We start from the raw sequence: 53,971 nt of genomic DNA, 5'->3' as shown, positions 1-53,971 counted from the left end.
GCTGGCTCTCAGCCAACACTCCCAGGTCCTTCTCTGCCAGGCAGCTCTCCAGCCACTCTTCCCCAAGCCTGTAGCATTGCAAGGGGTTGTTGTGACCAAAGTGCAGGACCCAGCCCTTGGACTTGTTAAACCTCATACAATTGGCCTTGGCCCATCGATCCAGCCTGCCTAGGTTCCTCTGTAGAGCCTTCCTACCCTTGAACAGATCAACACTTCTGCCCATTTTGGTGTAATCTGCAGACTTACTGAGGGTGCACTCAATCCCCTTGTCCAGATCATTAATAAAGATATTAAACAAGACTGGCCCCAACACTGAGCCCTGGGGAACACCACTTGTGACTAGCATTATCTGCATACCAGCATACAACTTGCATTGCAGCCACCCTGAGCTGGCAGCTGATAACTGGAGCAAATTAAAGCCTGCTGGGATGGTGCAAGTTTATGCAAAACAGGGAGTAGTCACCCTGAAATCCTCTGAGTTGAGATTGCATCACCTTTTCCCTCTCCCTGTACCTGCACCAAGCTCATGTTGGCCTTTCCCAACATGTTGGCTCAATATCCTTCATCCAGGCACCCATCGTACCTCTCAAGATTTGCAGCCCAAACACAAGCTTGTCAGGATGGGCTCACGGGATAACTTATGCAGTGAGACCCTCCTTGTATTGCCAGGGGCTCAAAGCTGCAGCTTTAGGTCACTGGGGGACCAGCATGCCTGGCACCTCTTGCAATAACAAGTGCATTCCTGTCTATGAGCTGGGACGCATTGGAGCCATGTTGCCAGTGCTTTTGTGCTTGGGTACCCCTCCAGCTCTGCGAAATCTTGTGGGGACAGTGCCACCATCCTCATCTCCTACGCCATGCAGGAGAGAGCTGCCCTGCCTGGCATGCAGGCACAGGGCTTCTCAGATAAAGGCAGAGCTGACACAAAATTGGAAGTGACCCAAAGCCAGCCTTTCCTACATTTAACAAGTGTGACAAATGAGTTACCATCATCCCTTCCCCTGACGGACCGTCTTATCTGCAGGAAAATGGATGCTGGTTTAATGAACCAGGGGGAATATTGTACTGACTCTGCAGCATTTTTGCATGCATAAACCATCAGGGACGGAGAGGGTGGGCTATTATTAGTAACCATCATATTTATCATTTGTTGCCCACATTGCAGGAGGTGTGAACACTGAAATTGCTGTGCTGCAGCAGGTCCGAGGTCCACCCAGAGCTGCCTTGGACAAGAACAGGGTAGCAGAGGAGGATGCAGTAACACTGTGGCTAGAGCATGGATGATTAGTTCCAAGCAGATGCTCAGCTCCAACACAGCCCTCGCCTCAGCTCCGCCAGCAGCCCTGGGCTGGGAGCAGCAAAGCCCTTGTGCTGTCCCCTCCTCTCTCCTAGTGCCCCCCATTCATTTTAATGGAGCCCCTCCAAACTCATGGCAGTAGGAAAGCACCCCCCAAATGGGGAAAATTAGGGGGACACACAGATTTGCAGACTTGCTCAGGAAAAAAAAAAGAAGTAATTTATTCATGCAGATGTCTTCCAAGCGCAGCAGCATCAAGGCGCTTAGCATCCATTTCATCTTGCCAGCATCAGGGAACCCCAAATTGAGACAGCAAAACTGTGTTCCCACATACTGGCAGGCAGGTACATCCCAGATTGCACTGACTGTGCTGTCAAGCAAAAGAAAGAACTTTATTTTTTCATTTTGAGGAAAAAAGGGAAAGAAAAGCAGCAGCCAAATCTGACAGGTCCTCTAATTGATTTCTTTTTTTTAATTTTGCAAGAAAATTCTGGAAGCTCAGGTTTTGCCAAGGCTGACACCCAGTGTAGCAGAAGGCAGGCTTTTGAGGGTTGCTTTCTGCCTTTTCACTCTGCCACTCACAACGTCGCACCACGCTCTCCAAATCACACCTTTTTTTTTGGCTGCGAAGCCACAGCCTCTGTTGCACTCAGCGACGGGAAGCAAAACCGAGAGGAGGGGGTGGAAGAGAGGAACAGCCGAACACTGCTTGAGAAGCATATTTTGAGGTGGGGAAGAACTGATGGTCACGTTACCATGTAGAGATTTAATTGTATTCCTTCAGGAAACTGAGCTTGACAGCTTGATGAGTATTTCTTTTTGCTTTTTCTTTAGCTCGAGGGGAGAAATGGGGAAGGGAGGGAGAGCGATTCTTCTCTTTTAGTCGACATTGTGAGATCATGCCTAAAATACTGCTGCTGGTTTTGTGCCCCTGGTACATGAAAGGCGTTTGGGGTGAGCGTGGGGAAAGGCCACCGAGGCTGGCGTGGGGCACGCCTGCCCGGGGAGGAGATGCTGCGGGAGCGGGGCTTGTTCAGCCCGGCGATGAAATGGCTTCGGGGGGACCCTCACGGCATCCCCAGCACCTAGGAGGAGGTCACGGAGGGAGGGAGCCGGACGCCGGAGCCGAACTGGAGCTGCCCTGCGCGGAGCCATGCTGCGGGAGGCAGGCAGAGGGCCCCCTTACACCGCTTCACAGCAGCCCGCAGCTCGCCGCTGCGCCGTCCATCCCCGCGGCCTCAGGGCGGGCCAGGAGCCTTCGGGCGCCCGGCTTTTGCAGGGAGAGGGGCTCCAACCCCGCTCGCCCCGAGCAGCCAGGACTCGCCCTCTGCCCCACCGCCGGGGAGATGGGCACACCCGCACAGGGCAAGCGCTGGCTTGTGCAAAAAGTAATTGAGGGGTGAGGGTGGCTCCTGCACCCCAAAACCAGCCAGGAGCAGGGGGCGTCGAGGTGACAGCCCCAGGCCCCTGCAGGGACTTGGAGGGGGAGATGGCAGTCTCTGCACAGAGTGAGTGCTGGCTCGAGCAAGAAGCAGTTGTGGGGTGATGGGGGCTCCTGCACCACAAAACCAGCCTGGAGCAGGTGGCGTAGAGGTGACAGCCCCAGCCCCCGGCAGGGACGTGCCCCTTTGTGCCAGCCGGGATGTGTGCGTCACACGAGGGCCCGGGCGCCGTTACGCATTCACCCTCCACGCTGGCAAGGAGAGGTGGCTGGGGGCCAAGCTGTGCCAGGGGCGGGTGTCAAGCCTGCGTGTGAGCAAACCCCGCCGTGCTTACGCAAGCCTTAGCACTCACCCGCGGCTCTGCCCCGGCTGCCACACAGGGCTCAGTGATGCCACCCCTGCGCAAATGCTGCCGAGCCAGTTTGCAGACAGCGATGTATCAAATCCCAGCTGGGGTGAACTGGTTTGGGTTTACTACCAGCAGCAAACGCGACCCCACAGCTCTCCTACATCCAGGGGCTGGCAATAATAAATAGGGCAAGCCGGAGCTAATTCAGGTAACAACCTTCTGGCACAGCACTGGCATCAGATAGTTCCCACACTAGGGGTGTGCTGTTAGGTGTGCAGGCAAAGTGTGGTAAGTCAGGGCTGGAGCAGCCCTCAGCCTGGGTACCCAAATTAACAGTCAGAGAGAGATGCAAATTGTAACCTTTATCCTTCTGTGCAGTGTGTAAGCCACCAGCAAAACCTGACACTGAGCTATAGCATCACAACCCTGCTTCCCAGGCAGTCGTGGGCCAGGAGGCAGAGTCACAGTGCCAGCAAGTAGCAGCTCTGGCCGCTCTTCCCAGCCATGTGCTTATGTCCTGGGTGACCTTACCAAGCCCCTTCACCTCTATGTTTTCCCCTCCAACACTGTCACATCAGTTGGCTTCCCAGAGGAGGAACTGCAGCCTTGCTTAGTGCCACCAGCTCCTGGGCTTCCTTGGGACCTTGACACCGTGGAAGTCCTGTGACTGGTGCAATTGCAGAAGTGTATCGACAGATACAGGTGTAGAGCACGGTACTGATGGAGCTGCCTCTTCCCCCCTCTCCATCCCTGGATGCTGGCAGGCTTGTGCAGGATATGTGGAGCAGGTTGGACAGCGAAGAGCACCCAGCTCTGCAGGCAGACTGTGGCAGTACGCAGCCCTGCCGGGGGGAGGAGGGGGAGGCACAGATGGCAGCAGATGCTCTCATCAGTGAAAATGATTGAAGCAAAACACAAAACAAAAAACCCCTAGCAACTGGTGAGCAGCCTAACAAAAACCAGCACAGGGGTAGAGAAAAAGGGTCTAGACCTGACAGACCCTTGCACAGAGCTGCCTTCTGGCCTGAGGTAATAGTTTTTCCCATCCTCAGTTCATGTACACACACATATATACACATAGATATATATTCTTTTTTTTCAGAGGTGTGAATATGACTCCAGACAGCTCCTAGGCACACCAAAGCCACTATCCTACCCTTACTGCTCAGGGCAAACCTGTGTGCGTGCCAACACAGCATGGCAGTTCAGCACTGGGGATGAGAGAGCAGGCACACTTCCTGCACCTGAGGGGTGTTACTGCAAAGCCTCTGCATGGCTTAGCTGCTGCCACCAGCCTTGGCTCCTCTGGCGTGGTCGCTTTGTGCTGGTGCAAAGGTCCTGCTCCTCCGCTCCTCCCATCCCCTGACTTTGACCCATCATGCTGGTACTCAGCAACTGTGCCCTGTGTTTGGCACATCTCTAGGCTCCTGCCCAGCTTTTCTCAGACACATCCAGGGCAGAGAGAATCAGAGGGAATTTATTCAATGTATGATGGGTTTTCTTCCTTTTTCCCTTTGGCAGGAGCGCCTCACAGCACAGTCGGAGCTGCAGAATGAATGCTTCTGCAGCATGCGCTGAGCTGAATGGCACAGCACGCAGCCCTCCAGCCTGCTACTTCTGCAATTAATTGCATGGTAGCTGCTTTCACAACATGCACGCGCAGCTCCGCACCCTGCAAGGGCTGAGCCACACTGCGCACGGGCAGATATTTCTATCAGGAAAATGGAGACAGATCCGGGGTAGCCTCCTGTGTGAGATACAAGGCTGCCTGACGATGCTGCGAGTGCCAGCTCAAGCACAGCAGCTGTCTTCCTTAATGGAGTGACACCATTTGGGCTTTATAGGAGGAAGGCAGCATGCTGGGATCCACTGGGAATCTGCCAGGCTCCATCCCAGCCATGGGGTGGGAGAGCTGGAGACCCGGCTACCCAGGATCATGTAGGAAGGAGCCAAAGAGGGGAGTGATGCCCTTCCCATGGTGGGATGCGCAGTTGACTGCAGTCTATATTTTTCATTATGAAACTGGGTGATACAGAGCCTGGTGCACCCCTTCATCCAGCACCTTGCCAGGATGCAACGGTGAGGGTGACAGGCACACGTGCGGTTGAAACAGCTGTGCTTGTCAGCCCAAAGGTCGACTCTGGCTTCAGCCATCAGCGCAGTTTCGAGGTGCCAATACCCCCCACGGTGGGAGTACAGCACCCTGTGCAGCAGCTGGTGCTGCCAGCTCAAGGGGGACAGGAGGCTGGCTTGGCCAGTGGCACAAGGAACTGCATCTGAACACCAGGGAAGATTAAAAAAAAATTATTTGGCCATTTAAAGTAATTGCAGGCTGGCAAAAAGTCTCTCCGTTTTGATGGATAAGAAAGTTGGTTTCGAAGCAATTTCTTTTTCCTAGTTTTAGTTCCTTCATGAACAGGTTCCAGATTTAATCCCTGCAGGATGCAGGAGGCTCCACTGCACCCTTCTGCACTTGGCCTGCCATGGCAATTAGGGGGCCTGGAAAATGTTTTAGCAAGAACTATTACATGTACAAGCGTAACTCACATTTGAAACGTAGCTGGGATGCAATCCATCTTCAAACGTGCCTGTAATCTGGGGAAGAGGAAAAAACAGAGTGGGCCAGATTATTTTTTAAGTGCCTTATCTGAAATAAAGCACTTCCCTTTAGCAATAACCAACTTGCTTCATAATTTTTGCTCAGCTCGTGATGGTTGTGATGCAGAGTGGGGGGATGCCAGCCCTGGGGCTAGACAATAGATTCACATCTGGTGGATGGGAGCTTAGAGCGTGAGGCTGCTTTGTTCTGCCTGCTTGACCATAACAGCATTGCCCCAGCTCTCCCCGCTTAATTTCCCCTGGGGAAAACAGGGATGCTATTCACCCGGTCAGCATGCCCACGCCACCCAGAGCTCTTGCTTAAGCTGGCTGCCCTCTTCCATGTAGCCACGGTCTGCACCTGAATGCCAGAATTTCAGGTTGAACAGGATTGGGATCTAAATGGGGTGAGCTCCTGGCTTCGGGAGGCAGGTGAGGTTTTGCAAGCCTCTGTCACTGCCTGCTCCTGGCCCCTGCGAACTCGGGAGCAGTTTAACAGCAGTGAATCATTTGTTTTGGTTTCTCCCCACCAGGCACTTGGCTGCAGCGCCTCGCGCAGAAGCAGTGGGCGTGGGAGAGATGCACGGCTCGTGGGCTGGAGCCTCTCCTGCCGGCTGTGAGAACAAGCGTCCCACTGGTCCCTGGCTCCACCAGAACATCTCCTGTTTGCTGCCATTACGGATTTTGTATGGGTCAAATCTCCCATGTGCCCATCACTCAGGGATGCACCAGGGGGTCCGGGGGGTGGCTGAGGAGAGGTTGTTGGAGATGAAAGCTCAAGGGGGAGCTCAGCTTGGCCTCTTGCTGGAATGAACAGTCAAAGACTGGTATCTGGCAGTCCCTCAGGATACCCCATCCTCTGCTTCTTTGTCACCACCTCCCTATCCCTTGCCTACCGCTAGCCCAGCATCCTTCTCCCATCTCCTTCTTCGCACTCCTGCCTTGCACTGTGCAACCAGCCAGCCCGGGGAGCGATCTTACTGACAGCCGATCTGGGATGCTCATCTGGTAGTGGCACGCTAGGCCCAGGGTTGGAAACACTGATTTTAACTGGGGTTTGGAAAGAAACTGTTGAAATCCTCTTCCTTCAGCAGACTTTGCGAGCTCGTGGCTCTCTGCCTAGATAATAGCTTTTATGAGGAAGCTGTGGGATTTTCAAACTCATTCCTTTCCTTCTTTTTTTTCTATTTTACCCCTGAAAAGGGTTGTTCAGCATGGGAGGAAACAGCCCTAAGCTGAAGCAAGAGAAGTCTTTCTCAGTCTTTCCCCAGCCGGGGCACTCCACATGGCTGTGAGGAAGAAGCTGGGCAGGAAAACCAGCAGGAAAGGCAGAATGGAAGAAAGACCCAACTTCGTTCCAGCTATGCCAGGCACACTCCTGCTCCCGCTCCCACCAGGACCAAGTGCTCCAGAGCCGCTAGAGAGCGAGCGGCACATGCTACCCCAGCATCTTGCCACTGATTACGGTAAATGGGCTGAAATCCATGCCGTTTAGGTAGAGTAGCCCTGGTTTTGCAAAGGTTTCTGTGCTGACAGCTTTGGGTGAGCTGATTTTCTGTGGTAGGAGAAGGGTATGAACTCAGCACTGCTTATGGAATGGGAGGAGTGAGACTTTTTAGCACCCCAAGGTTTTATACCTCTGGTGCCCTATGAGAAATGACCTTTCTGTGAAAGATTTTGCTGCCAGTAACTGTGGGAGCTTGACACCCTTCTTGAGCAAGCTGCCAGCTGCGTGTCCGGAGAGATGAGAGTTAATTTTAAAACATCCGGCATCTGTATTGGCAGGGAGGAAGGTTCTCTTGATTTCCTAAGTGCCAGCAAAACCTAAGCTTCTAAACCCTAATCCTCTCTAAGCTGGAGCTGCCAGGCCAGGGCCAAGGACAGAGAAAAGCCCCTGCTGTGTTAGCCAAACCAGCCGTGCGGCTCTTTGGTGCCACCACAGCAGGATGGAGGTTAGCCCACCCCATCCAGACAGGAGCCGATCTGTGGACCAGGCTCCCCTTGAGCCCCCAAGTTTTGGGCCACCCTTTGCCACGCTGCTCTCCGAGACGGCATCACGTTTACATCTGTCCTTCCCCAGCTTGGTTGCTTCAGACCGAGCGAGTCCTGTGGGGCCGTCCCGGCAACCATCCCTCTGCTCCAAGTTCAGCAACGGGGTGTTAGAGGTGGGAAGAGCCGGCATGTGAACTGCAGGCAGGGTGAACTCACAGGCAGGAGGGGTGGCCCTACCTGCAGGAGAGCTCCAGGCTCAGCTTTGCTCGCATCAGGCCAGAAGGGCAGCCCAAGAATAATCTATAAACCAAAAATACGTGAAACACATTTTTTGCCAGGAGCAGAGCAGCACAGGAGGTGTGCCCTGGGGAACCTCAGTGGCGAAAAGGGTCACCCCCAAGAAAGCCCTTTGCTGCTCGGGCCGCTCTCCCCACGGGGTAACCCATCTCCCTGCGAGAGGGCATCAGCCAAACCCACGAAGCGTGGAAGCCCCTGCCGCAGCCCAGCGGCCGGGCAGCGCTGCCCGGGACGCGCGCAGGCAGCCCGCAGGCAGCGCGGGGCCGCGCAAGTCCCGCACGGCCGCGCCGGGAGGGGAAGGGGGGGGAGAGCAGCACCCGCTCCCTCCGCGCCGCTCCGCGCCCGCGGGGTGACGTCACCATGCCCCAGCGCCTCCCGCGCTGATTGGCTGCGGGTGACGTCAACGCTGCTTTTCCCCCCTTTTTTTTTTTTTCCTTCCCCCCCCCCACACCCCGTTCCCGAGGTATGACCTCATCGCCGGCGCATTCCCGGCGGCGCGCGGAGCGGCGCGGAGCAGCGCGGAGCGGCCCCCCTCCCCCTTCCCCGCACCGCGGCATGCGGGCCCTTCGGCCAGCGGACAGCCCGCGGAGCGGTGCGGGACCCCGCGCCCGCCGCGCCGGGTCAGTGCATCCCCTATAGATGTCTATAAGCGCCGGGGTTGCGCGCTCCGCGGGGCGGGGGGGGACGGGAGGCGAGGGGGGCGGTGCAGCGCGCCCGCGTGTGCGGAGCGGAGCCGGCATCGCGCCCAGCGCCGGTGGGCAGCGCGGAAACATACACCTATATGTGTACGTGTGTGTATATAGATATTGGCGTTTTTAAGGGGAGAGGTGTGTGGAATTATTCAGGTGCAAGGAAGAAACACGGGGGGGTGGATGCTGGGGCTGGGGAAGGAGCAGCCCCGCGGGGATGGGAGGGGGGCTGGCGCTCCGCGGCCGCGCATGTCGGGGTCACTGCGCTAGATTTCGGCGCGGGGGGGTGGTGTTTGTTGAAAATCCCACCCTGCCTTCGCGGGGTCCGTTTGTCGGGCGGTGGTGGTGGTGCAGGTGAGGAGGGGGTTTGGGAAGCTCCGGGGAATACCCGCTGTCCTGCTGGGCCGGGGGTCGCGGGTGGAGGGGCTTTTCTCCTGGGGGCTGAGGGCTGGTGTTTGAGGAACCGGTGTTAACAGCGCTGTGGTTTTTCTGATGATGAAAGAGGTTGGAGTGTCGCCCTGTGTCCTTGGCGTTTAAACGAAGCCGGCATGTGTTCAGCAGCGGGGGTTTTCATGCAACACTTCACTACTGCGGCTCCAAAGGCTCTGCTAGCGATTAATGAGTTAAGCTGTCCGTTTAAAATAATCCTCTCCACCTTCCCTAATGTGCATGGACCGATTGATCGCGCGCGCACCCCACCCCCCCCACCCCCAATTATTATTTAGTGATAAGTGTTGCTTTCTGTGCTGAGCGTTGGTTGTTTTCAAAGATTCCTGGTTATTTCCCTTATCGATAAATAAGTTCCTTCTCCTTCCTGCTCCCCCCTCCCTTTTCTCCTCCCCCAGAATTAAATTCCTGAGCAACAGCAAAAGCTGATGTCAGTGCTTCAGCTTGCATTGGGAGAGCTCTGTGCACAGGTCAGTAATTTGCGGTTTCGTTAGAAGGCAGGACGCGGTGCAGTGCTGTTCTGTTAAGGGTATTTGGATTTTTCTGGGCACGGGTGTGTTTATCTTTCATATTGCGGCGGTTATCAACAGCTCCCTGGTGGGAGCTGGGTGCTGCAGAAGCATGTGTGGAAGAGACCGTCCCCATCCCAAGTAGCTAGTGATGACAAATGCATTGGGAATAGTTGTCAGAGGTTTTGCTCTCCCTCTAATTTGGGGTATAAAGGCAGACACCCCCGCAAGAGACAGTTGGGATGTCCAAGAAGCCCTGAACAGGTAGTGCTGAGGAATACGCCTGGCAGTTCAGGGGCCATGTTAACCTTGAAAGCAGCTTGCTGGTGGAGCGGTGTTTAACATTCGCATGCATTGTCTCATCCTCCTTCACTAAGGCAAAAGGCTCAGGGCACGGCTGCCTACGCGCCCAAACGCAGCTGCGGAGAGCTTTGTTTTCAGAAGGACTCAATGCACAGGAACTGGCGCTTATGGGTTTGGCCTTGCCTCTATCAGACAGGGTTTGCTTGTGCTGTCAGAGGGCATCTGTGCCAGGAGGACTCTCTCTGTGGAAGGTTTGTTGGGGTTTTGGGTCTGGCTGGGGGTTCCTGTGCTTGCTTTGGTTTTGCTTGTAATGTTTCCCAAAATGAAATAAGCTGCAGCACCGAGAAAACCCTTCTGACCATAGCTGGATGTATCTGGGATTTTAAAATGCCTGCAAGGGCTTTGCAGGTGCCTTGTCCCCAATTTTGCCTGGCACAGCCACGCTGGCAAAGCCTGCATGTGTAGGACTGTCCAAATGCTGGGACAAGAGAGGACAGTTGGGCGCGTGAGCAGAAATTCCTACCCTCAGCCCATCAGCAACATGCTTGAGCGGCACAAACCTGGGGCTGGAGGGTCTCTGAGCTGAGATGGCAGCATCTCACACCAAAAGGCTTTTAACCCAACCAATTTGTCCCCCATGGCTTTCAGTTGTCCCTGCCTTGACACAAGGTAGGAAGTAGGGAAGGAAAACCTGGATCTGGCATTGCTGTTTAAAATTTAGCTTCAGCTATGCTTGGGAGAGCTGAGCAAAGTGGCCAGAGTCCTTAGGAGTGTTCTCTGGGGGATCTGCATGTATTCTTGCAAATACTGCACTGTGTTTGTCTGCAGAGCATAGTTTTGCTGGGTGCCAGGCACCTTGCTGAGAAAGCCCCTGAGGTGCCTGCCTTGGGAGAGCTTAAATTCACCTAAAATTAAATTCAAGGCACTATTACTACCGAAACACCCACAAGGGCTGGGTAGGACATTGCAGTAGTGTCTGTCCCATACTGCCAAATTGGGGGAAAAGTAGCTTCTCCCCCTGCAGCCACATCCCCCAAAAAAGACTTCCCCAGAGCTGGAAACCCATTGTGGCTCTGGATTTCTGAAATTACTTCTCTTGGCATGAATATAAGCGAGTCCCCATGCCATCCCTACCCCTTACCTCTGCACCAGCTGCTTTAATCCATGTAAGAGATAGGGAGTGTTTTATAGGTGCTTTTCATCTTTGGATTTGCTTTGTTGCCTTTAAGTGAGGCTGTTCTTAGGGATCAGAGGTTAGTTTCTCCTGTGCGCAGCTTGGCTCCTAGAGTCCTGGGTGCAGGCAGGTGCAGAGCATGTTAACACTATCAGGGATGGAAGGAGGAAAAGGAGGTGCTCCAGTGCTTGGCAGCCTTGATTTATGGTGTGGGCTCATAGGACACTGCTGTCATACTGAAACAGCTCCAGCAAACTGAGTCTTGTAGGGAAGGAGGTGGTAAAGAGACAGAGCTTGCAGATGCTGACTCCTCTCTGCCTGGTAGGACAGGTGGGAGGTTGCACTAGGAGAGTCTGTAGACCTTTTTGCCCTCCTCCATGGGTTTAATGGCAGTGTTAAGGGGGAGATGGCTGCAGAAACACCCGGGTGCTCCTGGTCCTCCAAGCACAGCTGGTGAGTCTCACCCCATTCTTTTGCTTGCTGCTATGCAGAGAAACTCCTGCAGCCAGAGCGGCAATGCCGTCATCCTGTGGGGAAAGCTTCAACGAGATCCTCTGCATCCCCATGCCTTCTGGGCTTTAAAACCTGTTTTTCAAGCTTTACATTTCTTCTCTGAAGATACACCTGTCTGCCTGATGCCAAGTGGGAAGGAGGCACCTGACGTAATTATGGGCAGGCTTGGGGAAGGGAGGTGAGTGGCCTGGGAGCATTCATCAGATAAGAAGCTAAATGAGCTCTCCAAGCTCTCTGCTTAAGATTTTCTCATCCTTGTTCAGGAGACCTGGCTGTACTTTGTGTGCAGAGTTATAACACAGCCAGGGGAACATGAGGGGGGTAAAAATGGACCATGCCAAGATGCTCTGCCCTAATGGTATCAGGGGCTGCCCTCAAAGCCAGGCAGAGCTTGCGATGCGATTAATGGCAGTGCAGGTTCGCACAGGGATGGCGGGTGGTATATTGCACCCTGCTGATGGCCTGATGGCTTTGACTGCTCCTCTGATGAAGGGGGAGACCATGGCATGTGGATGTGTCACATCCCCAAGGGAGAGATGCTCTGCCAGAAGTGGGCCAGCAACTGAGACCTTAGTGGGACATACCGAGCTGTGGCCGCAGCGGGCGCCTCAGTCACCCCTTCTCCTCTTTAGCTTGAGTTCATGGAAAGGAAAACAAGCTCTTATCTCTTCCTCTTCCAAGAGCTGTCTGTAGACTTTCTACCCCAAGCCGTTGGGTCAATGCTGTCCAAGGGGCTCCTTTGGCTCTCAACCACCTCCACTTCAAGCAAGGAGAGTAAGATTAAGGGAGGGCTGTGTTTGGGGCTGTGCCTGGCACAGAGCCCTGCCCAGCGTGTGCCGCAGACTGCCATGCTCCTGTAGGATGGCTTGCTCCCTCTCTCTGCTATTTGGCTCTTCCTCTGAGGTTTTCTAGATCTAGCTGGAGAAGACAATCTAGGATAGTGTACAGGGGGCTTCTTCCTGTGCTTTGCCATGGGCTTCTGTGGGTTTTTTGCTGCTCTGGACTTCCAGTTTCCAAAAGTGACAAGTAGTGCTTGTTTGCATGATGACTTAAAAGGATTGGTATTTCAGAAGATAGGTGCAGTGGTAGTCCAGGCTGGGATTGGAGGAGAACCTGGAGATGCTCACTGGAAACTGGTCCAGTGCATGGAGAGTCTCGTAGTGCAAACAGGGAGCAATAACAGCACAGAAATGCAGGCACTGTGTTGCATGAAGGTGAAATAAGTGATGCATTTCGCACTGACTTGATTTAAGAGCATCCCAACAACCTACCTGGGGCTGAAAATCCTTCCTTGATTCCCTCTTTTCTTCCCACTCCTCTTATGCCTTTTTCCATGTTGTCTGCTGTGCATGGAAAGCCCTCACAGTTCCTGTTTGCCCACCTCGATGCTCAATGTGTGTGCACATGACTTTTCTGCATTTGTTCTACCTCTTTTAAATGAAGCCTTCAGGTCTCTTGGGGCAGAGACCTCATGTTCTTCAGGAATGTCTCCAGAGCCCTTCAGGGTGCTCTTGCAATTTGTAGAAGAGGCTCTCTGTGTAGCATTTCTGCATGCTGAGTTACGGGAAGCATAATTTCTAAGCCTACTGATGACTGGGAACAAGTCATTTGGTCACCAGAGGGATAAAACAACCTGTTCTGATGTTGACGTTAGCCTTCCTTTAAGGGAGAGAGGGGTTGGACCAGATGAGCTCCTGAGGTCCCTTCCAACCTAAATTATTGCATGCCTGTTCCATAAATACCCACCATCCTTGTTCTCCCAGGCTTTTGTAAAATACCTGTTATTAGGCAGTGATGGTGAGGGGGCATGAAATGAGGTGGACCACTGCTTTGATCCTGTGTGTAGATTCCAATGACAGCATGACCCTGGCATCCTCCACAGCATGCGTCCTCCAGCCCTAATAACGATGCAGTGCATCTTTCCAGTTCATCTCTGCCTACCCGCGTTACTCATCTAGCATGTAGGTGCGTGGTATGCCCACATCCACGGCTTTTCATCTCGCCTTTTTTCTTCTTTTTAATAGGGCATCTAGTTCTTTGAGGAGCGCTGCTAGCACATGGTAATTCAGCTGATGCAGCAGAAGCTCTGGTAGCAATTTCAGTCTGTTTATTAGGTGGTTGCAGGGTTTTATTGGTCAAGCAAGTCAAGCCCTTCCCACACATTAAACCTGTGCCTGCTTAAATCATATATTTCCTATTGAAATCCAGCCCCTCCTGCATAATACTGGGCAATCTTTGCTCCAGACAAAGAGGGTCCATCAGTCTCTGGGGTGTGCTGTTGAAAAAAAGCAACCAAGGAGCATCTACAGTGTCCGATTGTTTTTGCGTTGCCTGTAACGACCCTCATTTCCAAGCTTGCAATGGCAGCCTGGTCCTCCTTGAGCTGTAGCTTGAGTGGAGTTATTCATGCCATCTTCATCTGCCTTGGCTGGCAGCCCTGTGTGGGGAGTGGATGGGTGCAGCCTGAGCCTTGCTTGGCACTTGAGTCTGTTGAGTAGAGGGCTGGTGCGGAGAGGGTGCCAGCACTGCTGACTTCTGAGCTTGGCTGTGAAAAACTACATTAACTGCTTTGCTGCTGTCAGTGGACCTTGTAGAGATGTCTGGCAGCTTTGCTAGCTCAGCAGGGCTGAGACTCAGAAGCCAAGAGAACCTGGAGCTCTCCTTTACACCTTACCTGCTGCTCACTGCACGTTCAGCTTTCCTGGTGGAAAGTCAGAAGGACATGGCAGGGCAGGAAGGTGACCCAGAGGGAACGAGCCTCCAGCCAAAACTGAGCCAGGGCTGTCTGAATTGTTCTGTGGGATGGTGAAGGGACAAAACACCTCCCGTTCACCCAGTGAAGTTGACTGCTGCTAAAAGCCCGAATGCAAATCTCTGACTGGGCAGAATCTCCCCAGACACATCCTTTTGTAAAGCATTTGCATTGTACCATTAAAAATAGATCGTCGTGTTCTACGCTTGCTTGCTGAATGCTGATGCCTGTAATTCTGTGTCATCCTCACAATCCCTTCTGCTTTGAACTTGGCTGCCTCTTTGTCTGGCACCTGAGCAAGGTTCATTCAGCAGTAACTGATATAAAGATAAGTGTGAGCTCTGTTGGAGTCTAGCAGGACAGGCAGGAAGGTGAGGAGGACCAAACTGATCTCACTTAGCTGGGGGTCAACCAGCAGCCCTAAAGGGGCAAGGCTTGGTGTGATCACTCATGCTTTCTGTTGCGTGATGCAGAAGCAGGGATGAGTGAGACCTGCTGGCATGGAAACGAGTCAGAGGATGTTGAAGCTCTGGGTGGATGTCACGATGTATCTCTGGGTTTTTTTGAAACTAAGGTTAAAAAAATATATATCATGCTTCAGTGTCTGCCTGGAGTTGGTGAGGAGAATATTGCTCCTTGTTTCCCCCAGTGAATGAGTTCATCTAGTTTGCCACCCGCTATAGCAATGATGATATGGATTAAGGGAGAAGGTCCATGTTACAAAATGATGCAATACCCAGATTTCAGTGAAGAGGGTAGGCTGTAGGATTTTGTACATGAAGAGCTATGGCATCTGACCAGCAAGCCATGGCTCGGCGGGGTGGGGAGAGATGGAGGAGGACCTGCAAAACACTTTGTTTGACCCCCATGTCACCTGGTAATGAATCACAGCCCCCATGGGAAAAGCAGAGAGTGGGGAAGGAACATTGCCTTGAGCTTTGCCTGTCATGCATGTTTTTTCTAGATAAAGATAACCCCTGAAAACCCAGAGTTGGTACCTCCTCATGGCTGTGGTCAGAGATAGAGCCTGAGCTGACAAGTGCTAATTCATCCCAAACCTGTGATAAATTTAGCTATTGTATGCATATAGGAAATTTAGCAAGCCTTGAACCAGGTCAGAAAAGCTTTGCAAAGCCTATGGTACTGCCCTGGGAGCTTTCTCATCCCATGGAAAACCAGCGTAGCCCCTTGCATTTGAGTTGAATTCTGGGCCTCCTAAGGAAGGCCAGAGTTCCAGCAGGCATACAGTGGCATAACTGTGGACGTGTCTCAGAGCCACCAGCTCTGGGATCTGGATCTGCACCTGCACCTCACTTTGCACTGGTTATTGTCAGAAACTGTAAAACCTGCCAGGGGGCAGCAACATCTTTGTTCTTCGGTGAGGCCAGGGATCCTATTTGTCATTTAAATATGGGGGGCTAATGACACTGTGCTGGGGAGGTGCCAGCAGTCTGCCCCTCTGCTGGGTGCTTGGCTTACCGGCCTTGGCCCAACCCGTGACCATCACTGGCACTCTGCTGAGCGGGACAAACTCATGTCACTTGGGATTGTCCTTAAGAAGTAAAATACAGGTGTACTTATCTGCTGCCTTGAAGAACCACAGTTTAATCCTGTGCTTTCTTTCATTTTTCATGTAGATGTTGTGGGAAAATAGTACACAGGTCCTGGAGAACCTTTCTCCAGGAAACTTCAAATGCACCCAGCAGGTATTTATGGTGTCTGGTGTCCTGGGACGGGAGAGCCAGACCAGCCCTGCAGAGGTATCTAACTACATACCTTTCTGGGCTGCCTCTGTCTGCTTTTGTTGCAAAAAGGCAAACAAGCTACTGGAGATCCCCAAGATAATCCTGCTGGGCTCATGAGGTCATGCAGCAAATGATGCGGATATCAGAGAGTGGACAGTAAGGGTGCTTGAAGCATCAGTAGGACTAGATTTCCCTTCTCTGGTGTGACATGTCCTCTGTGATGTGTGCCAAGCTGCTCAAAGCAGAAGGTGCATTCAGCTCTGAGATGAAAGCCTGGCCAGCTCTCAGCTTGATAGGGTGAGGATGGAAATGGGATAGCTTTGGTATTAGAAAGCAGAATGCTTGGGAGCTCTGTCCTCAGCATGGGCAAAGGCAGCGATTAAACGGCTGGCTGGTCATGGGTAACCTTTGATCTTGGCTTTTCTAGGCTTTAAAATGAAAGCTTGTGTTTATACTAAAGGCCAAAACCATATAATCATGTTAAAAGCACAAGTCTAAGTGGAGGAGATACTGGCCTTGTCACCTAGACTCCAGCTAAATTCCCTTTCCTGCTGTCTCTGTTGGCTTTTCCCGATCAGATCTCCAGAATGACCACCACGGCTACAGTCAGAAAGTTTTCTGGGAATAGCCAGTCTGCAAATCCTTAAATGCACCTGGGTCACTTTGGTGGAAGCAGGCTAGGAGGCAATTGCATTTGCAGTCATAGCCCACCCAAAGCTGCTGGCACATCAGGTGATGTGAGGGGATGAGGGACCCCTTCACTTGGCTCAGCTGCAACCAAAAGAGCCAGTTTGCCTTGCAGGGTAAGGGGTGCATGGGAAAGACTCCATTGCCAGCTGGGTATGACTTGTCCTCTTTCCTTTCATCCCTACATTCCTGTCTGTGGCTTGAGCATGAGGAGCCCCTGAACTGTCCCATGCCACCAGCCATGTACCCGAGGCTGATCACCCCTATGCCAGCCCTGCCACGTGCCTCCACACCATGTCCTTCATCCAATGTGAATGTACCATGTGGCACTTTACTGAAGGACATCCTAGTCCTTCAGCCATGTCCTCTGGTGGAAAACGTCTTCTGGACTGAGGGCTGCAGGTGCAGAGGGGAAATGGGAGGCAAGCAGGTGCTGCTCTGCCACATGCAGCTCCTTTCAGCGCTCCTCACCATGCTGCTTGCAGCCTATGGGAATTGAAAGAAGACTGTGGCATAGAAATTAGGAGGGGAAATTTTTTTTTTTAAAGTCGTGAGATCAGCAAGGATCTAGGCCTGAAACCCTGGCAAAGGTGCAGTGGCTGCCTCCTAGCAATGTGCTGTGGGAAAAAGGGGAGGCTGCCCCTTCCCAAAGCCCTCCCTGCATGGAGGGGGTGTACAGGGGCTCTCACCCACAGGTGAGGATGCCTGTGGTGTGTAGGGAGCTGAGATGGGCATGTGAGATCAGCATGGATGAGGCCGAGGGGGAATGCTCTGTCTGCCTTGGGGAGAACCCCCTGTGGGTCTTGGTGGGGTTAGAGCAGGGCAGCAGTGCACGTTGCCATCTATCTCCCCTACATCTTCATACTGCTGGAGCTCGGGAGATGTCATTCTTCCAGGTCCTTGAGATTCACTGGTGAAAGGTGGACAGACTTTGTGTCTGGATTAGTGGATGTGGTTAGTGGTGTTTCCCAGCCTCATTTTAAGGAGCAAAAGAAAACCCCACCTCATTTTGCCATCGTCAAGCAGAGAAATCTTTTTGTGCTGCCTTTCAAAGGGACCTTGAGTAGCTGCTAAGAAATCATCAGTGGTTACATCACCTCCAATGCGGCTACTGCAGGCACCTGACAGCTTTGTCCCACTGCCACCCTGGAGGATCATTACTGCTCCAAATTCCTCGCCCTTGGAGAAAGCCTGAATCTCTTCCTGGCAGAGAGAAGCCGCTATGCAGTTTATGATGCTGTGAGTGGCAGAAGGGAATCAGTAGATGGGCTGAAGTTCACAGCAGATGGGATAGAGCAGGGGGACACATCCTGGAGGTTCCTAACGCCATGCCATTTGCTTAGCTGGGTTCATCAGCCTATGCAGGACCCAAGCATCTTTCCGGGAGTGTGCCAAAGGCGCTGCAGTAGTATCGCCTTGGGCCGGAGACGCAGCCGTTGCCTGGCAGCTGCGGGTTTCCAGGGAAACCAGAGGTGCTAACTTGTTAATGAGCCCCATGTCCCTGATTGCTGCTGCAAAATAATAATAATTAGTGATAGGCCCGTGATTTAGGAATCCCTCAAACAGCATGAGCCTGCCGAGAGGAGTTCACTAAGTGCTGAACACTTGAAAGAAATAAGGGAAGGGGAAAAAGGGTGGAGAGCTTAGCAAAAGTGCTGCATTTTACATCTTAGTAAGTGTCTGGAGATCTGGGGGCCAGTGGGGTCTTGCTGTCATCCCAGCAGTAAGCCTGGGGCTGGGGGCAAGGCTGACCTGAAGGGATGGAGGAGCCCTGGCCAGGCAGCATCTCACTGCAGGGCTCAGAGGGCACAGATATTTCCCCAGGTGGGCTGCAGGGGGAAAAGCCAAATCACTTAGCTCAGTGCTATTGGGTCCCCAGTGGAGATGGCGGTTCTTCAGGAATGGCTGCTTTTGTGGGTTACTGGGGACAAACAAGCAGGCATTTCTCTGCGGTGCTCTTATCCCTGGGTAAACTCAAGGTGGAGATGCCTTCAGAAGAGCATGCTCCTGGGATGAGCATCACAGGGAGAGTGCTATAGATCCATTCTCACTTACATGATGGAAATACATTCATCAGAGCTGCTTCCCGCAGCAAAGGTGGCATACCTGAGGCAGCGAGGGGAGCATCTCCTCAACTGGAGCCTGTGTAGAGGGCAGAGCTCTTCAGGACACAACTACTAGCTTGGTGCAAACACTGGACATGCCGGTTAGTGAGGTTTATGGTTGCCATAGAGACATGCTGACCTTCCAGCTGGTGTCTCCAGTACAAGAGAAACCAGAACTTTGCCCTTCCCATACCATGTCTCTCAGCTGGGGACCTTGTGCAAGACAAGAAATTGAGGGAAGTGGCCTCCACCTCAGTGCCCTGTGTTGGGCCAGCACAGGGATGAGTTCCCATGGTCTTGTCGTGCCACACAGATAGACTCAGGCTGGGGTGTGTTTTGGTTTTTCTTGCTTTCTTGCCTGGCCTGACCAGAAGAGGGTCAAAGCCAGGTTGAATGCTCCCCTTAGCCTGGTTTGCCGCACATGTATCTGTCACACTCATGACTCACGTGGCCAGCACCCCTCACCCGACGCACATCTGTGGAGGTGACGCCGGGGACAGAGTTCGATGAGCGGGCAGTTGGCCTGGCCTGTGTCCTGGGATCTGCCCATCTTTCTGTCCCTCAGCTGCAGTGTGGCCTCTCCTGCTTGGCTGTCCCCTTTCAGCTAAGCCATGTGCCCATCTCCTCATTACAGGCACTCCAGGGAGAGGTGGGATTAAAGGATTATGGTAATGTTCTTCAGGAACACTCAAGAAGATTAAGATGGCTTTAATAAACTGATAAGAGAGGGACACAGCTATGTTTCCGAAACCCTAATTTAGGTTCCAGGTTAACCTTTTCCCCGGTCTTCTGTCACCATAGTGAGATCATCTCTTCAGCAATGCTCCATGCCTATGCCTGTGCCTTCGGTTATCCTTATGACCTATCTGAGCAGAAGCAGAAAGACATCTTCCTTCCTTCTCTGGTAGCCTTCCCAGGCATGGAGGCATTAGAGCTTGTTCTTCTCAGAGACCAGCTCACACACAGCCTGTGAGGTAGTGTGAAGGTCTAGTAGCCTCTGCTGGCACTTGGGGTACCTGTTAGCTGGGGATGAACCCACCACCCTGCAGTCTGGCTTCAAAATGTCCTATGGTTCCTGGCAAAGAAGGGTCTCATCTGCCTTTGACCTGGCTAGACATACTTATAGAGAAGTCCCTGTGTCTTGGGTCTGATGCCAAGGTTACAGCTCCCTATGATCGCACTCAGTTGGTCATCACCATGCCCTGTAATGGCTCCTGGAAAGAGGGGCAGAACGGACCAACCTTGCCCTGCCTTTCCCCATGTCTTTCAGGTGGAGCTGGGAGTGGGTCCTGGCTGATGTGCCAAATGTGTCTGCCACCAGGTCCACCTAGGTGTGCTGGAGCAGACGCTTATCTGGTTGTTCTGTAGGAGGGTGGCTATCAGCTGAGCTGGGAACCCTTTTTGTCTCTCTTTTCCAATCTCTTCCACCCAAGCGTCCAGACATCTGCCAGAACTTCACGCATGGAAGGCCTCTTCTGAACGGGCTTCTCTCAGAGTGGTTAGGCAATCAAGGATCTGTTATCTTTCTCAGATGCCTCTATTTGTGTCTGAGACCCCCAAAGTTTACCCCTTGCTCATTATCTGGAGAGCAGGTACCATGTTATCTCTGGAGGTACTGTGCAATGTGTCCCCCCATGTTGGATCACTCCTTCCTCCCACTTTGGTCTTTCACTCTGCTATGGTATTATCCCCATCTTTTTTTGTCTGTTGACTTTCTCCATTCCCTTTTTATTTCTTGGATATAATTTGAAGAGCCAAGAAGAATTTGCAGCCTGGTGTCCTGATGGGGAAGGGAGGCAGAAAGTAATTTGGGGATTGGGGTGTGAAAGGAAGATGAAGGGGAAAAGCTGGCTAATTTGCATCCTTTCTGAGTGCCCTGGCGCTATAGCCAAGGTACAGCAGGGGGTCTTTTGGCAAGGCAGTAGCGAAGTAATGAGGTGTGTCATATCCCAGCAGGGGCCAGCTTCACTCCCCCTCAGACCCCCTAATTAGAACTGTTTCAATTTTTCAGCCCCCTGGAGAAGTGCTCAGGGGAGCAGGGTTCCTGCGGCAGGGGGGACTGTGAGCAGCCCACCAAGGGGGCAGCTCTAATTGGAGTCGCCATGAGGAGCCACAGAGTTATACAAGCTCACCATGGGGCTGGGGACAGTGATGCTGTAGTGCCATGGGGCTGCCAAAATGCTTGGTGCCAGGAGGAGCCATCACTATTGTAGCTTTTAGGGGATTTCCCCTTCCCCCACCCCCAATTTGAATTAACGCATTGGCAGAGGCAGCAGGGGTGTGAGAAAGGGGCAGGGGAGGAGTGCACATCTTTGTGGTCTTGTTTTGGGAGTTTGGATCCTGAGGCTGAAGCCTGGGATATCTACCCCCTGCTTTGGGAGGCAGGTCTGGTAGCCCAGGGAAGATGGGGCTGTTAATGCTGGAGTTATGAGCCAGAGCAAATGCTGGAACCTCCATCCTCATATTCAGTGCCTTTCCATCCTTTTCCTGTGAGCTGGCTGTGTCCTCCAGATGTGGTGACTGGTAACTGAGCTCCCTGTCATTTCACCCGGTAGCATGTTCTACTCAAACATCTCTTTTGTGCTGTGAGCTACCATTGCAGTAGGTGCCCGCACCGCCGCTTTGGGTGTAGGAGCTTCCAAGAACTGCTGGCTTACTCAGATGAGGGTGACTTGTAAGCCTTCTCTAGTCCATGGACCAAATCCTGGCCCTGCAGAACTCAATGAAAATGGTCACGCTGGCATTTTCAGGCATGGTATTCATAGTCTTCCTAATTCAGATGCGTTAAAGCTTCCATGGAACAGCTTGTGGGTTCTCTCTAAAACACCATCTGGCAGAAACAAGAGGAGCCTGGTAGTAGCCCAGGCTTATTTTCTGAATGACTGCAGGGGCATTAAAACCTAATGCCATTAAAACATGCCTGCAATGACGTGTGCCATTAAAACCTAAGAAGACACCCTGAGCGGAATGCCTCCCAGCTTGCCTTTTGCTTTTGCAGACCCAATGGGCTGGGTGTGGAGGAAGCTTTTTCTTCTGGTAGCACTTCAGAGAGCACCAGGTTTGACCCTCCTCAGCTCCTAAGATGGAGCCCAGATATGTACCCTTATATATAAACCCCCTTTCAAAGTCTGTGCAAGTTAGATGCTGGAAAGCAGTAGCGCTTCAGGGCCATCTCAGTCCAAGCACAGCTTCCCAGGGCCTCTTCCCTAATGCCTGCCTGTTTCTTGAAGGCAGGAGTGAAGGTCAACTCAACTTCCTGGATTCCAAGAGAGGTCATCTCTTGACTTGCCAGGAGGCAAGCTGGCAAGATACCCATGAGCAGGCTGTGATAAAAAGGCAGGTGAAATCCAGTGTGAAGTGATGGATGTGGGTGAGCAAATCTGATTTGGTGGTGTGTCTGATGGGCCCCAAACTAGCTATTACCATGTGGCAGCAAAATGTTAGAGCTGAGCTAAGCTTCTGTGAAACCATTAGCTCTGTGCTCAGCAGAGGTCAGGAAAAGCAAATGGAGTGCAAGGAGCTTTTGGGCTGGGAACAGGGAAAGGAGGAGACATCTTGCCCTATGCAGGTCCCTGGTATGCCTGCCTCTCAAACACAATGCATTGGGGCTAGCCAGGGTGGAAAGTGGTGTCTGTGTAACAGACAGCTCTGTAGATGCTCTAACCTGAAAGGCTCCTAAATGAGGTCTAAATGTGGTGAGAACCATGGATTAGGGAATGGGCATGCATGGCCTCTTCCAGTGCAAGTAGTAAGGGTCACCCAGAGGACCCATTGGTTAGCAGATTTGGAGCTAACCAGGTGAAGGATTTCCTCATCGTAGCTGGCAAACTGTTCCACTCCCTGCCACTGGCCACTGTGCCTGTTAAAAGCTAATATGGCTTCAAAAAACAATTAGGCAAATTCATAAAAGAGAAAACCTTTGGCTTGGGCAGCTCTGGAGCCACAGATGCCCATGGGCTGGGAGAACATACCTAGAAAGTGTGGCTTGTTGTGCTCTTATGCTCTTCTGAAGGCATCTTCTGATGGCCAAGCCCCTGGGGACTCGGCCCAAGGTAAGTGTCGCGTCCTAGCCAGCTGACCGGTCGCCTTCTTTCCTCTCTTTCCAGGTTCAGCACAATGAGTTGGCATCCTGGATGTTAGTGTGAGGAGATCAGGACGGGCGCTGCCGTGCTCACCCCTTACCCACTACTTATTCCCCTTGGGGAGGCGGGTGCTGGCATCCCTGCCCTGCCCTTCTGCCCCTTGCCCCACACTTGCCATAGAGGGGACAGGCCCGTTATGGCTGGGGACAGGCTCCCACGCAAGGTGATGGACCCAAAGAAACTGGCCAGCCTCCTGAGGAACGGAGCAGAGGGCACCCTGGTCATCGACAGCCGCTCCTTCGTGGAGTACAACTCCTGGCACGTCCTCAGCTCTGTCAACATCTGCTGCTCCAAGCTTGTCAAGAGGAGGCTCCAGCAGGACAAGGTCTCTATCACGGAGCTCATCCAGCCCGCCTCCAAAATGAAGGTAGGGGGTCTGACCCTCATCTTTCCTGGTGGGTGCTCACACCCTCTTCCTCAGTAGAAAGGGGCAGGGTGGGGGTGGGATGCAGACTAGCATCCTCCTCCTCCATCCCTTGATCTCAGCATCTACTGGTGTCTCTCTGGCACCCTGTGGAGAGCTAGAACATGAGCTCATGCAGCCGCAGGGCTGTCCTTTGGGACCTGTTTGTTGCCCCCACCCCAGTGACGTGGCTCCCTGCTCCATGAGCCCTCCCCAGGCAAGTCTAACAGGTATATCAGCCTTAGGACTTGTCCTACACCAGCAAACAACCCCCCAAAGCCTTCCTGGAGCTGTAAGCTTAATCCCCTGCTAAAAACTCTTCCCCTCCCCTCTGTCATCTCTAACTCCATTCAGGGACATGTAATCCTCCTCCCCTGTGACGCCAGAAGCTCTTATCCGGTGTCACGGCATATTATCTCTCCCAGTGTCCTCTCTCTATCGCTCCTGGTTAAATAATAGAGGTGGCTCTGAGCCACAGAGCTGGGCTGGAGCCCTGGCCTGAGCAGCGCCGGGTGCCCCTGAGGTGCCATAGGCTGCATCCTGCCCTACGCTGAGATGCTGCTGGAGGGCTGTGCTGATGGGTGGGCTGTGGGACGAGCCAGAGGGTGGTTTGCCATTGCAGCCCGCCCTCCCGCCAGCTTGCTTTTTACTGTTCCCCCCTCCCATCTTGTAATTTTATGGCAAAGCCAGGGTAATTCAGGCGATTAATCAAATGCTGGGCCCAGCTGGAGCCATCTGCGACGTGTCCCCCCACCACCACCCCACAAAGCCACCGCTGTCCGCATTGGCTGCCGGTGACATCACCCTGCCGGGATCAAGGGGACTCGCAGCGCGGGGGGGCCGGCCTTGTGCCAATCTGCTGCGGTGATGCTCCGGGCTGGGCTATTTGGAGGGGATTGCAGAGACTGATTCCTGAACGGCTTTAGCTGCTCTTAAATCCCCGGGAGAATAAAGCAGAATAATCAGTTTTTCACAAGCTAGGAGGAGAGCGGTGCAGCCGCCCTCCTCCTGGTGAGGGTCACCTCTGCAGTGGCCGCTGTCACGTGGAGCGGCAGCAGCAGCAGAAGCGATGCACAAGGGGGAGGAAGAAGAGGAGGATGACGGGGAAGGGGGAAGCATGGAAGAGTTAATATCAGCTGATGTCGTCCACCTGCAAACCTGCAGTTCGGCAGCCACAGAGGAGCAGTGGCTCTCAAGGGTCCATCTAGGCAGTCCCTGCTCTGTCCCCATAGAAGGAGCGATTGCCTCCTCCCCATTCCTGGATCATTGCATAATGGTCCAGGTACTGGCTGGGGACATGATTATAACCAGGAGTGCTAGGGGGGTGGAGGAGAGGCATTGCCACCATCTTTAATTCACAGCTTTTTCCTCTTCGGTATGGCTGAAATCTCTCCTGGCACATCCGCGGGCAGGAGGCAGTGTGCCCCTGCTGCTGCTCTGTGCAGTCTCTGCCATGCTTACCACTTGCATGCTGGCTCTCCCAGCACACACAGCCTGGGAATTAATTAAGCTTCAGGGCACCCTTGTGAGGTTAAGCCACTTGCCCTGGGAAGCTGGAAGGGGGAACTAGTGGGGGGTCACAGCTGTATCCTCATCTGGCATAAAGCAGGGGTGGTGGCCATGGCTCTGGCCTTTTCATGCATGCACCTGTGAGTTTGCATTTTAGGGTGATGAACTTCCCTCTCCCCCTTTCTCCTTCCTCCACGCCTCCGATTCCAGCCATTTGGGTCATGGACGTATTTTGGGATCCCCAGAAATCAGCGTGGTCTGCCACCTCGAGGTGTATAGACCCTCAGAGGGGGATGTTGAAAGTGGGTTTAGATCTCTGTTACCACGGTATTGTTTCCCTGCCTCCACCTGACATCGCTGGCCAACCCCCCCCCAGCCCTGCTCTGCCCCGGCTCCCCACACTGGAGCTGGGGGAGGCGGTGGGGCGAAGCAGTGGGGAGGGTGGGGGGCACGGCCGGGTTGGGAGCAGATGGCAGGAAGGGTGACATCAGTGGTGCGATTGTCCGGCCCCATTATTCCTCCTGATGGGCCTCCCGCCCTCCTCCCGTTTCCTGCTCCCGGCTGGCCGGGACTGCCAAGACAAAGGCAGCTGCAGCGACGCAGGGCCGCCCGGGAAAGGGCAGCCCTGGGCCCTCACCTTGTCCCGCTCCTCTTTGCCTGCCCAGTGCAAAGAGAGCTCGACCTGTGCATCCCAGCTCTTTGATGCCCCAGGCAATGATTGCTTTTTGGAGGAGGATGCTGGACCCGATACAGAGCAAAGCTTTTGGGCAACCCCACCTGGTTCTCCCTTCTGCTCCCTGCATGCGCGTGCAGGGAGCAGGGGTGAGAGCATTTGTCTAATTTGCTTTTCCCAGTGCTCATACCCCTCTTTTCCATACCACTGTTAAGGAAGGGTACCATTAACAGTGCTTCTGGATGCTGTGGTTTGGAGCAATACTGTGGGATAACAGCAGCTCCTGGCTTTTTTGGTGCAAGAAAAGGAAAGGAGCATTTGGTGGGAAAGAATAAACGGGGAAAATAAAAATCCCTTTGTTTTTTCAATGAAGTATGCCTACAATTGTAGGCATAGCTAAGCCACCGCTCCCCAAGCCCCATTGTGCACTGCATCCCGCTGGGCACGTGCATCTTCCCATGATGCCCGCTGGGAAACTGCAGCAGCATTTCCCAAATAGCAATAGTCTCCCTCTGCACAAAAATGGCACCAATGTACTGCACTGGTTTTGTTCTTGAGCCCTTCTCCCAATACTAACAAAAATTTTCCCAATAATAAATTCCAGTAACAACTGGAATATTCAGCTCCTTGGTGCAGTTTTGGGGGCAGAGGTTATGGGAGATTCCTGCTTGGGGTTTTTACTGGCATTTCTTGAGGGACATGTCGAAAATTTCACTTCTTCAAGATCCCCCTAGAAAGTCTTTTCACCTTTCAACCTCTTCTCTCTGCCTGAAATGTAGCTATCTCCAGAGCAGCTATAGCCATGGTTTGAGGTGTGACAAGGGTCTCTTTGGGCGATGGGAATATTTATTTATTTGCATTAGAAGCATGGCTCTGCAAGCAGCTGTTTTGCTTGAGGGAAAGCCGGGGCTTATTTTTGAGCCGTGTGCCTGGCTGCTTTTTATGTTGATGGAAGCCCTGTTATTTCAGTGGGGTGATTCACTGTGTTTTGAAACAATATGTGACTGAGATGTCAGTGGTAATTGAGATAATAAGAATAGCTCACTCTTATCTTAGGCCAGATCACCTGTAGAGCATCATCATCCCTGCTTGGCAGCCAGGCAAAGGTAGAGCAGGGACCCAGGCTGTGCTGAACCACCCAGTGCCTGAGACCAAATGTCCATAAGTGAGTTACCTCCTGCCAGAGCTGGGGAGGGCAATGGGGAGCACGGGGCTTGGCACGAAGGTGATGGATGGTCTTAGCTGGGGTTTCGTTGGAGCTGTTGGCTGGATGGTCCCTGCTCCAGACTGACCATCTGCCACAGAGGAGATGCTGGCAGGGAGGAATTTTGTCCCTGGGGAGGTGCCCTGGGGCACTTCCAGTGCTGGGGTGGGCCAGCAGCTTTTCAAAGGCATGCGTGAATTTGCAAGCCCCACTCAGCATCTACCTGGGGCCAGAAGACTTGCTGTGCCTTGGCCCTGCTGTCCCTTGCTGGCCAAATTTGGGGGCCCTTTCTGGAGGGTGATGCCTCGGGGTTTGGTTACTTCAGCAGACTTGGGGTGATGGACAACCCCAATGGGAGAGCTCCACCATGTAGGTGCTGCTCCTCAGAGGGACTCCTCTGTTGTCAGCCACGCCCCAGCCCTATGCCAGCCCCTGGCAGAAGCGTGAATCTGGCCCTGAGCATCTCTTTAGCTTTACCGTCCTCCTCTGCCCAGTTAGCTTTTAACCATCCTCTGTGTATCAGGAGTGCGTGAGGTTAATGGTAAACCCACAGACCTGATTAAACATCTCCCTCTCATTTCCCTTTGTGGTGAGGATCCAGGATGCTGGTGCAGGTTCCCTGTGTGCTCCACGAGGGCTCCTCAGGACCATCCTGAAGGCATTCTTGCCCCAGCAAGCAGGGTATTTATTTTCCGCAGCCAGGCCATGTGAGGCCAGCACTCGTTTGGCATTTACATTGAGTGAAACCTTATAACGTTAATAAGATGTAAACCGTGTCGCACATCTCTGTCGTCGCTCAGCAACCCTGCAGTAATGGTCCAAACAAAGCCTCCCCGTGCAGAGGGAACACTAAATCCTATTGTGGGATAATTCTGCTTGGCCAGAGCTGGTATCTCCCCTGCAGCCACCCTGGCCAGGACTGCGCAGCCGGGACGAGCCCCTGCCCCACCGCAGCTCAGTCCCTGCCTCACCGTGCTTTGGGGGAGATGCTTTTGCTGGCATGGGGCTTCAGGCTGGGGACTGGGTTTTTGGGATGTGCTAAGGGCATGCTAGGGGACCTTGAAGGGATAGTGGCCCTGCTAAGGACTGGCAGACTCCTGGCTCCGAGCTGGCTTGGCAGCCACCGTGTTTCCCTCCAGCTGTATTTGGGACAGCCTCCTGCGAAAGTCCTGCTTCAGGGATGGCTGAGGAAGAGCAGCTGGGGTAGATCCCCAGCTGGCTTACCCCCAGATGGCTTCTGTCATTTTTCAGTGTCTTATTTTAAAATTCCCACATCCTTTTATCTTCCCTTTCATCTTGCCACTGCCTTTTCATCCCTCCTGACATCCTGCTGACCTGCAGGGCCAGTATTGCTCTCCAGTGCCCAGTGCTGGGCTGGGGACAGGCAGCTCCTTTGAGCTCCCTGCTTCCTATTGCAGAGCTGTGCATGGTGCCCCGGCGGGGATTTCTGTTCATGCAGGGCCATCCTTCTGCTGCAGTGAGGAGACATGATGAGCTCAGCTAAATCAGTGCACCCTGCAGTTTTATTTGGATGGTGCTCACGTTGCCAAGCAGGGAAGCACCTGCAGCAGGGTGTGAAAGCAGCATTAATATTGACAGCAACCCCAAGCAAATCTGCTCCAGTGGTAAGATAGGGCATGGCAGTGACACAGTAAAAGGAGGCGGGTATCCATGAGTAGTTCCTAGTTCGAGTGGGGTTCTAAAGAGATTTTGGAGAGGGACGGGTAGGGTGTGGGCAATGAGCAGCACCAACACAAGCTGAAGGAGACAGTGGCTTGGGGGCGCAGACTCTCCCTCCCTGCCCACTGCTGCCTCCTCTTCCTCCCACAGCATGATGGATGTGCCTTACCCCGCCAGTTGAGAGGGCAGGCACTCGTAAGGCAAGCGTATGCCATCCACGTGGCTGCTCAGCAGATGTGCTGAGCCATGCTTTTGCGAGGATTTTTGTCTTCTTTTAATGCATGGAGCTTCAGGTAGGTGTAGGAATGGCCAGCTGCACCTTGAGCGCTCTTGCTGCAATCCAGCCATCACCAGGGGTGGGGGGACTGCTGCCTGCAGACAGCTGCCTGCCTGTGGGGTACCCCACTATCTCATCTACCTCAGAGACCCCGCAGTGGCAGCAGGGCTGGGTGCTGTCTGTGGCACGTAAAGTCACGTGAGAGCAGACCAGGAGCTCCTTTCCTTCTCCTCAGCACATCTCTGCAGTGTGCAAGCCCCGTGATACATTACAAAAGGAAGAAAGAGCATCCCCCTAAACATCCACCAAGATAAAGATTTTCCCTCTCCTCCAGCCCTCAGGGGTGATCTGCAGGTTTGAGTTGAGCTTCCAGGAGGGTAGTGTCTACAGAGGGGTTACTGTGCTGGGCATGGTGTTTCCAGGCTGAGCCCTGAAAACCTGTCACTCTCACTCTACTTCCTCCAGCCACAGCACAGGGGCTGTGCTGGGAGCATCCCTACCTGCAGAACCACCCCCAAATCCCTGTGACACCAGCCAAGCTGTAGAGGAGTATGTGAGGGCAAAGGTTGGGTAGGGAGGAGGTGATGGAAGAAGCCGCAGCGACTTCTGGGACATGGTTAAGTAACGGTAAGCTGAGGGTGGGCGATGGGGAGGAGTGACCCTATTTTGGGTAGGATGCTCAAAAGCGCTTGCAGTTGGTGGGGCTGCTCTGGCGGGCATCTGTGCTGACATACTTGCTCATACCCATGGAGCAGAGTCCCAGCCTGGCTGGACCCTTCATTTGCTGAGGAAAGCCAGCTCATGGATACAGTGTGGAGCTGGGGTCTCCTGCTTGTGTGACCACTAAATTCAGCTTTTCTTCCTGTGGTGGTGTGGGCAGCAGCATCCTCAGCACTCAGCCTATTTCTCTGACGCCCAGTTTGTGTCAATCCCCCACAGGTGGAGGCAGAGGAGCACCAGGACGTGGTGGTCTACGACCAGAGCACACGGGACGTGACCGGCTTGGCTGCCGACAGCTTCCTCTCCATCCTCCTGGGCAAACTGGACAGCTGTTTCCACAGTGTTTCCATCCTCACAGGTAGGACCCCGCAGTTATTGCTTCCCTTGGTGCTCCTGCCCTTAGTCTGGAGTTATGGGGCTGTGGCCACATGTGTCCATCTGCACCCGATTTCCTGGCCACCAGTGGCTGCGGTGTCAGAAGGCAGCCCCTCACACGGACCAAGGAGGCTTGAGCCACCCTGGCATTGCTGGGTGCATTCATTCCTTGCACTGTCCAGTTCCCTGCCACTGCACCTGCCAGCCAGGGTGAATGAGAGGGGAGGGTATGGAGGGATCATGGCGCCATGGATCCAGCCACACAAAAGTTGCCCTTCATTCCCCCAGGCCTGGCACTGCTTCATCCCTGGTGAATGTGCCAAGGGCTGGACCCGGTTTGGGTGCTCTGCTCCCCCTCGCTGCTATTAAAGGGAGGGCAGGAGAGGAAATCCATGGATGTGCTGGGAAGGGAAGAGGAAGGAGGGCAGGGGCAGAGGGTCATCCGTGGGTGAGTCAGGGTGTGCTGGAGATGATGCTCTCTGGGTACAAGCATGCAGGCAGGAGGAGGCACGTGCTGCCCTAATTACAGCCCTCCTGCAGAGCAAAATGGGAGGCAGGCAACAGATGAATGCAACGCTCCAACCCAGCAGAGAGGAGGAGGAAGAGGCAGTGAGCTGCCAAAGGGAGAGTTAAAGCTGCCTTTAATTCCCCATGGCTGGGACAGCTGTGCATCTGGCTGGCTGGCTACCCACCTCTGAGCTTTCTGCCTGCAGAGAGGTGGGTAGGCGCTGCCCCACACAGCCCCTTGATCCCACTGAGCCCAGCCAGGCTCCTAGATAGTGCCAAAAGCTCAGAGATAGGGATCATCTCTGTCCCCTAAGCCTGTCCTCGTCCTGTAGTGATTGGGTACTGCTTTGGGGCTGAGGTGGAGGGGACTGACCTCTGTGTCCCCAGGGCATCACAGGGATGGAGGGAGCAGCCATCCCTGCAAACCCAGCAGTGTGACAAACCCTGGGAAGTAGCTGTGATGGGGAAGGTGGCAAAAGCAAGTGGCATTCAGGGAGCATTGCTCGTGCATGGCATGGGTAAGTGCTGTTGAATCAGAGCAGCTGCGTTGTGACAGGGAGAACAGAGCAGAGAAATAGTAGGAATAAATCACCCTGTTTGAGGATTTCAAAAGCAAGCAGGGACTACACAAAACCATGTTAAAGCTAATTAGCGTGGCCCAGGTTGCAGGAACTCTGCTGAGGCCAGTGCTGGAGGAAGCCACTGCGAGCTTGCTATGGCAGCTGCCGGCCTGCCCCAGCAGCCACACCGGTGGCTCCAAGGTCGCCGTGGCATAAAAAAGGGCACAGCTTGGCACACAGTGCAGGAGAAGGAAAAGGCAGATTCAGTTGCATCTGGGAAGGAACCTGCTTAGTCACCAGGATGGATCAGGAAACAGCCTTCATGGCGTGACCCTGGCATCCCTCAACCCGCCACTGCTTTCTCAGGGCCATGTGAGGGGCAGTGGTGTGTGTTGGCTGCAAACCGCCTGCCCCAAGTCCTCCTGGAGCAGAGATGGGGCTGGGTGAGGTGGCCCTGAAAGCCCTGGAGCCTCCTCCTTCCTGGGAAAGTGAGGGGAGTCTTGGGGGACCCCTGTAGTACTGGTGCAGCCCAGCTGCATGCACAGCATGCCCCATGCTGGGTGAGCACTGGCAGCATGCCACCCTCCTGGCCATCAATATCGCCACCACTGAGCTCCCCACAGGCAAACCTGCACCCTGCTTGGGCACACGCATCCTCCATCTTCAGGGTAGCCATTTCCATCTCCTGGGGCTGCAGGAGCCTAGACCCCAAGGAGGGGTGCGGCTGTGCTAGGTGCCAAGCAAAGCTTAAACCTCCCTAATTAAAAGCGCTGCAGGGCCACAGACTGATGAGGAGTGCGGGCTGCCAGCGGGTGGAAAAAACAGGAACCGAAATGTAGAACACTGGGTCGTGGTGGCGGCATTTTACATGGAAATCGTGACTGGAAGCGGCTGCAGAGAGCGTCTGGGGGAGGCTGGGCACGCTTGCCGACACACACAGCTTCCTCCTGCCTGCGGTATGGGCAGCAGCCGGGTTGTTTTAGAAGCAGCTCTTGGGAGGTCTGAGGGGGGTGTTTGGGCTGGGCTTAATTCTGACCCCTTGCCCTGGTGGGGTTTAACCCCTTGGTCTGTCTGCTCCGGGCTCAGGCACCTCGTCCTGCCCCAACCTATCCCATGTCCCAGAAGAGGTGCCTGGGTCCTCCCTGGAGGTGGCTTGTGACCCCAGCAGGGAGTCAGGGAAGGGCTGCCAAAATGTCAGAGTCCTGCCCTGAAATGGATGCCAGCACCCCAGGGAACCCGATCTTGAAAGTCCCCAAATGCATGTGCCAGCCCTAAGCAGCCCTAAAACCTCCCGAGCCCTTCCATGGTCCCCAGCTCTCCTCAGCCCCAGCAGATGTTTCTCCAGGGGTGACGTACATCCATGCCTCAGTGTCCCCATCTCATGCAAATGCCGTGCTTGGCCATTCCTGCTCGCCTCCAACCTGGCATCCTTTGTTGAAGCAGCTGATGGAGGCTGATGGGCAAGGACAGGGGAGCTAGGGGTGGCAAGAGTGGTGGCAGGGACCCTTCAAGGGTTAACAGCCCAGAAGCAGCGATTTCAGCGGGCTGGGAAGGAGGAATCTGAGTCAATTATTCCCAGTCTTGGAAATCATCAGCTTGTCTTCTTTTTTCCCTTTTTTTTAATTGTGTAAGTATAAATAGTGCTGCTTGCTGCCCTCCATCCATGGGAGCAGAAAGCCTGTTGATTTATATGGTTTTCCTGACATCACATGAAGTGGTGGAAAACTGAATGGAGCCAACATTTTTTCTGCATTACGTAATGCCCTCTCCCTCCCTCCCTCCCTCCCAGCCCAGCTCTGCTATTCCTGCAGGAGCCTGACTGTTCTTTAACCTTTGTTTACTTCAGCACAAACCCTTGCTTTTTTGAGCTTTTTTGGCTATTTTTTTCTCTTTTTTTTGCTTTTCTTTTTTTTCTCGCTTTGTGGTTTTTTTTTCCCCCTTCTTCCCCTTCGCAAACTCCCGCTTGGTTTTTATTAACAGCCATTATCTGTTTATGAAGCAGCAGCAGCAGTCTGGCTCCATCGCTCCCTGATGGCTCCCGCGTGCCAGCTCTTGTGTTGGAGCCCAGCCAGAGCCATAGCGTAGTGCTGAGCTCCTGGGTGCTGAGCTTCACTAGCTCCTCTTCATTTGTTCAGCTGCAGCAGAGGGCGGGGAGAACTTCCTTTGCTCCCATTCAGTGGCTCCCAAAAGCAATAGCTGAGGACTTTGGATGTTTGTCCAGATGATGCTTAGGCACACATCCTGTCCCTACTCCTGGTCCTTGGGCCGAGCCTGGGCTCCTCTCTTCTGTGCCCGAAGCCATAGGCCAGCCGGAGATGAAACTGGGGTGGCAGTGTGGCCATCAGCGGTGGTCCCCGCAGCCCGGACTGCTGGGATTGAGACCCCCCGTTGCACAGCAGAGGCTTTTTTCATTGCGGTTTCATGCACCGGGGAAGATTTATCATTGCGATATCATGCTCCAACCTGAAACAGGCCCCTCGCTTGATTTCTGAACTCAAGTCATGAGCTTTTCATCTGGCTCTGGAGCACGTGTGAGATCATCTTCAGCCTCCCCCTACTTTTGTACCAATTCTTCAAGGAATGTTTAAATTTTCCAGTCCTGTTCTTTCTAAATTTGGAGCATCTGTTTACTCCCAGCATTCGGAAAGAATGTAACAATGTCATCAGCAAGAAATTCCTCTCAGCCCTCCACTCGCCATCCTCCTCCTTGGCAAGTGGGCTGGCCTTGACGTTGCTGGCTGTGACCAGGTCCTCTCCAGTCCAGCGGTGCTGCCACCAGCCAGCAAGGCCAGGGAGAGTTGTAATTGTGCCGTGGAGGTGATCCAGAGGGGGCTGAGATTTGGGGGATTTTGGGGGAATCTACTAAAGGCAGGTGACTTCAGAGCAGACAAAATGAAGTAGTGAAAAAAAGAAAGGGGATTTCCATTGGAGGAGCTGAATTGAGCTGCCCAGGCAGGAGTGGGTTCAGCACTGACTGGAATTATTTTAGAAACAAGGACTCAGGGGCAGATGATTTTAATAAAAAATTTAAAAAGCAGCTTTTTTTTTCCCGCATAGGGACAGTCCTGAAAGGAGATTAAACATCAGGGCAGCTGAATGCGACTTTGCGCATCCTTGGCTGAAAATGCTGTGATGCTTTTGTGTGTCATGTTGGTGTGAAGCCACATGCCAGCATCCCATCTCCCTTTCTGTGTGCTTCTCTTGAAACATGTCTGGCTGGGGCTGTTTTAGAAGAAAAGAGAAGATGAATTAAAAAAAAAACAAGCTAGGCAGGTGCAAAAGCAGTGCATAGGCAGGGCAGAGCAGAGCAGTCTTGATTTTAGTCAGAGTCCCAGGAGCTGGAGATGGCATGTGCATCCGAAAGGCAGCAAAAATACAAATGAATCTGCAAAACTTGTCATGGCTGTTGCTGAAGCTAAAAGCTTAGCAGAGTCCAGTACGACAGTTGAGGTGTCTTTACAAACCCAATGTAAGAAAAAAAAGTCTAAAACCTAAGAAAGAAAATACCCCGAACGCGCACACACACACACACACACTTTGGTTGTCAGTCAGAAGCTGTCTGATGGGAGTGGGGAAGCAGGACCCCACTGCAGCTGGTTATTTCATGGTCACCTTTCTCATTGCCCGCTCTGGGCAGCATTGTGGTTTCATCTGATGACTTCGGTATGTGAGCGTGTCTCCTGGGAACACAGCATGTGCAGGATGCACTACCTGTAGGACTTTGTCCTTTGACTCCAGCAGAGCCTCTGCTCAGTACGTAGGCCTGAAGATGCACGCATAGGTCAAGCGTTAGGGCTATTTCAGGTACCCTCGGACTTCAAGGTCTAAAAGCACTTGTGGACTTATTGGCGTGAATCCATCAGATGTACCCACAAGTTTTTCTCCTAAATTCTTATTAGTGCCTCTGAACCTCCCACAAGCACCTCTGCTCACCTGTGGACATCTCCATCCCATAGCGTACTATGATGAACTGAAAGAAGCAGATTCTTGGCCGGCAGGAGTGTGGGTATGAATAAGGATGGTGCAGGGGTGGGATGAGATGGGAAAGAGTACTCACATGAGACTCTCAATTTCTTGCTTCTCCCAGATTTGGGAATTTTGAATAACCAGCTTTGCAAATACTGTGAATGGGACTCCTGGTTGTTCTTCATCTACAAACTGCCCATGTAATGCTTGGGAACAGAAGAAGGGTAAGAAGTTCTGTGGAGGCAGTAACACCTGGCTTTTCCCAGGCCATAGGTGGTGGTGTGCAGGGGGATTACCTGTAGCGATGCTTTTCTTTTGACTGTCCAGAGGGCTGGAAGTAGGGTGATATTGCCAGCCTAGTAAGAGAGGCGCTTTTTTAAAAATCATAGCATTGGCTTTAGCCACTTGAAGTTGCACTTCAAACGGTAACCTCAAGCATTGTGATTTTTACAGTTCTGGAGGTTTAGGTAACTCTCTGAATCTCCCTCCCTCTCACACCAAACATCCCTGGGTCCATGGCACTGGAGGAGTTGCTTTCTTTCTTGTAACAAAGCTGTGTGGGACTACTTTTGCCAGGGCAGGACCATGTTTTCTCACCTTCCAGCCCCCATCCAGTGGGTGCTGCCATCCAACCCTGGCCACCCAGCCCAGTCATGGCCCTAGGGAGTGCTCCCAGTCTCTGCAGCCCGAGGCACAGTGTCAGGGTAAGGTGCCCCCTTCCCACCCTCTGCCGCAACCAAGAGATGCCTGGGAGGGTTTCAGCCCCAGTGGGGCTGGCGGCTGCATCCCTGGAATGGGTTAAGCCAGGTCATGTATGTGTGAGCTGATTGTATTCCAGACCTATGCTCTAAACCTCCCTGTTTAGCAACACTGTCGTCAGACAACTTGTTTTCCCAATTCTATAATTACCCTGAGGAGCTTCCCCTCCCCCTCCAGTCGCGTTTTTAACCATCAGACCCAGAAAAGGCGAGTGAAAGGGCCGAAGGCAGAGAGGGACAGAGGAGAAGGGGCTTAGAGAATAGCAGCCTTCCAGTTGCCAAGACTTACAAAACCACTGTGTAAATTTGTTTCTCATTTTTGGAAAGCCATTAGGAGGAAGGCAGCTTCCCCAGCAAGAGATCCCAATGGGCAGGAGCCACTGCCCAGTTATGGTTTCCTTCCTTTTGAGAAGCCTGCCTCCCCCTTTCCCTGGGCCCATGCTGTATGCTTGCGAAAGTTCGGTGCTGGCAATTATTGTAAGGTCCCAGAGCTGGGTGGAGAGAGGAACTGCTGACCGCTGACAAGCCCAGCTGGGCTTGTGCCAGGCTATAGGTACTGTTGCGATGGGTATTTGGGTGCTGAACAGGGTCTTTCTACTCCCTGCTCTTTCAGGCAGGCTGCATGAGTCTCTCCGACCTGTTGCAGCAGGTTTTTAGCTGGTGAGCGCTGTGGCGATGAGAGCGAAGTGGGGCTGACAAGGCTGGGCATCGTCCCCAGGTGATGCACCTCTGTCACATAAATAGGGGCTGAAGGCAGGATGGGTGACAGACTGACCAGGAGGAGCACCTGGGGCTGAGGGACAGCAGGCAATGCATGGGATGTGTCTCTGTGCTACAAATGTCACATTTCATCTCTTTACTTGCCAGTGCCCTCCCTGCCCTAGCACTGGCTTCCAACCCCTGCCCTGGTCCTAGCAAAGAGGTGAAAAAGATGGGGAGGAGGATGCTGCCTGGGGAATGGTGGCTGCAGGTAGCATCTCCATGTGGCTGGACCTCACACTGATGGAGGAAGGGGGTTGCTCGCCTGTCTTTTGCTGAGGGTCAGAGGGACACAGGACACCAGTGAGCCTCCTGCATCAGGGACTGCCTGCTGGTGTCATGCCCAGCTCCCTAGCTACAGCCTTGAGATGAAAACTAGATCCAAATGCACCCTGAAGGAACCTGACTGTACCAAAATAACTTGTGCTGAGGGCTCTCACAAGCCTGAGGGAGTCGGGTAACCAGAGGGCAGTCAGGAAAGGCAAATTCATGTTTGTGGACCACTGGGTCAGGGAAAGGTTGATGATCGCACCCCCTAATTCACCACGTGCTTCCTGCCGCATCCCCCTCTGCTGGTACAGACCAACCAGCCATCCGCTGCCCCTGCACAACTCATTGATGGTTTCCACCCCAGCAAAGCCCCAAACACAACCGACAGAGTGGTTCACAGCCGAATTGGCCACCAGTGTGGGTAGAGCACTTCTGGCCCAGTGGCAGTGGGAGATGGAGGCATCTCCATTGCCGGGAGCCATTGCCACTAGCCACCAGCATCATGCGTCCTCCCTCAAAGGGACAGAGGTGGTAAATGTGGGGGACCACAGACCCCCCTGGGGAGCTGCTGTGGGAGCTGCTTCCCAAGCGTGGCTCTTGGGGGAAGGCTGCTCTTCTCTCTTCCAGCCTAGTTGGAGCATGCTTTGAATTTTATCCAACCTCTGACCCACATCTGATAATAATCAAACCATATTTGTTACAACAACAAGGCTCGTTAGGAGGCTGGCTCTGCTCGGGGTGGGGGGGGAGGGGAGAGCACTTAGTTAATGCCAATGACCTCATCTCATGTGATGTCATTCAAAGGAAAAACACTGAAGTCACTCACATATGGCTCAGCCTGGGGTTTTTCAGCCCATAAAGCTTCAGATTTTCAAAGGCACAATACATGCCCCCCCACTTTGTGCTTCTGCTTGCTATAATCCTGAATGAGTGTCTGAAGGCCTGGGCTCAGACCAATAAACTCATAAGGAGCTGTGTGGAGACATATTAAAGAGTCCCGTGAGTGGGAAACGGGACGAGTAATTCTCTTCCCCAGGACAAATACAAGGAAGAAAATGCATCAACCCCCAACCTGCGTTAGAAGCCACTGCTGATGGATAGACCACACTGGGACTGGGAAAGCCCGTTCCTATATGTCCCCTCTTGCTGGACTTCTGCACGTGAGAAGGCTTTGGCGGGGTGCATCTCCTCCAGACCATGGTCATTCTTCACTGGGACTAGGCAGATAACTCCGTCCCACATGGCCGTGTCCAGGTGCAAGCAGCCCAGCACCAGCCACTTTCCCCACCAGCTGTTGGGGCCCGTTCGCCTCCAGCTGTTTGAAACCACTCCAGGATGAACATCCCTCCTGGGTGATGCTCTCGGTGGACACATCAAGAGGAAAGATGAGCTGGTGGGTAGGGACCTGCTGTCTGGTCGTCTGGTCTGCCCTGCAGCAGAGAACCCTGGAGAAGTTATTTAATCTTTTGTGCCTCAGTTTCCCTCTTGGAAAATGGAGCTAGTGGCATTGACCTTTCTGGCTTTGGGGTTCAGAGTTAAACATCCCATGGGGAATGCATGCTGGTCCTGCCAGGAGCAGCTGTGGGGAGGGGGCAGGATGCGGCACAGCCATGGGGTGCCTGTCACCGGATAAGGGGCAGCAGCTAGCAGGGATGGAGAGCTGTGCTGCATCCCCCCTTCAGCATGGGGTTTGATCACACACTACCCTGGCTGGGGCTGAAATGAGGTGTGGGCATTAGCTTCCTCCCTCCAAGTCCCTGTCCCCAGACTAACTCTGCGGGGCCAAATCTGGCATGGTGCAGTGATCAATTTCCTGTTGCAGCCACTCACTGCAGGGGGCTTTGGGCGGGTGAGAAAATCACGGTTGTGCCTTTAAGCAGCAAGCAAAGCATATGTCAGGCCCGACGTTCTCCTGCGTGTCTGTGTGCTGAGTAAGGAATGTGGTCGCATGCCTGACCCGTTAGCTATGAGCGCGCTATGAGCGCGCTATGAGCACGGCGGTGGATGGATCAGCAGGGCTGTTGCTCATGGGCTGAGCTCATTCAGGCTGGAGCAGGAGCCGTGCACACAGGGAGCGAGAGGCGACAAGGAGGGTGGCTGGGGAAAGGGGACTACGCTGGGCCCCCCTACCCCGCTCAGGTTTTTTTTATGCTTTTTGTTTCTTCAGCCTGAAGGCTGGAGCCGGGGGAGGCTGGCGGTGCTCTGCCGCAGGGGGGCTTTTTTGATTTTTTTAGTATTTTGTTTGCCTGCCAGCTGTTGTTTTGCTAAGGCAAGAGGTGCCCCCGTGAGCTGCAGCCCAGCTGCCTGGATGCCCATGGATGTAATGATTGCTTCCTCCAAGGACCAGTTCTGGACAGACATGCGCAAGGGGCAGATGAAGCTGAAAATAAGGGTGCGGAGGATGAAGGAGAGCAGGGACATGAGAGGTTTGTCAGCCGGCTGGCTCCTTTCCTTCCGATGGGGACAGAGGGGGAAGAAGGGGCTGCTCAGAGCCCTGTTTTGCCCGGGGGATGGAGATCGCCTTTGCCGAGCGGCCAACAGGGAGCGGAACGCGATGGCTGATGATACAAAGAGCACAGGCAGCTGGCAAGCGGGGAGATGGAGGCAAGCGGAGAGCATGCGGAGGGGGAGCAATCACCAGTTCCCAGCCACAGGCAGTGTGCGGAAGCACTTGCGGAGGCAGCTATCCTGGTCCTGCAGGCAGCAGCAGGAAAGGAGCTGCATGGAGGGCGCAGCTCCTTCGGGCAGGTGAGAGGCTGCCTGCAGCGGCCAGGGGCATCTGCAGCAGTCCCGGCATTAGACAGCTCTCCCACCCGGTGCGGAATCTGGTGAGGCTGGCTGGCTGGGGGGACCAGTTTGGGGTCCCCTGAGCCCTTCTCCATCCAGGCAAGCTTGGTGAGGGTGCAGACAGAGCAGAGAAGGAGAGGAGGAGAGAAGGAGGAAGGCTGCAGGAGCCAGGGCAGGCTCTGCTGCCAGCATCTCTGCTCCCTCTGGCGCCAGTCTGGAGGGGTCACCAAGGCTGCGGGCATCCGCACCCCGGGCAAAGAGGAGTGCGCGGTGGGGAAAGGACAAGCAAGGGTGGCAAGGTGTGCGAGGAGCAATCGGCTGAAAGAGGGCTGCGCTGCTGCCCACACCCAGGGAGCTGCCCGACGGAGCCATTTCGCTTTGCTAGCACCATTGCTGCCTGCCAATCTTCGGGGGGATTTCTTTCAGAAAGGGGGTTTGCAGTGTTTCCACCCCCCAGTGCCTGGGTGACGGGCAAGCGGAGGAAGGGGTTATTAACCAGAGCAGCTTAAAAATACGCTGAGCCTGAAAAGATGTAGATTACCGAAGGGTTGAATCAAGAAACTTCCCCTCTATCACCACTTAAAATGGGAGCCTGCTAAAAGTGCTTGACAGGTTTTTGTGGCATGAAGCGCATAACCCAGTGGTGGTGTCATTAGTAATAAGTCACTCCTGGAAATGACACATTTTTCTTTACTTAGAATGAGTAAGGCTAGTCCAAAGCAGGCACAGTCACTGGAGGAAAATCAAGCCCAGCCGCTCGGGGAGTGTGTCCGTGGTTGTGTGGGTGGAGGGCTTCCTTTCTGCTGCTTTTCTTTTTTTTTTTTTTACGGACATTTTCTGCTCGTTTGGGAGAATAGGAGGGGGGTCTGGGACCAGCCTGCGTGGCCAGGGGGGCTGGCACAGGTTGGGAGGCACACGGTGATGTAGCAGCAGATGGCCAAAGGCTGTTCAGGGTGACTGTTGGGGAAACAGGGAATTCACATGAATCCATAATAGGGCTGATTCATCGTCTTTCTCATCCCCACTGCTTGGAAAAAAAAAAGAGGAGCCAGCAGTGGCGTGATGAAATTTGGTGCAAAGTGAAGGGAGGGTGAAACCTGGGCTGGGGGAGAGCACAGGGGCTTGACATGGGGATGCAAGGGGGACAAGGGATAGGGGAACACCAGACATCTCTCTCCAATGCACTGAGACGGGTGGAAGTAAAAGCACCAGCCAGGAGAAGGCTAGTTGGCCAGGCTGCAGAGCACTGGGATTTCACCCAGGTGGGTGGGAAGGGCATGCAAGCAAGCGGGCTGCCCGCATCAGGCATTGCTGGCAGGGCTAGGGAAAAGCAAAGGGGAATGCAGCACCCAGAGGGGAACAGCAAGGATGGAGGCAGGGGGAAAGCTCAGAAATGTCCCAGGCATCAGGAAGCGCTGACAAAGCCTCAGAGCTTCCCGGAGTGCAGTGAGTAAGGGTGGCAGTAAGCAGTATTTCATCACACTGCCTGGTTTAGCTGCCGGCACCAACAGGCTCCCACTGAGCACGAGAGCCAGGGAGACAGCGTTTTGCAAAGAGGGATTTTCCCAGTGGCTCTGAGGGTTGACATACAGCGTGCCTGGCCACTCCACTTTTCCTCCTTCAATTCAGCCTGCTGCACAGATGCTTGGCTGAACACTGCCCTGCCAAGGCTAAGCATGATGCAGGTGAGGGCTAGGGTTTTGCAGGTCCCCCCAGCTCTTGTCATGTCCTGCCATGCCTCAATGAGCAAGATGGTTTAACACTTGGGGACAGATGTGTTGGGGCACTGGGAGCAGTGTGTCCCCAGCAGGCTGGGGCAATGGGGAGGGGGCATCCCAGCACCACCCTGGCTACCAAGCTGGCACAGCAGTGGGGGAGCTGTGCTGGCACGACGGCTGCTCCAGCAGTAGCTAAGGCGCGTGCTTGCTTGCATGCCCCGCTGCTCCTCGCCATGTGCCACCCTGGCAGCGGCTCTGAGCCACCGCAGGCATTTTAATGAGAGCTGGGCAGAGCCTGGCCTCTCTCAGCCCACCTTGGCTGCCAGGAGCTTTACGGGGCTAAGAGTCTCTAGCATGAGCACACGTGCAAAACCCAGCCAGTGGGGCCGTGGGCTGCCGCAAAAGCTCCAGCACCTGCACAGGGAACAGGTCTCTGAGCAGCTCCGGCTGCTGCTCTTTAACACTCATTATAGGAGCAATGAGGGTGGGCTATAAACCACCCCTTTATACCTGCCGTAGGTCTCCTGCTAGCTCCTGGTATGAGAGCTGAGGGTGAGGAGGCGGAGTGCGGCAGCTGCTGGCCCAAGGAGGGTTTGCAGCTCCAGCTGTGCCTGTTCGCCTCCTCCTTGCTGCCACAGACTGATGACACAGCAGGGTGGCATGTGACCTCTTCTTCCCTGTTTCCTGCTGGGAGACTTTGGGTTGGATGTCCTCCCCCATGCATATGGGCGACTGGTGAACAGGGCATGTCCCTGCTGCTTGGTGTGTCTCTGGGGGGGCATTTAGAAGACTCATGGGGCTGGTGGTGTTCAAGAGGCATGTAGCTCTCCAAAGAGTGTTTTTTGGGGTGAGGCAGGTGCCCTGGCCAGCCCTTTCACAGCTTCTTGCAGTCGGCAGGGTGCAGCATCAAGGCCAGAGCTGTTGGGTTGTTTCAAGGGACTCTAAGGATGTGAGTCCGTGGGGCCAGAGATAGATGGGGAGTCTGCAGTTATCAGAGGGAGATGTGAGAGGATTTTCAAGCCCTAATGTTTTCCTGTCTCCACTTTACACCTCCAGCCTAAGAAGACAGCCTTAGCGCAGGGAGGGGCACAGGAAGCAGTAGGAGCTAGGACTCCCCTGCTTAACGTGCCCCACATCTCCCTTTTATGCCCAGCAGCATCTCCCCTAGCGCCCTGTGCAGCTCAATGCACTGTAAATCCCCAAAGCTGGGGCTTACCAGCAGAAGGAAAATGATGCCACACCACGTCTGTGTCCCTAGCCAGGACTTTCTCACCTTCTTTGTCACCCTTCGTGCACCACGACTGCTGCTCTGCCGTGGCAGAAAGGGGAGCAGGGCAACTTGCAGGTGATGGGTGATGCCTGAGAGGTTGTCAGTGTCCCAACCATGAGCTGGATGTCCCCAGAGACCACCTGAAGGTGACAGCCAAGGCAGCAGAGGGGTCCCTCAGTGCAGCAGGGTCCCAGCTCAGCAGTCCAACAGCTCTCTCCTTCCACCTTTTGATCTCCTTCCATGCCCATCAGCTCAGCACCTGCACTGGGGCTTTTTGTTCATTTTGGTTATAGCCGTCACATGGTCTAATGCAGCTGCTGGTGCAAAGAGAGACTGACAGAGGGGCTCCTCATTGTGCAGTTTGCTGCTCAAGGCAAAAAGTCGCAGGGCTCCCTAACAGTTGCAGCAGTGCTAGTACCACGGGGGCTTATTCAAAGATGCTACTGGCATCTCCTCCTGGGCTAATGGATGGGCTTGGGAAGGATTCTCGGGCTGGCCACCTTCCCTCTGTGGTGTCTGCTCTCCTAATAAATCCAGTTTCAGTGGGAGGTTGTCCCACATGTTCACATGTTCAGACGGAAAATGTGCAGAGGGGAGGGCCTGGTTTTTCCTCCTCCTCTGTTTGCCGCCACAGCCAGGCAGAGCAGGGCTGGAGGCTGGCCCAGAGGGGTCTCTGCAGAGAAGAGACAGAGGTGGAAGGGAGGGTCAGCACCCTGTGAGCAAAGCCCGGGATGGGGGAAGAAACAAGGTTTCAGTTGTTGCACTCTTCTGGCACTAAGTTGCTGCAACAGCCCGTGTCTCGGTTTCGCTCTTCTGGAGAGGTGACAGCACTCCCTTCCCTCCCAAAAGCTGAGTTTCTCTTCTGCCCCACCTTGATGTGGACACTGCTAAGGGCTTTTATGATGCTGGGGGCATTTCTGAATGAACCCTGCAAAGTTGGGGGATGATTTTCACTGCCCAGCCCTCACAGAGACCTGCCTGATGCTGGTTCTTGGCTCCTCCTTCCTCCATCTTTAGCAAGAGCAGTGAAAGTATCCTCACTTCTGGCCTGGTTCCCTGTGCCCAAACATCCCCCCTCCCCTCCTGGGCTCCACCTCTGCCTCAGTTAATTGCAGAAGGCAGGAAGACACTGGGTTTTCCAGGGAATGGTTCTGACAGCCCTCAGGAGTGCTGGAGCCATGAGCAGTGCACGGGGCCATGCCACACAGGGACCAGCTCCTCCTCAGCAAGTCCTTACCAGACTCGAGGGGAGCATCAAGAAGAAACCAGGGATCCCCAAGCACCCACTCCACATCATATACAAATCCTTCCTGATCTTAATTCCTCACGTGCCAAAAGAAACGATGCTCCCAGCACCAGCACTGCAAATAAAAGAGGAAAGACTAGAAAGACCCAGTGCTGCCCTGGATCCCCACCACAAGGGCTCTGCCACTCTCTTCCAGCAAAAGCTGGGATCCATGGCCTGGGGTATGGAGGGGGGAAAGCCCAGGTATTGGTTGGAATCCAGCCAGGGACATTCACCGCCTTCGGGATTGTTTTGAAGAGCTGCTTCTCTTTCTAAAAATGAAAGGTATGCTAGAGCAGACGGTGCAGGGTGGGGTGAGCATCACTTCAAGGTTGAGATGGCATCGGGTACCTGGCCCCATCTCTAGGGTTTCCCCCAAGCCTGGGCTGCCCTCAGCAGCTGCAAGCATGGGGGAAATGAGGACAGGCAGGATGGGAGTGTGCCCGGGCTCCCAGACACTCCCAGGGTTGAGGCTTTGCTTGGGACAAGCAGGGTGAGCTATGGGCATCATTTCAGGTGCCGACATCCTCTGGTTGCTGGCAGCATGCCGGGGTACGTACCGCAAACAAGGGTGTTCCTGTCACTCTCTGCAAACATCCCTGCCTGCTTTGCAGCCCCCTCTGTCCCTGCCTGGACTTCCCTGGGCAGGGCTGGCAGAGGAGCTGCTGCTGGGCGAGTGCTGGCGGAGGCGAGCAAGTGGGAGAGCGCGTGCCCCGACCTGCTTTAACTATGAGATCACCCTGTGCTCCCAGCTTTTAAAGAGCAATACAAAGCTGTACACAGCCCCGGGCAGCTCTCGATGAGTACAAGTGAGCGCAAGAGGTTGGGGACCAGAGCAGGCACCATCCTGGGGCTGTGCTTGCGTGCACCCTGCTACCCAAAAATGTGCTGGGTTCCTTTGGAAAAATTCCCATGTTGTTTTGCATGAGTCCAGGTGTCAAATCTGCTCCCCACTCAACCCTGTGTGCTACAGGCTTCCCTGGGTGCAGCTGAAGGAAATCCTTCACACAGGGTTTCTGCTCGAGCATCCCCCAGGCATCAGCGGCATATGCTCATGCGCTCAGCAAAGCAGGGAGTTCACTCATGTCCACGCAGGGCTCTGGCCAGTGATTTACACTCCCTGGCAATGGGGACACAGCGCAGGGATAAGCAGTAACTGGAGCTGTGCTGCACCTGCGCTGGGCCTCCTGCTTTCATTCTGATTTAATATCCCAGTTGAGAGGTGATGTCATTTTGGAGGGAGCCAGAGAAAAGGAAGTGCTAGAGAAGATAAGGTGCTTTAACTGCCCCTCCCAGCTTGGCTGGGTTTTGAAGGTGGGAGCTGTGTTAGCTGCTAGCCAGGGAAACATAAGAGAGGGGAGGAAAGAGTTTGGTTGGAGGATATCTTCCTCTTGGGGCAGTGGGAGCTGACACCAGGAGCTGCTGAGATGGAGGATGATGGAGGACCTTGGATGTTCCCAGGTGGTGTGAGCATGATTCTGTGCACTGCTCTGGTTTTTCCATCACATTCACCTCCCAAACACGTAGGGTGGGTTGTCTGCAGCACCTGTCATACCCTGCCAGAGCCTGGGTGCCACAGTAGCAGCCAGGGAGGTGCTCCAGGAGGGTGAGCAGAAATGCTGGCAAGGTGCTGGAGAAGGTAAATTGAGAATGTTCCGAGGCTGCCCTAATTCCGGAGAGGAGAGAGACTGAGTGGAAATGGCATTACTGAAAGCTCATTAAAAGGTCTTTTTTAGCTGTGGAGGTGGGCCAGGGATTCCATGGTGCTGAGTCCAGAGACCTGGGCTTTCAGAAGAATCTCGTGGGGGTATCCTGGTCCCTGTGACAGTCAAAGGTGGTCAAGCCCTAAAGTCTTCTCTGCCCTTTGGGTGATGTCAAGCTGCATCTGTTCATTTGCATGACTGGGAACACCTCAAGGGAGGCTGGTTGGGCTGATGTGACCCAAGGTCCTCTCTGTTGGAAGAATCTGCCGCTCAGATGTCCTCAGCTGGAGGGGAGTGAGGTTGGGCCACCACTAGCCAGACCTGGTTCTACCCTGGAGAATGGGATCTGCGAGCAAGAGCAAATCAGGATCACCAGTGGCCTTATGCAACAGCACAGGACATGCTACAGTACTGGGGGGTTTTCCAGCTCCCCAAGCTGCCCACCATGCAGGCAGGGCAACACTTGCTGCCCCTGCTCAACTCTGTTCTTGCCAGTTGAGGTGGGGACTGGCTTTCAGCCAGGCTCATTCACAATTAGACCATGCCTTTGACCACGCCAGACACTGTGGCGATAGCTCTGGCTGTTGCATGCCACCTACTGCAGCCCCAGATGGAGGTTTTCTCTCAATATTGGGTTTCAAGATGCTCAAGCTGGGTATGACTGCCCAGCAGCTTGGTGCAGTAAATTGGGCACTGCTTCCTGTCACGTTCAGTAAGGTCAGAGCATGAAACATGGCAATGGCTTACAGGTACCTATGTGTTGGTCCAGTCTGGTGTGGCAGAAATCATGGGCTTGGTGGGGCCAGGCTGAGGGGGCATCTCTCAGAAACCGCCATGTGTAAGTGTAGCCACTGTGGCAAGGTTTGGGCTGGCCCCCGCAACCCAGGGAGCTTTGCACTTCAGTGGGCTTCCTTGTCATCATCCTGCCCTGGTGGGTTATGCTATCAAAAAGTGACCCTGGTTGTCCTCAGGGTAGTCAGCAGCCAAAAGAAGGACTTTCTCTCCCTGTCATTTGTCTGAATGAAGTTGCGAAGAGCAGGAGGGGGTGTGGGTTGCTTCACATGTACGTTAATATTCAGCTGCGGCAGGAAAAATCAGAGCTGGGTCTCCATTTCTTTTTCTCTGTGTGTGGCCTAGTCATCACAATGTGTCTGCACTGGTTAGTGATGGATGGTGGCTTTTTGCTCCTCAGGGCTCTGTTCTCCGTGTTGCAGGGTTATCACCGCTTTGTCCCCAGCCTAAGCCTCGGCATGCCAGGTACTGATGGTCTCAGCCTTGCTGCTATGAGCTCAATGTCCCCATTTTCTCCACAGGAGGCTTTGCCACCTTCTCGTCCTGCTTCCCAGGGCTCTGTGAGGGGAAGCCAGCTGCCATCCTGCCGATGAGCATCTCCCAGCCATGCTTGCCCGTGGCCAATGTCGGCCCCACACGCATCCTGCCACATCTCTACCTGGGCTCTCAGAAAGACGTCCTAAACAAGGTACGGCCCTGTCTAGGGGTCATGTCTGCCCTGTCCCATCTGGGACCCCAGCCATGCAGAGGGGTAAGGGCATTAAGGACTCCTCTCCTGCCCAGTGGGAGGACCACGTGTGGTCCGTCTGACCCTACCAGGAGGCTGAAGGCAGGGAGTGCATAGGCAGTGCTTGGCAGAACTGGGGAGGATGGTTCCAGGATGAGTCATCGTATATGGATGAGCTTTGGGGTGGTCAAACTCTTCCCAAGTGCCTGTAGCAAACTCAGGGACAGGAGAAGCACACCTGGGAAAACACCTGGGCTTGGAGGGAGAGTTACCACAGCTGGATGGAGATGTGGAACAGGAGCCGTCTTTGCACCCACCCACCTAGTTAGCCAGGCTGCTAGATAACACCACTTTCAGCAATGCTGCTCCCTTTGGGAGCCAGAGAGAGTGGGAACAAGCTGGCATATTCAGCCACAGCAGCCCAGGGACAGGCAGCCCTGGCCAGGGCCAGGGACCTGTGCAGGAGGCCCAAAAATGTGCAAAGTTTTGCTGTGGGAGAAAGGAGAAAAGAGGGATAGTGCCTGGAAGGGCTGTGATGTCATGCCAGGGAAGGAATTCTGTTTAAAGGAAAAATAACAGCGAGAAGAAAGAAAGAGGAATTGCCGTTAAAATGCCACCGGGCACCTGCCTACCGCGGGCAGGAGGGAGCCAGCCAGGCGTCCTCGCCCAGGGCAGGCGAAGGGGGAGAGGGACCATGACACCGGAGGGGGGTTGGAGACAGACAGGAGGGAGCGGGAAATTATATACAGGGAGTAGAAGGAAATGAAAGAGAAAAATGTCAAGAATGCGAGCCTGGGAGCTGGTCTGGCTCCGCACTGAGCGGAGGCCAGGCTTTGCAGAGCCTGCTGGGGCGGGCAGGAACCGGCTGCTGGAGAGCCAGGGCTGAAATCCTGGTGTGGTCTCCTGAGGAGCCAATGTCAGGCAGGGAAATTGATGGTTTCCTTCCCTTCCTGCCTCCTCTGAGGGTTTTTTTTATCTTTTGGAGCTTTGTTTTCTGCCATCCCCATGATGTGGCCAGAAGATGCTCTATTCATAGGCAGCAGAGCAGGGTCAAGTACAGAGGCCATGCATGGGTGATGCTTCTCTTCTCCAGTACATTGCAAAGGAGAGCTCCCACATGGCAGCTCCACACATCCTGATGTGTGGGAGGACTCTTTTATCTCATGTTTTCTTCTCCCATTTAATTCTGGGTCTCCCCTGGAATAGTGCAGACAAGCCACTGAGACCCAGCAGTTGGCCCAGATGTTCCCCCATATTTTTCAAAGCAAACTGCCCCCAGTTGTACAGGTGATACCTGATCAGATGGGACAGGGAAAGACACAGGACTCAGGTGAGCCATAAATTTGGCGTCAGCACCACATACAGGTGAAGCTGGCCGTAGCCCTGGGAGGGAAGGAATGGAGGTTGGTGTGGATGCAGCAGTACACACCCAGCAAGCCAGTTCCCTGATGGATGGCCTGTGGGTCAAACCTTACCCCCTTATTGCAGTTTTTGATCTGACCCTATTTACCTAAGGTCTGCCTTGTGCCACTGCATTTTATTGAGTCAGAAATATGGGCAGTCATGGTGGTCACTGACTGGCCAAAGCAGAAGAGTCACAGAAAATAAGTCCAGGTTCACTCCAGTGTCAGAAGGAGTGTAGAGCTGGTTCCCCTCGCCACCTGCCTATGTCCCAACACAGGGGCATATGTTCACAGTGAAGAACTGTGAACAACTGAAAAATCTGTGAGAATTCCTGCTGCATTTCTGAAGGGTGTGGGAGCAAAGATGTGGGTTGACATTGGTTAACATAGCATGCTACCAATGACTCGCCCCACTGTTGGTGAGATGCCTCCTCTCTCCTACTGCCGATACTTTCAAAGCTTTCAGCCAGAGTTTTCACTGATTTTCTTTCTTGTATTTCCCTATTCCTCTCGTACTGGGGTTCTTGGGTTTTCCTCTCTGGGACCCCCTTCCAGGTATCTTTCATCTTGCTTACTTTTACTTGGACCAAAGTAAAGATCTGCTGAGGTTCAAACCTGTGTTGTCTAAATTGACACAACCTTCTCAGCTGGTCTCTGCTGTACTACCGTCAACTAGGCCAAGGCAGCAGTGGGAGACCCACAGGAGGAAATATTAGAATGGGAAAAGGCAGGGAATGCATGGCAAGGCAGATCTTCAGCACTCAGTGCTGGCTGAACTCAGCCCATTATTCAATTCTTCTTTCCCACCAGGACTTGATGACACAGAATGGGATAAGCTATGTCCTCAATGCGAGCAACTCCTGTCCCAAGCCAGACTTCATCTGTGATAGTCACTTCATGCGCATTCCTGTCAACGACAACTACTGTGAGAAGCTGCTTCCCTGGCTGGACAAGTCCATTGAATTCATTGGTGAGCTTTTTTTTCCAATGGTTGCAGACCCTCTAGTTCTCAGCCTTCAAAACCTGAACTCTTCTTCTGTCCTCCATGGTCTTACTCCCAGCAACCCTTGTTCTTTCACAGAAAGGGGTTGAGGGTTGGGAAGGGAGGCTAGAATAATTTTGCTCACCATCTCTGACTGCATCGATGCTTTTTTCTGTTTCCTCTACCATGCCCCAGACAAGGCCAAGGTGTCCAGCTGCCAGGTGATTGTGCACTGCTTGGCTGGGATCTCCCGGTCAGCGACCATTGCCATTGCCTACATCATGAAGACCATGGGTATGTCGTCAGATGATGCTTACAGGTGAGTTTTCCCTGGAGGGCAGGGAGGGGTTATGCCAGTATTGTTCACTCCAGGGGAAAAAAGCAGGCTGAGCCCAGAAAGAGGGTGGGAGCTCCATGAAGCTCTGTCTTGCCTTGGCTGAGTCCCAGTTAAACCAAACCTCTCTTCATAAAGTACATGCAAAGGGGAATGGTTGGGAGTGTAAAATGGAGGGGAGAGGCAGTTCCAGCTCTACCCCTGGGGCATCCTGAGGCCCCATGGTTCCCCAAGACCCCTTTCTTCAGAGGGTCTTGTCATAAGGTCCCAGACAATGCCCCTTCTCCCCAAAGAGGCTAAGAGAGTAGGGGTGACCCACTGAAGGACCAAGCATCAACTGGGGCTGTCTGTGCCTCTCGGCAGGTTCGTTAAGGACCGTCGCCCATCCATCTCGCCCAACTTCAACTTCCTGGGCCAGCTCCTGGAGTACGAGAGGAGCTTGAAGCTCCTCAAGGCCCTGAAGTCGAAGGGTGACCGGGGCGAGGGGGACGCCCAGCAGGACCTGGCAGAGGCGGCTGAGGGCAGCTGGCACCCCCAACCACCTACCTCAGAGAAGGCCGAGGAGGTGCCAAGAGGCACCAGCTCGGCATCCCCCCACGGTGACCCTGAGCGGCAAGGTGGGACCCCGAAGGTCCTGTCACCCACCACCCTGCAGCAGGGGCTCAACGGCTTGCACCTCTCCTCCGAGCGCATCCAGGACACCAACCGCCTGAAACGCTCCTTCTCCCTGGACATCAAGTCCGCCTACTCCCCTGGTCTGCGGCAGGACCCCCCTGGACCCCCTGGCCCCGGGGACGCCCCCAAACTCTGCAAGCTAGACAGCCCCTCAGGCCCTGGCAGCCTCGGCCCCTTCTCCCCAGGGTCGGACAGCCCCGACCGGCCGAGCGGGCCCGACCTCCTGCTGGAGGCCAAGGTGAGGCAGCGGCGGAAGCACCGGCATCCGGCAGGCTCACCGGCCCACGGGCTCAGCCTCAACGTTGGCAGTGCCTGTGCCACACGCAAGAGTCCCGGTGCTGAGGACGGGCTGCCGCCACGGCTTGGCCAGCCGACCTCCGCTCCTGGAGCCGCCGCCGCCGCCTGGAGTGGTGTGCACCTGGAGTCCCCCGGCACCCCCTCCAGCGAGGCCGGCTGGTACTTCAGCACAGACTCTAGCAGCACCGGTGGTAGTGGCGGGAACCTGTTTGCCAGCACCGGCCCGTATCCACCGCCATTCGGCTGCGGCGGGGTGGCGGGCAGCTGTGAGATCAGACTGAGGGACAAGGCGCGGGCCGAGCCGCGGGATGGGCGGCACAGCTGGCATGAGGAGGCTGGTGCTGAGAAGCAGTTCAAGCGGAGGAGCTGCCAGATGGAGTTTGAGGAGACCATGTCTGAGGGCAGGGCCCGGGAAGAGCTGGGCAAAATCGGCAAACAGTCCAGCTTTTCGGGCAGCATGGAGATCATTGAGGTGTCCTGACACCCCCCTGGGGTGCCTGGAGAGCAGGATCGGGGACAGGGCGGGGGGATATTTAAGCTGGGGGGAGAGGGGAGGGGAGAGGTGGGGTTGGGGGTTAGTATTTATACCCGTGGGTGCATTTTCAAGAGCACACACGCTGAAACCGAAGCAAAGACGAATGAGTCTTTCCAGAGTCGAGAAACATAATGGCACATGCTTAGTGTCCCTCCTGCACCCACCCCAGTCCTTCCCCTCCATCCCCAGGGTTTCCCAGCCCTCAGAGGCCCACGCTCGAAATTTTGGCGTAAAATTTCACTGGGAAGGGGCAGGAGTCACAATTTTGGCTGTGGGGATGGGGCACAGCACCTGTGGGGGGACCACGGCTGCCCCCTTCCTGCACTCCCATGCACTAAGCATGCTCCCCTGTGTTTCTCTGGCTAAGTATCCTAAAAATGCTGCACTGGAGCAGCCCTATACATATATAAATATATATTATATATAATATAAAGAAAAAAACCCGAAAACACACACACAAAGGAAAAGGTAAATGGTTTTACTGCAATTTTTATTGAGACGTAAATAATATTTCAATTTTTTGTTTTGTTTTTAATTTATTGAAGCTGTTCATTCTGGCAATGATTTGCAGACAATGTGGGGCGGTACTTTCAGCTCTATTTTTACTGTGTATGGTATTTAAATCTGAAATACGAGTTTCTAAGCAATATCTGAGGCCTGTGGCTCCTTCTATAGCTCATGTCGATGACAAAGATTTTCCCCCCTTCCCTCTGGGCACAGCAACAAGGGGACAGGAGACTCTTCTGGGCACTTTTTCTAGAAATGAACAAGCAAACGAGCAAACTATAAAACCTTCTTACAACACAAACTGAGCCAGAATACTCTCTCCTGGAAGCTGCTGCTGCTTCTTCACTACTTGGTGTGTTTGCTTCTCCTCATCCCCATCCCGGCCATCATCCCATCCCAGCCATTGTCCCCATCCTGGCTATCACTCCACCCTGGCTGTGCACCCCTCCCTTCCCCTGCACTGCCCGTCCTCATTGGAGAGGGCGAGGAGGCAGTCACCCGAAGAGGAGGGAAGGGTGCCAGGTGTCACCTCCAGCTGTGCAGGGAAAGGGAAGGCATCAGAGTCTGCCGGAACAGAGGCAGGGAGGGGAGGCTGGTGGTAGTTGGGATTTCTTATCAGGGGGTGTCTTGCCTGCCCGTCCCAGCCCCTTGGCTCCCCCCTCGCCTCAGCCACCTTGCTTGGGAGGTATGGGCACCGCTTTCCCTTTGGGGGTGGTGGTTTTTCAGGCTTCCCCCATCCTTCACTTCACATCCAAGAAACTCATGGGGAGCACATTTGCAGGTGCTAGGACTCCCACAGCCCTGTTCCCCTTCGGGCCAGCTCCCTTCCTTCCAGTGGGTGATAAGCTGGCCAGACACAAAGCTCTGCAAGCACATGGTGGGGGGCACAACCAACTTAATTTCAGAGGTGTTTGCCTGCTTCCCCCCATCCCAGTGAGGAGCCAAGCTCTTGCCCCCCAGCCTCAACATCAAGTTGCTGAGAAGCTGCTTGCTGGAGCCGTAGGCACTGAACTGCCTCTGCTGCAAAGCACATCTCTCCCTGCAGCTCTCTCTCTTTCTCCCTTGTCTTGCGCTAGTTTGCAAAGCTAATACCTCAGGGGTCTCTGTTCGTGCATGTCTGTGTCCTGTGTCCACTCCACTCCTTGGAGTGTTGTTTTTTTCTTTTCTGGGTCCATATGGTTTCTCTCCCTTCCCCTTGTTCCTCCTCTCGTTGCTCGTTTCTATCTTTAAATCAAACTACATGTGTCAAAACCAAATGATCTCAGGTTTAAAACTGAACATAAAGCAGAGGTGTGAGGAGCTGCAATCATACAAGGAGGGGCTGCTCACTTCACCTGGTTGCTTCCCCAACCACCTCTCAGTCTGCAGTCGAGGCGAGTCTCCCTGGAGCCTCCTCGCTCTCTTCAGGCCGGCTTTAGTTTTTGTGGTTTTCCATGGGGCCATTTGGTGAGATGCTGGGGACCCCCACATGCTCCTGCCTCGTTCCCCGAGGTATGGTGGGGAGGGACGTGGGTGGCTGGAGAGCCAGGGACCACCTGCCTCTCTCCCCACATGGCTTTTGACAAGAGTGAGACATCTCATAGTCATCCCTCAAAAGCCACCAACACCCATTATTGCCTCCAGCAACCACCTCAAGCCAGCTCAGTGTTGCCAACCTGAACATTTCTCCCTTCTGGCTGTGAAAAGATGATGACACTATTTTCTAAGCTCCCTTTTTAAATTCCAATAAGCATTTGGGCCATCCCATGGGTTGGGCAGCTATTCAGGAGCTGCACTCACAGCAGGGTCTCCTGAGTGGGTATTGACATCAAGTTCAAGGGGGAGGGAAAAAGGCTTCGTCTCTCCTCCAGTAGTTCCCCAAACCCAGGGTTAGTGTTGCCTGCCTCCTGCCCAAGCAGCGCTGCTGGTCCCCCTTCCCCTTCTGCTGCCCTGGGTGGTGGCATCTCTTCCCAAGCATGCCAGGGGTCATTGCCAGCTGATTTCTGCTCCATATTATTCAGTTCCTGCTCATTCCATAGTCCTCCAGGGTTGGTGCCAGTGTGGATCAACTGAGCTCAGGCAAGTTGCTGGCAGGAGCCAGTTAGGTGTAGCTTTCAGCAGTGGAGAGGGGGTTAGATTACTTCCCAAGGGATTTAATAAAAAGAGGATAACAGGTTGGCGCAGCCAGGTGGGGAGATGAGACAAGGCACCAGGGAGCTCTCTTGTAACTCATCCTGTTAGCTGACACGATGCGTTAACAAGTGCAAAAAAGCAG

At 54.0% G+C, this 53,971-nt stretch overlaps 1 protein-coding gene across 5 annotated transcripts; it reads left to right on the top strand.

Moving 5' to 3' along the window:
• Positions 1 to 8,436: 8,436 nt before the first annotated feature.
• On the top strand, positions 8,437 to 51,859 carry DUSP8 (dual specificity phosphatase 8). 5 transcript variants are annotated; one of them, XM_075094548.1, is made up of 7 exons: positions 8,437 to 8,595; positions 23,006 to 23,408; positions 29,727 to 29,865; positions 46,779 to 46,945; positions 49,198 to 49,357; positions 49,565 to 49,688; positions 50,067 to 51,859. In XM_075094548.1, exons 2-7 carry the CDS (start codon positions 23,178 to 23,180, stop codon positions 51,154 to 51,156), a joined length of 1,911 nt encoding a protein of 636 aa, XP_074950649.1. In that variant the 5' UTR covers positions 8,437 to 8,595; positions 23,006 to 23,177; the 3' UTR covers positions 51,157 to 51,859. The 5 variants fall into 5 exon arrangements, with proteins under 5 accessions (XP_074950649.1, XP_074950652.1, XP_074950653.1 ...); XM_075094551.1 differs by lacking the exon at positions 8,437 to 8,595 and adding an exon at positions 8,707 to 8,760; XM_075094552.1 differs by lacking the exon at positions 8,437 to 8,595 and adding an exon at positions 8,999 to 9,018.
• Positions 51,860 to 53,971: the final 2,112 nt, after the last annotated feature.

The sequence above is a fragment of the Phalacrocorax aristotelis genome, chromosome 5, assembly GCF_949628215.1.
Source record: "Phalacrocorax aristotelis chromosome 5, bGulAri2.1, whole genome shotgun sequence".
Classification (NCBI taxonomy): domain Eukaryota; kingdom Metazoa; phylum Chordata; class Aves; order Suliformes; family Phalacrocoracidae; genus Phalacrocorax; species Phalacrocorax aristotelis.
This window is presented reverse-complemented; position numbering and strand designations above follow the sequence as displayed.

Bases quoted from the DNA above. Each gene is read 5' to 3' on its own strand.
- DUSP8 (XM_075094548.1), top strand. From the start codon at position 23,178: ATGGCTGGGGACAGGCTCCCACGCAAGGTGATGGACCCAAAGAAACTG. The intron at 29,866-46,778 runs GTAGGACCCCGC...TTTTCTCCACAG, and splicing joins CAGTGTTTCCATCCTCACAG to GAGGCTTTGCCACCTTCTCG. The intron at 46,946-49,197 runs GTACGGCCCTGT...CTTTCCCACCAG, and splicing joins AGAAAGACGTCCTAAACAAG to GACTTGATGACACAGAATGG.